This window comes from Dipodomys spectabilis, unplaced genomic scaffold, assembly GCF_019054845.1.
Source record: "Dipodomys spectabilis isolate Male_0828 unplaced genomic scaffold, ASM1905484v1 ptg000323l, whole genome shotgun sequence".
In the NCBI taxonomy this organism is placed as follows: Eukaryota; Metazoa; Chordata; class Mammalia; order Rodentia; family Heteromyidae; genus Dipodomys; species Dipodomys spectabilis.
This window is the reverse complement of record NW_024871000.1, coordinates 1,386,537-1,458,625: the sequence shown is the minus strand read 5'-3', so window position 1 is coordinate 1,458,625 and position 72,089 is coordinate 1,386,537.

Below are 72,089 nucleotides of genomic sequence, written 5' to 3'. Positions count from 1 at the left end.
TGTTTTAAAGTTTGAGAATAATTTTTAACCTGTCAATAAATGTGTAGAATACAATTATACCAACTGATAAAATAATGATGGCATTTCATTTATGTGCTCTTGGACTTGGCCAGTGATTTTAAATGTGTCTACAAAAGTAGAATCAGCATAAATCAAGCCAGCATTTCTTCATTTAAGATATAAGGAAAGGATACTGGTTGACCCATTGTAACAATGAAATATACAAGACACTCTACCAGAGGATGGGTGAAGGGGGGAGGTGGGGTGGTGTGAAGGGAAGGGATGGTAGGGTTAAAAACAAAGGAGGAGGTAACAATGCTCAATAAGAAATGTACTCATTACCTTACTTATGTAACTGTAACCCCTCTGTACAGTATTTATAATAAAAATATATATTAAAAACATACAAGGAAAACTTATCCCCATTGTATACACACTTAATCCAGAAATTCATTACTGAATTCAAAACCTCTTAGAATTAAATTCCTAAATAGCAGTACTGCATCTATATACCAGTATAAAATTTAAGCATTTTTATTTTTTAATTTTTCACATCTCCTTTCTATCCCTCCCTTTCTCTTATCCTATTCCCGTCCTTCTCTGAATATTATGTTTTTAATTTGCATAATTTTAAGTGTTTCACTTTTAAGCTTTTAATTTTTGTTTTACTATTTTTCCTTGTCGTTTTTTTCTCTTTCTTTTTTCCCCGGCCTCTACTATCATTCTATCCAACCTATTCCCTGCTTTTAGATTAAGACTAAGTTAGCTCTCCCTCTACCTTTCCACATCCCTCTATTCGTATTTATACCCACATCTCTCGCTAAAACTAATAACTTCTGGTTTGCCAAATTCTTCTTTGCTGTTCGTAGCCTATTAATGCATAGTTGTTTGATGTTGAAAAGTATATCTGTTGAACTAGATTATATCTGCATGCTTTTGACTGTGCAACTACAGACTTTGCTGATGCTTGCCCTAAGATAGTTTTCTAGCACAAACTGCTGTTACTCTCATCCCAAATGGGCAAAATAACCCGGAAAAACACAAGAAAAATGTCACGTCCGGGTATCTCAACTCCCACTCATGATAATCAGTGGACAGAACAGATAATGAATAATCCAGAGCAGAACTCCCAAAAAGCTCTACAAACAATAATGGTAAACATGATAAATAAAAAGATTGAAAAACTGCAAAGGACTCTGTTTGAGCATGATAGGGAGAGAGAGGAAGCAAACCGAAGATCAAAACAGGAAGCTCATGGGTGTGAGGAAGCTACTCAAAGATAGATAAAGGAATTGCATGAGCAGCTTGAGAACACTCAAAGAGAAATAAAAGAATTGTGTGAGCAGGCTGAGATCAGTCAAAGAGAACTACAGTAATTGCATGAACGTGAGGAAGCTAATCAAAGAGTAATACAGGAATTGCAAGAGCAAGATGAGCATAGACAAAGATCAATAGAGGCATTCATGGAATCCATAAACAGAGAGCTGAAAGAAGTCAGGGAGTCCACAAAGGGAATGCTGAATGGATCCCAACAGAAGGAATGGAATTCCAAGGAAATCATAACCAATCAACTAAGTGAATTGAGAATAAACATTGAACACCAAATTAAGGAAGTAAAGAATTTCATACAAGATCTAAAACAAAGATCCAACAAAGAATTTGAAGTCATAAAAGCCGACCAACTAAAAGGAAAAGAAAAAAAAAAAGTAGAAAATCTGGATAGTTGAATAGACCATGAAGAAGATTGAATTCTGAAGATAGAAGACATCCTAGATATTATAGAGAAAGGACATAAAACCATCCTAGACAAATCTAAGAAATATGATAGATCTATTCAACATTCAACCCTTGGAAGACACCATTAGAAGGTCTAATCTGAGGATAATTGTTGTAGAGGAGCACGTAGAACCAGAAGTCCATGGTCTAGGAAATTTGTTTAACAGGATCCTAGCAGAGAACTTCCCAAACATGCAAAAAGATAGGCCTATTCAGATACAAGAAGCTGTTAGAACTCCCAATAGACCAGACCAGAACAGGATTTCCCATTGTCACATTATATGCACAGGATCAATTCAGACCAAGGAAAAGATCCTTAAATTTGTCATGAAGAAAAGATCAATCACCTATAAAGGGAAACCAATTAGAATCACCTCAGATTTCTCAGCAGAGACAATCAAAGCAAGAAGAGACTAGAATGATGTAAGCAATGCCCTAAAGACAAACAACAACCAGGAATACTTTACCCAGCTATACTCTCCTTAATAATCGGAGGTCAAATAAAACACTTCCATGGCAAAGAAAAATTGAAACTATATATCTCCACCACACCAACCCTACAAAAGAATCTTAAAGATATCCTCCACAGAGAAAACCAACAAGACCACAATAAAGGCCAAGAAACAGCACCCAAACTGAGAATCCAAGAACCATAGGAAGAACACAGTTGCCGCAGCCCGAAGAAGTTGGATAAAATGGCAGGAACTCTCAAATACCTCTCAGTTCTATCTCTCAACATTAACGGATTTAACTCTCCAATTAAGCGACAAAGTCTGTCTACTTGGATTAAAAAGCAAGATCCTTCTATCTGCTGCCTTCAGGAGTCACATCTTGCCCACAAAAACAAACACATTTTCAATTTTAAAGACTGGAACAAAATCTACCAAGCAAACGGCCCCCATAAACAGGAAGGAGTTGCAATCCTAATATCAGATAAAATAGACTTTTAATTAAAATTAGTGAAAAGGATGGTGCATACTAATTAAGGGATCACTCTTTCAGGAAGATATTACCATTCTGAATATCTATTTGCCGAACAACGGAGCACCCAAATTTATCCAAGAAACACTACTTTCCCTCAAATCCCACATAGATCCAAAGACATTAATCGTTGGGGGCTTTAACACACAACTTTCCCCACTACATAGATGAACTTCTCAAGAACTCAACAGAGAAACCGCAGATATAAGCAACTGCATAGATCAACTAGATTTAACAGACATCTATCAAATATTTCACCCAGCAGAATCAGAATACACGTTTTTCTCAGAAGACACATGGAACATTTTCCAAAATAGACCACATTTTAAGCCACAAAGCAAACTTGTCCAAATTCAGAAACATTGAAGTTATACCTTGCATTCTATCAGACCACAAGGGAATAAAATTATAATTCAACACCAAAAGCCACCAAAGAAAGTCATGTAACACATGGATCCTGAACAACACACTGCTGAATCATGAGTGGGTCATGGAAGAGATTAGAAAGGAAATTCAAATGTTCATGATATTCAACAAAAATGAACACATCAATTACTAGCTCCTCTGGGACACAGCAAACGCAGTATTCAGAGGCAAGTTTCTAGCTCTGAGTTCCTACATCAACAAATTGGAGAGATCTGAAACCAATTTAATGAGCCTCCTTGAAAAAGAGCAGCAAGATAAACACGATCCAGAAAATGGAAATAAATAATTAAAATTTAATCAGAATTAAATGAATTGAAATGTAAAAAAATAATAGAAAGATTCAAGAATCCAAAGAGTTGATTCTTCGAAAAAATTAACAAAATTGAGAGACCCTTAGCAAATCTTATCAGAAAAAGAAGAGAACGTACCCAAATAAACTCACAGATGAGAATGGAAACATCATCACAGAATCAATTAAGATTCAGAACATTATATGGGAATGCTTCTAAAACTTTCATACTAATAAGTTTGAGAACTTGAAAGAAAAGGACCTTATCCTAGCAAATACTGACATGACGAAACAAAGCCAAGATGAGTCAAACTATCTTAAAAGGCCTATATCAAGCATTCAAATAGAAACAACAGTAAGAGACCTCCCATCTAAGAAAAGCCCAGGACCAAATGGTTTTACAGAGGAATTCTACAAGGCCTTCAAAGCAGACATCACACCAATACTCCTCCAAATCTTCAATGAAACTGAAAAAGAAAGTTCACTACTGAACTCATTCTATGAGGCCATCATAACACACATCCCAAAACCAGGACGGGACTCATCAAGGAAAGAGAACTATAAACCCATTTCTTTGATTAAGATTGATGCAAAGTTTTTCAACAAAATTTTGGTCAATCGACTTCAACAATTTATCCAAAAAATCATACACCATGATCAAACAGGATACATTTCAGGGATGCAAATCTGGTTTAATATATGCAAATCAATTAATATACTTCAGCACATCAACAGCAGCAAGGATAAGAACCACGTGGTTTTCTCAATAGGTGCAGATAAAGCATTCAACAAGATCCAACATCCCTTTATTATGATGGTTCTGGAAAAATGAGGAATCCATGGAACATTTCTCAATACAATAAAGGCTGTATATGACAAAGCAATAGCCAGCATTATAGTTAACGGTGAAAAAATAAAGCTATTTCCTCTTAACTCAGGAATGAGACAAGGATGCCCACTCTCTCCACTTCTCTTCAATCTAGTATTGGAATCCCTAACTACAGCAATAAGATGCAAATGTAAGAGGGATCCAAATAGGGAAAGAAGAAGTAAAACGCTCCCTCTTTGCAGATAACAAGATCTTGTATTTAAAGAATCGCACAGAGTCCACTCCAAAATTACTAAAGCTGATTCAAAACTCTGGCAAAGTAGCAGGGTTTAAATTAACCCTCAAAAATCAATGGCTTTTCTGTATGCCAACAATAAGAAAAGTGTGGCTGAAATTAGGAAAGCAACTCCATTCGTAATAGCCCCACAAAAAATAAAATACCTAGGAATTAACTTAACCAAAGTAGTGAAGGACCTCTATAATGAAAACTTTAAAAAACTGAAAAAGGAAATCAAAACTGAACTTATAAAGTGGCAAAACTCCCAGGCTCCTGGACTGGGAAAGATCAACATCGTGAAAATGGCAATACTTCCCAAGGCTACCTACAAATTAAATGTGATACCTATCAGTATTCCAACCTCATTCTTCAAGGAAATAGAAGAGGCAATCAAAAAATTCATATGGAACAATAAAAGACCCTGAATAGCAAAAATGATCCTTAACAGAATGAACAGTGCTGGAAGAATATCAATACCAAATTCAAATTCAACTACAAAGCCATAGTAATCAAAAGAGCTTGGTACTGGCACAAGAACAGACCTCAGGACCAATGGAATAGAATTGAAAACCCAGAAATGAACCAACAGACCTATAGCCATCTAATCTTCGGTAAGGGAGCTAAAAAATAGAATGAAAGAAAGACAGCCTCTTCAGTAAATGGTGCTGACAAAATTGGTTAACAACTTGTAGAACACTAAAGCTAGATCCTTATATATCACCCTGTACCAGAATCAACTACAAATGGATCAAAGACCTCGCAGTCAAAGCAGACACTCTGAAAACATTACGGGATGGAATTGGAGAAACCCTAGGCCTTGTTGGCACAGGCCAAAATTTTCTTAATAGAGACCCGGAAACAACAAATCAAAGAAAGGTTGGACAATTGGGATTGCATAAAATTGCAGAGCTTCTGCATGGCAAAGGACATAGCTAGCAAGATTAATAGAAAGTCTACGGATTGGGAGAAGATCTTCATTAGCCATAAAATGGACAAGGGTCTCAGATCGAAAATATACCTTTAACTCAAAAATTTAAATCCCCCAACAAATCTTCAAAGAAACAACTGCCCAATAAATATGTGGGCTAAAGACTTAAAGAGAAAATTCTCTGAAGAGGAAAGAAGGATGGCCAATACACACATGAAGAAATGCTCAACCTCCCTAGTCATAAAAGAAATGTAAATCAAAATAATATTGAGATACTACCTCACCCCAGTTAGAATGGCTATAATCAAGAACTCTAATAACAACAGATGATGGAGGGGATGTGGACAGAAGGGAACACTACTTTATTGTTGATGGGAGTGTAAACTTGTTCAACCAGTTTGGAAATCAGTATTGAGGTTCATCAAAAGACTCCACATAGAGCTCCCCTATGACCCAGAAATCCCACTTTGGGTATTTAACCAAATGTTCACATACAAGACCACAGTAGAGCTTCCAGCACAACTACGTTTATTGCATCATTATTTACCATAGCTAATATATGGAACCAACCCAGATGCACCTTAGTAGATGAGTAGATCAAGAAAATATGGTATATATACACACTGGAATTTTATGCCTCCATCAGAAAGAATGACATTGACCCATTTGTTAGGAAATGGAAAGACTTGGAAAAAAATGTATTAAGTGATGTAAGCCAGGCCCAAAGAAACGTAAGTGCCATGGTTTCCCTTATTTTCAATAACTAGTATATGTCTGAGACAAACAGAAACTCTCAGACAAGTTGATGTAAGGGAAATGAACCCTAAGATATATATTCAAATGTTTTTTTTTTCCTTTCATGCTATTGTTTCTAACACATTTATAAGATTATTTCTTTTTTGCTTTGTATGTCCCTCCCCTACTGTACCTTCCCTGCTATCATTGTACTTGATGTTGGTATAATTTGTGGAGGGGAAGGGAAAAAACAAATGGTTTAAATAATAGGGATACAGTTGGACCCATTACAACAATGAGATATCTAAGTCATTATGCCAAAAACAAACTTTAAAATTTTGGTGGTGGGGGAGTGAGGATTGGGTGGGGTGCGGGGAGAGGACGGGAAGTTATGGGAAGGTGAAACAAAGGAGGAGGCTACAATGCTTGATAAGAACTGTACTTATTATCTTGCCCATGTAATTGAAACCCCTTTGTACAGTATTTCCACAACAACAAAGAAAAATAAATTTAAATATGGAATGAAATTAGTTCCAATAATGCATTGCATTAAGGTATTTAGAAATAACTGAGAAACTTAAAGGTGCATAAGATTTTTTTTGTTGGAAATGAAGGGATATTGGAATTTGATTCTCTATATTTTAAGCGATTTGCTTAAAAGAATAGGCAAAATTAAAGTTACATTTGCAGCAGACTTGACATATTAAATTTTGTATATCGAAAGGGAAACAAGCCTCAACAATATGTTAATTCTCTCTTCTTATTTATCTCTAAAGGTTTATGCTTCTTGTCTCTGAATATTAAAACTTCAAAAAATTTATGCTTAGCTAGTTGTGCAAAGGGGTTTTGTTTCATCAAGTCAGTGTTGAATAGAATGTATGTGCATTTCAATATACAGTGCATCTGGATCATTGTCAAACTTCACATTTTTCTTCCTTCCCTTACCCCAACCCCACCTATCCCTTCATGTTTCCTACTTACATTCTCACATATGTACATTGAATGTTATGACTGTATTAGTCCACCATTTCCCTCTCCATTCTTCTACCCTACTCTTTTTTTGCCCAGATCCTCTTTTAATAGTTGTTTCAACTTCATGTTATTTTGTTAAATATCTCTACTTTGGCATTTGGTGATGGGTTTGCCACATCTTCTCTTCCATGTTTGACCTACATAAATGAGTATATTTCTCCACATTTCTAATCTCTGAATGGCTAAGATAGATCTCCTTTACTATTCACCTTCTGTCCTAAATTTAGAATTGGACTTTCAGGGACATCCAATAAAGCATTTTTACTCTCTACATATTGAAGATGGAAGGGAAGTAATTTCCATGCTCTCAGCATTATGTTATCCATCATGAATTCCCATCACTTATCACTACAGCAGTCTAAATTTAAAGTCATATCTTCTGCATTATATTCACACAGTATAAATGAATATCAAGGGCAATTTACCTAATATTGGAAGTTTAGGGATGATCTTTAATTTCTTATGATAGAAGCAGGAGTCAGTTTTAATTTTCAGATTCCACTATGTAGTGAGCCCTGTAGTCATCTAAATTTTCGATAAATTTCGAGTTACCTTTTGTTAATAATTTAAAAAGTTTTATTTCAGTATTTGAAATGCTGCTCCAATTATTTTAAAAGTTTCACAATAAGTTAGACTGAACTTTTTCCTCCCATGTTCCCCACTAGTTCAGATTAAGTCTCCTTTCGCTTTATTTTTTGAGAGACCAAGGAATGAGGGTAAACAGAGTGATGATCATTACTCAGATATCTCCTTCCTCTTCTGTTTCTGCTGTTCTTGTTAAGAAGAAGACTGGAGCAGGGAACAAGAGTGATGCTTGACTTCACCATACAAGGGGGCATTCCTGGCATGTCAATTATTGTTTCTCAGAATCACTGAAATTGCTTACTCTTGCCATCTCTCTGACAGTAACCTAACTGTGGCTTCCTTGGTGCAGAAGGAAGCACACTAACAGGTTATTACCCATAAATTGGTATTTTATATCTCAGCTTACTACTACCAAAAATAAAAAGCTTTGGCTACATAAAAGCAAAGGTACTGATTGTCCAACAAAACCTTAGTGAAGAGTAGACAATTCTACTCAGCTACGCCCTCCTCTCATATCCTGCCTTCCACTCCCCTCCCCTCATTTAACCTCCCTTCATTTCTTCTTTCTTTGTGTCTCTCTCCTGCATATTCATCTCTATCTTCTCTCTTTTTCTCTTCCAGTAGCAAGTGCTTTGGTTTATCAGACAACACATAAATAATTGAACAATTTTTTTTCCTCATTTTGTGATTTTTTATTCTTAAGAAGTGTGTTCTAGCACAGCACCAGTGGCTTGCACCTATATAGTCGGTAGGTTCAAATTTGACAATTGCAATTCGAAGCTATTACAAGTGGATAAACCTAAGAGATTCTTTTCTGCACTTGTGGTAAAAGGAAGACGTGAAGGTGTGGCTCAGCTGGTATAGAGCAAGCATTGAGAATTAAAGCCCAGCTAGAGCTCAAGGCCAGGAGTTCAAACCCCAGTACCAGCACAAGATTAAAAAAATGAGTCCTTAGAGTTCCGGGAAGATGGCGGAGGAGAAGCTGGAATCTGAACAAGCTCTCGCATTGAAAGCAGTTTTAGAGTTCCAGTGAACAGTCCTAAGCCAGAGAATCACACCAAGTGTGCCATCACAGGACAGAGAGTTAGACAAGAGAGGGGAAGCCAAGACAAGGAGACACATCTGAGCGCCTGCCAGCAGCCGCCGCGGCAGCGGCAGGGTCGCAGCGGCGACCGCAGCCGTGGCCATACCTGAGCGCTCACACAGAGAGTCCGGGACAAAGGAGCCAGACGCAGCGGGCGAGAGGATTCTACTCAACACCAGCAAGAACCGACAAGGAGCGGACATAGTCATCCTGCAGTTTGCAGACCAGAGACAACACAGGATCCAAGGCTCGGCATGAATAGAAGCCCGACATCCTCACTCCTTCTCAGGGAGCAGAGGAGGGAAGGCCACCCCTCCCCCCCCAGCACCGGTGATCTCCATCTTGGATAAAGACGAAGCTCAGAGGAGCTGCTAGCTCCAACTCAGGCCTTGGAATAAAACGAGTCATTTAACAGGTCACAAGAACTTAACGGCGAAGTGACCTGCCAGACTCAGCTCCATCCAGGGAAAAGTCACCCAGCTCAGGCACCAGCCATTGGAGTGGCTTTCCTCACTGGGTAACCAGAGCCAGAGGCTGCCCCTCCCTCTAGCAGCCTCCACAATCAATTGAAAAACAGAAACCCTGAGAATGGCTCCAGGGTGGGCTCTGTGAATTTTTCACAAAATAGCCCCAGGGAAAAGCTACTGTTTGTTGAAAGGCCTCAACCCTACCAGAACCTAGCCTCATCACCCCTCTTTTGTGATTCTCAAAGCAGATCACCCTCCCTTTAACTAACCTGGGAGGGGGATCTCAAAATCTTGGGTAAAGCAGAGCATTTTTCTGCCTGTTCGAACAAACTGACTTAAGAAACCAATCAAGCCACAGGACCTCAAGCTGACCAGAGACTCCAACAAGAGGCTGGTTACAGACAAAAGGGAGATACAGGATTCTTCCCACCCCTCCCAAAAAAATCAAAAAAAAAAAATCAAAGAACTTTTTTTTTTCTTCTTTTCTTTTATTTTTTGCTACCTTATATATATATAAATTTTTTTTCCTTTTCTAAAACTTTTATTAATCTTTAATTTTTGCCTTTTTTGAAAAAATAATTGTTTTCCAGTAACTTTTTTTCCCTCTTATAATTTTTATTTTAGGAATGCGTGAATGTACGTTTTCCTTTCTTTTCTTGTCTTCTCTCTCTTTTTCTTTCTTTCTTAATTATCTTTTTGTTTTTTGTCTAGCTATACTGAACTTCTGATCTTTTTTTTTCTCCCTTTCTTATTCTTTTCACCTTTTCCTTTCTTTTGTTCTTCTGTATGTGACTTAACTCTTGTCCTGCACATCCTCAGATAAACCCATAGTTAACTAGTAGACCCTATCCCCCATTGTGTACACACTTAATCCACAAATTTATTACTCAATCCAAAACCTCTGAGACTTAAATTCCTTAATAGCAGTACTACCTCTTTATACCTATATAATATTTTAAGCATTTTTTAAGTTTTTCACATCTCCTCTTTCTCCCTCCTGTTTTCTCATTATATTCACATTCCTCTCTAAATAGATGGTCTTTCAATCTCCATAACTATATTAATTTTTACGTTTCTAATTTTTTTCTGGTCTCTTTTCATTTCCCTTTCCCTTTCTTCTTTTTCTCTCCCTCTCTACTTGCATCCTACCCAACCTATTTCCTGCATTGGGATTAGGACTTAGTCAACTCTCCCTGTGCCTCCCCGCACCAATCTATTCCTAATTTTTACCCACATCTCTCCCTAACCCTAAAAATTTCTGGTTTTCCAAATTCTTCTCTGCGGTTCGAAGCCCATTAACATATAGTTGTTTGATGTTGAATAGATGTATCTGTTGAACTAGATTGTATCTGTAGACTATTGACTGTATAAATGCAAACGTTGGTTGATGGTTGCCTTAAGATAGTGTACTAGCACAAAACTGGTGCTATTTTCATCTCAAATGGGCAGAGTAAGCCGGAAAAACACAAGAAAAATGGCAAGTCCGGGTATCTCAATTCCCAATCTTGATAATCAGGGGTCAGATCAGATAATGAACAATCCAGAGGAGAGTTCCCAAATAGCTCTACAAACACTGGTGACAAACATGATAAATGAGAAGTTTGACAACTTACAAATGACTCTGTATGAGCGTGATAGGGAGAGAGAGGAGGCATCCCAAAAGTTTATACAGGAATATCATAAGCGTGAGGAAGCTACTCAAAAACTGATACAGGATTTGTGTGAACAACTTGAGAATACTCAAAGAGAAAGGGAGGAATGGCGTGAGCAGGTTGAGAACACTCAAAGAGAACTGCAGGAATCCCACGAACGGGAGGAAAGAGAACTGTAGGAATCCCACAAACGGGAGGAAGCTAATCAAAGAGTAATTCAGGAATTGAGAGACCAGGTAGAGAACACACAAAGATCACTAAAGGCATTCATGGAATCCATTAACAAAGAGCTGAAGGAAGTCAGGGAGACCACAAAGGGAATGCTGAATGGAACCCAACAGAAGGAATGGGAGTCCAAAGAAACCATAACCAATCAACTAAGTGATTTGAGAACAAACACTGAACACCAAATTAAGGAAGTAAAGAAATTCATACAAGACCTAAAACAGAGCTTCAACAAAGAACTTGAAGCCATCAAAGCTGACCAATTAGAAGGAAAAGAGATAAAAAACAAAGTAGAGAGTCTTGACAGCAGGTTAGACCATGCAGAAGATCGAATCTCAGGGATTGAAGACAGCCTAGATATTATAGAGAAAGAACATACAACCATCCAAGACAAGTCCAAGAAGTATGATAGATCTATCCAACACCTGGAAGACACCATCAGAAGGCCTAATCTAAGGATAATGGGTGTAGAGGAGCATCTAGAAACAGAAGTTAATGGTCTAGGAAATTTGTTTAACAGGATCCTAGCAGAGAACTTCCCAAACATGCAAAAAGATAGGCCTATTCAGATACAAGAAGCTTTTAGAACCCCAAATAGACCAGACCAGAATAGGACATCCCACCGCCACATTATAATCCACACAGGATCAACTCAGACCAAGGAAAAGATCCTTAAAGCTGTCAAGGAGAAAAGGTTAATCACCTATAAAGGGAAACCAATTAGAATCACCTCAGATTTCTCAGCAGAGACAATCAAAGCAAGAAGAGCCTGGAATGATGTATGCCATGCCCTAAAAACAAACAACTATCAACCAAGAATACTGTACCCAGCTAAACTCTCCTTCATAACTGAAGGCCAAATAAAAACCTTCCATAGCAAACAAAAATTGAAACAATACATCTCCACCAAACCAGCCCTACAAAAGATTCTTAAAGATGTCCTACACATAGAAAACCAACAAGACCGCAACAAAGGCCAAGAAACTGCACCCAAACTGAGAATCCAAGAACCATAGGAAGAACCCAGTTTTCGCAGCCCCCAAGAAGGTGGATAACATGGCAGGAACTCCCAAATACCTCTCAGTCCTATCTCTTAACGTTAACGGACTGAACTCTCCAATTAAGCGACATAGACTGTCTAGTTGGATTAAAAAACAAGACCCTTCTATCTGCTGCCTGCAGGAGTCACATCTTGCCCGTAAAAACAAACACATTTTCAATGTTAAAGGCTGGAACAAAATCTACCAAGCAAACGGCCCCCATAAACAGGCGGGAGTTGCAATCTTAATATCAGATAAAATAGACTTCAAATTAAAATTCGTGAGAAGAGATAAAGAAGGTCGCTACATACTAATTAAAGGATCTCTCCTTCAGGAGGATATTACAATTCTAAATATCTATTCGCCAAACAATGGAGCACCCAAATTTATCAAAGAAACTCTACTTTCCCTCAAATCCCATATAGATCCAAAGACATTAATTGTTGGGGATTTTAACACACCACTCTCCCCACTAGATAGATCAACTCGGCAAAAACTCAACAGAGAAACTGCAGATCTAAACAGCTGCATAGATCAACTAGACCTAACAGACATCTACAGAACATTTCACCCAGCAGCATCAGAATACAAGTTTTTCTCAGCAGCACATGGAACGTTTTCTAAAATAGACCACATTTTAGGCCACAAAGCAAACTTGTCTAAATTCAGAAACATTGAAGTTATACCTTGCATTCTCTCTGACCACAAGGGAATAAAATTAGAACTCAACACCAAAAGCCACCAGAGAATGTCCGGTATCACATGGAGGCTGAACAACACATTGCTGAATCAAGAGTGGGTCATGGAAGAGATTAGAAAGGAAATTCAAATGTTCATGCTATTCAACAAAAATGAACACACAAATTACCAGCTCCTCTGGGACACAACAAAGGCAGTACTCAGAGGCAAGTTTATAGCTCTGAGCTCCTACATCAACAATTTGGAGAGATCTGAAACTAGCAATTTAATGACATATCTAAACCTCCTTGGAAAAGAGCAGCAAGATAAACCCCAATCCAGTAGACGGAAAGAAATAATCAAAATTAAATCAGAATTAAATGAATTAGAATCCAAAAAAACTATAGAAAGAATCAACAAAACAAAGAGTTGGTTCTTCGAAAAACTTAACAAAATTGACAGACCCTTAGCAAATCTTATCAGAAAAAGAAGAGAACACACCCAAATTAATAAACTCAGAGATGAGAATAGAAACATCACCACGGAAACAACCAAGATTCAGAACATTATAAGGGAATACTTCTCAAAACTTTATGCTAATAAGTTTGAGAACTTGGCAGAAATGGACCTTTTCCTAGCAAATATTGACATGCCAAAACTAAACCAAGATGAGTTAAACCAGCTTAACAGGCCCATATCAAGCATTGAAATAGAAACAGCAATAAGAGAGCTCCCAGCTAAGAAAACTCCAGGACCAGATGGTATTACAGCGGAATTTTACAAGGCCTTCAAAGCAGAGCTCACACCAATACTTCTCCAACTCTTCAATGAAATTGAAAGAGAAAGCTCACTACCGAACACATTCTATGAAGCCATCATAACCCTCATCCCAAAACCAGGCAGGGACTCAACAAAGAAAGAGAACTATAGACACATTTCGTTGATGAACATTGATGCAAAACTTGTGAACAAAATTTTGGCCTATCGACTTCAACAATTCATCCAAAAAAATCATACACCACGATCAAACAGGATTCATTTCAGGGATGCAAAGCTGGTTCAATATACGCAAATCAATTAATATTATTCATCACATCAACAGGAGCAAGCAAAAGAACCACATGGTTATCTCAATAGATGCAGAAAAAGCATTCGACAAGATCCAACACCCCTTTATGATGAAGGTTTTGGAAAAATTAGGAATCCATGGAACATTCCTCAATACAACAAAGGCTGTATATGACAAACCTACATCCAGCATGATACTCAATGGTGAAAAACGAAAGCCATTTCCTTTTAACTCAGGAACAAGACAAGGATGCCCACTCTCTCCACTTTTCTTCAATCTAGTATTAGAATGCCTAGCTACAGCAATAAGACAAGATGCAGACATAAAGGGGATCCAAATAGGGAAAGAAGAAATAAAACTCTCCCCCTTTGCAGATGACATGATCTTGTATTTAAAGAATCCCATAGACTCCACTCGCAAATTACTCAAGCTGATTCAAAACTTTGGCAAAAGTAGCAGGTTATAAAATTAACCCCCCAAAATCAATGGCTTTTCTGTATGCCAACAATGAGAAAAGTGTGGCTGAAATTAGGAAAGCAACTCCATTTGTAATAGCCCCACAAAAAATAAAATACCTAGGAATTAACTTAACTAAAGAAGTGAAGGACTTCTATGATGAAAACTTTAAAATCTTGAAAAAGGAAATCAACACAGAACTTAAAAAATGGCAAAACCTCCCATAATCCTGGATTGGAAAGATTAACATCGTGAAAATGGCAATACTTCCCAAGGCTATCTACAAATTCAACGCAATACCTATCCAAATTCCAACCTCATTCTTCAAGGAAATAGAAGAGGCAATCCAAAAATTCATATGGAACAATAAAAGACCCCGAATAGCAAAAACGCCCCTGAATGGAAAGAACACTGCTGGGGGAATATCAATACCAAACTTCAAACTCTACTATAAAGCCATAGTAATCAAAACAGCTTGGTATTGGCATAAGAACAGACCTCAGGACCAATGGAATAGAATTGAAAACCCAGAAATGAACCTACAGACCTATAGCCATCTAATCTTCGATAAGGGTGCTAAAACAATAGAATGGAAGAAAGACAACCTCTTCAGTAAATGGGGCTGGCAAAATTGGTTAACTACATGTAGAAAACTTAAGCTAGATCCTTATATATTACCCTGCACCAGAATCAACTCCAAATGGATCAAAGACCTCAGAGTCAAAGCAGACACTCTGAAAACATTAGAGGATGGAATAGGAGAAACCCTAGGTCTCCTTGGCTCAGGCCGAAATTTTCTGAATAGATACCCGGAAACACAACAAATCAAAGAAAGGTTGGAGAAATGGGATTGCATAAAGTTGCAGAGCTTCTGCTGGGCAAATGACATAGCTAGCAAGATCAATAGAAAGCCCACGGACTGGGAGAAGATCTTTACTAGCCATACAACGGACAAGGGTCTCATATCTAAAATATACTTGGAACTCAAAAAATTAAACCCCCCAACAACAAATCCTCAAAGAAACAACTGCCCAATAAATAAGTGGGCGAAAGACTTAAAGAGAAACTTCTCTGAAGAAGAAAGAAGGATGGCCGATAGACACATGAAGAAATGTTCAACATCCCTAGCCATAAAAGAAATGCAAATCAAACAACATTGAGATATCACCTCACTCCAGTTAGAATGGCAAAAATCAAGAACTCTAACAACAACAGATGCTGGAGGGGATGTGGACAGAAAGGAACCTTACTTCATTGTTTGTGGGAATGTAGACTTGTTCAACCACTTTGGAAAGCAGTATGGAGGTTCCTCAAAAGACTTCACATAGAGCTCCCCTATGACCCAGCAATCCCACTTTTGGGCATTTACCCTAATGTTTACAAACAAGACCACACTAAAGCTACCAGCACAACTATGTTTATTGCAGCATTATTTACCATAGCTAAGATATGGAACCAACCCAGATGCCCCTCAGTAGATGAATGGATCAAGAAAATGTGGTATATATACACAATGGAATTCTATGCCTCCATCAGAAAGAATGACATTGCCCCATTTGTTAGGAAATGGAAAAACTTGGAAAAAATTATATTAAGTGAAGTAAGCCAGTCCCAAAGAAACGTAGGTCCCATTGTTTCCCTTATTTGTAATATCTAGTATATGTATGAGTCAAGCGGAAAAGGTCAGATAATGTGATGTCAGGAAAATGAATCCTTAGATGTGTATTTTAATGTTTTTTTTCTTTCATGCATGTGTTTCTAACACATTTATAAGATTATCTCTTTGTTGCTTTGTATGTCCCTCCCCCACAGTATAACCCCTGCTTTCACTATATTTGATGTCAGTATAAGTTGTGGAGGAGATGGGGAAAAAACAATTGTTTAAGGATACGGGTGGACCTGTTGCAACAATAAGAAGTACAAGTTGTCATGTCCAAAATGAACTTTACAACGTTGGTGCGGGGGGTGGGGGTAGAAGGGGGGGGACGAGGGGGGAAGGAGAAGGATTGTGATTAGGGTGGGGAGGGGGGAGGCTGGGAAGGGATGTGAAGGGTAAACAAAGGAGGAGGCTGCAATGCTTGGTAAGAAATGTACACATTATCCTGCCCATGTAACTGTAACGCCTCTGTACAGTATGTTCACAAATAAAATTAAATTAAATAAAAAAATGAGTCCTTTGTCTTTGAAATGGGATATTTCTCCAAAAATTCATACCTAGGACAATTTTCAAGGTGTAAGACTCTTTTTAAGGCTCTTTCACATGTTAAACTGATTCCTCTGCTCGATTCATATTATGGAAAATAGGAGTCACACTTCATATTAAAAAGTATGCACATTACTGAACAGTTCTTACAATTTTTAATGTAAAGGATGCATGGGAGAAGAATTCACCTCATATGGGTGAGTTAGGTTTGGCTCACTGACAGACTTTTGCAAGTAAATGAGGGTCTGTTTTCATGTGAAGAAGTCCATATAGATGGTTTTCTAGGAGAGAGAACAAGCTACCTGTTTCCAAGTTTGAATCAGATTAAGTTTATTCCTATGATATGGTAAAGAGAAAGAAGCTCAACTCATGCAACACTCTGCAGACAGTAATTTCAAAAATATTAAAAACCCATGTCTATGTTTTGAACAGCTAATTTGTCACAAACAAAAAATAGTTTACTGAGCCAAGAAAACATAAGTTAGAGCAATAGGAACTATGTTAAATATAGTTAATGGCTGAGTGTTATGTGTAAAAGAGTTCTGTAATCACAACTAAAATATAAATTTTTTCATCATATCCCTAACAAGAATCTCTAAGACAGGCCTTGCTAAATCTGTCATAGAGGGTGGTGTTTATGCAATTGTCAGGTTTGTTTAGGGTCCAATATCTTCCTCAGTCGCTTGGGTTGCAAACTGCTCACACCACATGCAGTGTCTGGAAACACATGCTGTCTTGCTAGGCACCTAAGGGATTTTTGTGCCACTGTAAATAGTTATTGTTTTTCTTCTTGTAATTATACCTGTCAGTGTGAAGTCCTTTCATGATAAGAATAATAGTTTCTGTACCCTTTGTTCCACTAACAAATCTCAGATATAAGTATAGTCAGTGCCCGTGGCTCATGCCTATAATCCTAGCTACTCAGGAGGCTGAGATCTGAGGATCACAGTTCAATGCCAGCTCAGGCAGGAAATTCCATGAGATTCTTATCTCCAATAAACTACCAGAAAACTGGAAGTGGTGCTATGTCTCAAGCGGTAGAGCTCTTGCCTTGAGCTGAAGAGCACTTGGACAGCACCTAAGCCCAGAATTCAAGCCCCAGGACTGACCAAAAAAAAGCATCTATCTATCTATCTATCTATCTATCTATCTATCTATCTATCTATCTATCTATCTATCTATCTATCTATCTATCTATCTATCTATCTATCTATCTATCTATCTATCTATCTATCTATCTATGTATCTATCTATCTATCTATCTATCTATCTATCTATCTATCTATCCATCCATCCATCCATCCATCCATCCATCCATCCATCCATCCATCCATCCATCCATCCATCCATCTATCTATCTATCTATCTATCTATCTATCTATCCATCCATCCATCCATCCATCCATCCATCCATCCATCCATCCATCCATCCATCTATCCATCTATTTATCTATCTATCTATCTATCTATCTATCTATCTATCTATCTATCTATCTATCTATCTATCTATCTATCTATCTATCTATCTATCTATCTATCTATCTATCTATCTATCTATCTATCCATCCATCCATCCATCCATCCATCCATCCATCCATCCATCCATCCATCCATCCACCCACCCACCCATCCATCCATCCATCCATCCATCCATCCATCCATCTATCTATCTATCTATCTATCTATCTATCTATCTATCTATCTATCTATCTATCTATCTATCTATCTATCTATCTATCGGTCTGTCTATGTATCTATGATGAGAAGAATTACATTTAAATATAAATCAATATTTGATACACATTTATAATACAAGTAAACATATTATTTATTTATAATATATACATATATTTACATATATAAGATCATATTATATCTGTATGTTTATAAATATACTTGTAATTTATATCCAAAGAGTACATCTGAAGATTTTGGGGAAAATGTAGAGTGTCTAAAGGCTTACTACTAATGCACCATACTTTCAATCATTTTTTCCACTTATTACTATGTACGGAGTACTAAGACTGAATGATTATGAAACAGAGTTGCTGTTTTCTTCGTTACCATTTTGGATTAGAAACATCTACTTACTTGGTATAAAACCTACCCAAATGTGATCTTGAAATCACACTCCACAAACTGGACATATATATCAATTTAGCAACTTACAGGTCTCAAACTTTTATTTTAATCCTGTATCTCACATACATTCAGTTTCCTTTGAGTCAGCTACATTTACAAACATGCCTAGATTTTCATGCTCACATACATCCCCCTACTCATATGACATACTAAATGTGACATTAAAATAAAAAATAATATATATGCTGAAAAAGAACACCTTTGCAAATGTAATCAAATTTTATTTTTAAATACAATGCATTATTGAAATACTGATGAAAGAGCAGCTGAGAGATGTTTCAAACAGAAGAGTGCCTGTCTAAAGAGCATGTTTCTTATTCCAAACATCATTATTTCCATCCTTCCTTCTCCCACATAAAAAAGCATAAATAAGTACAGAATTAACTACATGTTCCTTAATCACTCATTGAAGAGAGAAACTGTAATATATATATATAGATATATCTATATAGATATATCTATATATATATATATATACACACACACAATGATATACTATTTAGCCACACATAATTATGAAAACATATCAACTTCAAGAAAATAGAATTGGAAACCTTCATATAAAAGCAGTTAGCGATACTGTGTAAAACAAATATTAGATTTCTCATATGCAGACTCTAGACCCAGAAAATAAAATGAATGACCCAGGTGTAAAAGATGGAATTGATTAAGCTTGGAAAAAAGTAAGAGAGGAGATGAAGAGAAATATTGTGGAGTAAATATGTTCAAATATTTCATAAGTTAGTATGATGACGTAATAAAATATAAGTATAAAAATAGGATAAGGAAATTAATAAAATGAATAAAATGTAACAAGCTACATTACGTGGACATATGTGTATAATATAATAAAATACTTTTGTGAAATTAATATTTGCTAATAAAAAGTAAAATTCATTCCAGTTGTTATAGATTCATATGTTAATTTCCATTTTTAGCTTAAATATTTCCCTGATAAAGTAAAAGGAGAAATAGGTTTTGCTCATTTAGAAGGACAATCTTGTCCAATTAGCATTAAAGTATTCTAGATAATTACTGTCAATGTGAAATTGTTCAAATTATTATATTAGAATATTTCCAATTGACTCTTCAAAATATTATCCTATAGGTATATACTTTTTGTTATTTATAGAATATTTTTCTACTCAATTACTATATACCATTTTCTGAATGCGGTTTGGTATATGTAACTAGGATATATTATACCTGACCAGGAAATCAATTATTCAAACACTTTTTATCAAAAATTCCTATAACGAAATAAAGAGCTAAATCCAAATTATGTATATTTGAAGACAATACTTGCTTAATCCTCTTCTCACATTCTTCATTCCCTTCTTGAGAATAATACATATTGTAAGGGAATACATAACATGTTTTAGAGAAATATGTTGACTTTAGTCCAATGAGTTACTGTATGCTGCATTTTGGTTTACTTTATATCCAGAAGAGCTTAATTCTTGCCTTATGATTTTCCTTAGACTTTATACTCAGGTTTAACCTCTGATGGGTGACAGATAAAGGTATAAACATTTTTTAACAGTAGCTAAATTTAGGCTGAGGAATCTAGGTACAACTACTCATGCAGATAGGCCTCATCAGTCATGAGACCACGATATCAAAATGTTAACCTATGCTTCCTGAAATCATTCTTATGAGATTTTGTGTATTATAAACAGTGGTTATTAGCATTTGTTTTGTAAACAACATCATTTCATGGGTTAGGAACTGAAGTGAGATATTATACCCAGAACAAAATTTAAGGAGGCATCCAAAATTAGTTACCAAGATATAAATCATTTAACACAATGTTTTAAAAATGCAAGACAAAGGAAATAATTTATGAAAAAAGCTAACATTTAAAATAAATACAGAATCAGTATGACAGATTTTTCTTTTTATCCAAGTTGCAATATGGATTGCATGATGAATTTTCTAGTTATACGTTTAGTTAGGTCTTGATATTTCGTTGGAGAAGTTATGTTCTTTCATATATTCATTTGTCAGATCAAAGAGGAAATGAATTCCATGCCAGAGTCAACATCCATAATAATGTTACAGTTGTATTCTACTAATTTGCCAAAGTTTCAAATCAGCTCGAGTAACTTCGGTCTTCTTTAGATCTAACTAATGAGGTACACAATTTAGTCAGGAATAGATTTTGACCACCATTTATTAAAATATTATTATCCAGAAACTACTACTCTTCTCTCTTTTCATGAGATTTTTAATTTCATTTATATAATGTACTGATGTTTTCCTTTAGATAATCCAAATTCAGTGTTCTAAAAACAGTATAATTTGGAGTATTATTAAATTATGTACACTCATGTACAATGCTCAGATTCTATTATTTGCACTTTTTGTTCTTGTTAAGTCAGTAGTATTTAGTTCTCATTACGGATATTTTGGAATTACTAATTGCATTTCGGAATTTTTAAGAATGTTATGATTTTTGTGATTTAATACTGTAGCATTTTTTCTTTTAAATATGTGCAGATCTGACTTTACATACAGTTACATTAGTTTTAAACAATTTGATCCATTCAAGGGATTTTCTATATTAGGTTGATCCAGATGAATTTAATTACAAATTAACACAACCTTATTTCTGAGAGACAGTTATAGCTCTACTTAAATTAACGTATGTTTGAAGGTTTTGTAATTTAAAAAATAAACTGGGCACAACATGTTTTTGTTCTGGGGAAGTTCCAATTTGTTGGTTGTTTTTCCAGCTGTGATGACTTCAACATATGTGTGCATTTTATTTCAATTGTTTTGTGCCTATATTTTGTTTTATATAACAGAAAATACAAAAAAAAGAATCAGTGATTTAGAACTTTTCCAAATAGAATTCTAAGAGAGACACTGCAAGTTTTGTGACAACTGGGAAAAGGGACATCTTCTTAGTGCAGGGGTTAGCAGAATAAGAGAGACATTGTTTGATGAGATTTGAATTCTGCCACTTCCTGCCTCAATATTTCCAATGGTATTACTTCAACGTATTTAGTGGAAAGAAAATAATTTTGTCTGTATGAATTCACAATTTTTGGTCCAATTGAGCCACACTACATATTCATGTGTGATTTTACCTCTAACATCTTTTCTCCTTAGTTTAAAACCACAGATGTGAATTTATAATGTAAAATAGCACCTAGAATTCATATGAAATGGTCCAAACTATTTGGAATGTAATGATTATAGTGTGTCAGGTAGTATGTAATAATTGATTTTGGGGAAAGTCAATTACAGTGGATTTTTGTGAAATACTGAGTAATAGAATTATATTTGATTCTATAAAAAATTGACGGTTACATCTAAAAATTACTCAGTTATAAGTTAATTCTGAAAAAATAAGATTGTTTACTGGAAAAAGCTAGAAGTTTCAATAAGCTTGCTTTTTAAAAATTGACTTGGATCTGGACTTTGGTGACTCATGCCTGGAAACCTCGCTACTCAGGAGTCTGAGATCTGAGGATAGTGGTTGAAATCCAGCCTAGGCAGAAAGTCTGTGAGACTCTTATCTCCAATAAACCAGAAATGGCACTGTGCCTCAAGTGGTACAGTGGTAGCCTTGAGCTGAAGAGCTATGGGACATTGCCCAGGCCCAGAAATCAAGGCCCACAACCAAAAAAAAAAATGACATGGAGTTTTACTATATTATTTCATGATTTTTATGAGTGGTTGTTCAGTGAAGATGTCATTGGTTTTTATATTTTCAGTTGGCATAAAATGAGCCTACTATTGTATTAAATTTATCAAAAAAATTTTCTTATTCTATGACTGCATAAATTTTGTGGGTAATGGTTAAAACCAAGATGCTTTTTTGAAATAAAATATTTATATTACCCCCCAAAAAAGAGGAACAAGATAAAATATATGCCAGAGACTTACTCTGTAAATCTTCATGGACTAATAACCTGTCAGTTTGTTTTAACTTTTAATCAAAAATTAAAACAATCTTGGATAACATGAACCCATTTAAATTTCTTCATCCTTGTCATTTAAGATTCACTTTAAAAAGAAGTTCAATGGGTGAGTGTTTTTTCCTTACTTTTCCAAAGAAATGATCATTTTATCATTATAGTTTATAGCACAATATACCCAGAAAGCATTTCTTAAGGAAAAAGAATTTTTCCCATTCTTTGGTTTGCTTCAGTCTCTATTTAAACTGCATACCACAACTCACCCACCCTATTGTCTGTCTTTTCATTTGAAACATTTCAAAAGTTTTCCTTCCCTGGTGTGTCAGCCAGCAAAGTTTTACAAAACAGCATGCTTTCATTCATTGTGCTTTCCAAAATATATCTCACAAATGCCAACAATGAAACACAATCTGAAACATCTGTGGACTTTTCCACTTATAGTGGAAAAATCGCTTTCCTTACTCCTTAGAACTAGCTGTTTACAGGCATTAATTGCTCTGTCAGTTCCATGCTTTAGAACAGCTGCATTTGACAATGGCGTACATGTTAATTTGTTTACCACATCTGGTTTGTTTTCAGGAAGGACTGTGTTCTTGGAAGATGGTAATAGATGAATTTTTCAATTATGTAGTTTAATAGGGCTCTGAGTTGTGGATATAAAACATCAATTTCAGTGACTAAATTTTAAATTAAATCCCATAAAATATATTCCTTCAATTTTCTGGGTAAAGTGTTCTACAATCTAGGTATTTTTAAAGAAATATTATATGTTGTTTCCTTGGTGACAACGTAATTGGAGGATTTAAAATTTTATATACCATGCCCATCTTAAATGAGGTAGATGTACTTGGGTTGGCATGCAAAACTTTTGGTAAGTAAGGTAAGTGCTATACCAATGAGCCACCTTCCCAGCCTTTCATGCATGCAAAACTTTTGGGACAGCATTAATGTTTGAATCTTGGATAGGATTTGATTGGGAATTGTGACAGACTTTCATAGTATAAGAAGAAAAACGAAAGGCCATACTAATATTTTTTTGGGGGGGGCAATTGGGGGACCTGAATTCTGGCCTGGGCGTTGTCACTCAGCTATTCAGCTCAAGGTCAGCGCTCTACCACTTGAGTCACAGCGCCACTTCTGGCTTTTTTCTTTTTGCTTATGTGGTGCTGAGGAATTGAACCAAGGGCCTCATGCATGCAACTCAAGGGCTCCACAACTAAGCCACTTCCCAGCCCCACTAATACTTCTCTCTGCTACATGTTATATTAGTTTATTCAAACACACACATACACATATACAAACACACAGATACACACATTTGTAGTGTAAAGGCCCACTCCGTCTGCAAGAAAATATTTTAATAAAAATTCCATAAAATATTTAGTCTACTGAGTTCTGATTAGAATTTACAGAAATATCTACTTGATTCTTCCCCTGAACAAGTTATTGTCATTTGTGAAGGTGTTGCCAATTGAATTTAGAATAACCCAGAAAGATCTATGTGTTAAAGAAAAATAACTTTCTATTTCCTCCCAGACTGTGGAGAATATCTGAATAGTTCTGGAGATTAAGTTCTTCAGCATGAAAGCTATGAGAACATAGACTCTCAACTACTTTCTTATTTTATCTTTTAATCAGTCTAGGTCAAAAACTTTTCTCTTTGACATACTCCCCACTTTGCCATTGTCTTGTCACAGGCTGCCAAAGCAATAAAACCAACTGAACATACACTGAAACCTTCAAACTTGTAAAACTGAATAAGCATTTCTGTTTGATAAATTGACAACATCACTTATTATGGTAGGTTATAAAGCTAACACGGAAGTCTAGTCTTTATAACAATGTAGAGTATATTAAATTATGCTTCATTATAAAATATCTAACTCCATGTTTTATTTTATATTTTTGTTTCTGTTGATCCCAGGGCTTAAACTCAGGGCCTGGTTGGTGTTTTTGTGTTCTATGCCAGTGCTCGACATAAAATCTGAACTGGAATGCTCGACATACAATCTGAATTAGAACTCCATTTGCCCTGGTGGTTAATTGGAAATAAGAATCTAATGAACTTCCTATGCAGGCTGGATTTGAACTGAGATCTTCAGATCTTAGCCTCTTAACTAGCTAAAATTACATCCTTGAGCCACCAGTGCCTACTCATGTTGCATATTTGGTGTAATTCAAATTTTCAGCATTGTATAGATGCTCCTACTACAATATAAAAATACTTAACATACTTTCACTGTATTTGGTGTTGGTATAATTTGTGGAGGGGGAAGGGAAAAACCAAGTTGTTTAAGTAGGGATACAGGTGGACTCATTGCAACAATGAGATGCTATGTAGGAAAATGAAATTTACAACTTTGGCTCAAGATGGGTGAGAGGGTCGGGAAGGGGAGATGGAAAGGGATGATAAAGGGATAGAAAGGAGGAGGTAACAATGCTTGATAAGAAATGTACTCATTACATTGTCTCTGTACTTGTAACCCCTCTGTATGGTATTTTCACAAAAAATCTTAAAACATAATAAGGATATTTGTAAAGTATATAATGAAGGAAGAATTTTCATTCTTTACAAAATATTTGCCAAATCTATGCTAAACTATCTATATTGTACTCTACCTTTCCTGCAACCAGTTTGATATAGTTTAATACCTGTTATGCCAAGTTTCTCTATATTCTACTGGAGATTTAATTTTTCATGTATGTATGTATATGTATATGTATATTTATATGTATGTATCTATCTATCTGTATATGTTCCAATGTGGATCATCAAACTTTAAACTTTGCTTTTTTTTTTTTTTTTTTTTTGCTGTTTAGCAGTTAACCTGGTCGGCTCAATCTGTGACAATATCTCTGCTCATTCCTTTATTTACAACACCATCATCCTTTTAAAATTAACTTTATTTCCAGAGATGATTACCAATCAGTCCAATCAATATACACCCAGAGGGTTTTTAATAAAACAAGCTTTAAGGAAGGAAGATAACATGAAGTGACAACTACAAAATTTCTACAGAGACCTGATATCTTTCACATTTTTGCCTTCCTCCTGATACTTAAGCAATCATTGACTAACACTATTAATAATACTGCAATCATAACTTAAAGATCAGTGTTTTTTCCAACCTTAAGCCTTCTTTTCCATGATTTTTGACATAAACTTTTGTGAGACTTTTTTGATTGTGATGGTATTCCATCCCAAACAAAGCCATGTATATCAAGAAAGCCTATATTTTCAATTCAGAGTACTAAACAAAAGAGGGAGAAAATTAAGGTTAGCTATATATGTTAAGCACAAATATAGGTAATATCAAGATATTTTGAGATGGTATAATTTTACAGGATAAAGTGGGTCAAATCTATAATATTATCTACTTGGAAAACAGAGCTTAGAGTATTCCAGTTCCAGGCAAAATGTTTTATGCTTGTGTTAGGAGGACTTCAGTCCAAGCAGACCCAGGCATGGTGGTACTACCTCAAAATAAGCAATCAAATTATAATCTGCAGGTATGGTGGTAGTAGAGATGCCTTTTCACAAGTATAAGTTTTGAGTTCAATCCTCCAGTAGTGCTGGGAATTTAAATGTGGAATGTCTAAGGTCAAGATTTCATACTTGTCTTACAAGCTCTAATAAAACCTTTACCTCTTTTGCTATTTTTTAAAATTATAGCCATAACTTCCCTGCCCCAAACAAATAATTTCATATTAGAGATTTTCTTCTATCTATTAAGTAATATGTTATGTCCCACTGAAATCAGACTAAAGATAAAAAACCCATTGTCTTACAAAGTGACTGTATATGGAAACAGAATCTCAAAGGTAGCATTTAAGTTGAAGTCTACTCCAAGAGAAGCAGAATGCCTTGAATATGCTAAGGAAAGAGGAATCAGAAGCCAACTCTAATCTTGGAGTTCTAATGCCACCAACTCAGAGACAATGTATTTGCAATGTTAATGCTACCCAATTTGTGGTAGTTTATTATTGCAATTACTAGCAAACATGTGGAAGCTATAAGACACGAAAAGTCATTGACTCTTCTGATCCAAGACTCATCTCTATAATCCTAGTGATTAAGAAGTATGAGACTTGGGGGATAATGGTTTTCAGGCTGGTAGGAAAGTTCATGAGGTTCTATCTCCAATTAACTACAAAAATTTCTGGCAGGGGCATGGTTCAAATAGTAGACTTACTACTGTTAGCAAAACAAAAAAAAACAAAAAAAAAAACTGTGAGCATAAAGTATGTTCAAGCCCCAAACTGGCAGAAAGAAAAAGTCCTTAGAAGAATACTATAAGAAGCAGAATTATGAATAGGAAAGCAGAAACAAAAGAAATAAACTTATTGATATAGACAAAGCTTCTCAATGTGAAATATGGCACAAACTATAATATTTAGGGTTTTCCTTCCTATACAGTAGAAATAAATGGCATTTTTACTTGACAAACTAAAATATAAAACTGTATGCAATAAATAATCACATTACTTTTATGTTTCCATAATTTAACTTGTTTTCCTAAATATTTCTCGAATAGTGTAGCTTTTGAAAGTCAATAAATGTTGCATTTTCATATATGATTACATATCCTTCCAAGTGTTGTCTAAAATTGATCTACACTGAAATGATTGCCATTGACATCTTTCTCAAGATATTTATACTTTCAGCTGACCTTCGACAAAACTCATACCCAAAATATAACTTTTTAGTTTGTTCATGCAAACATAGGAACATAAACATACTTCTCCAAATGTTAATTACTTTTATCTGTAGTCATTAATGAAGTATAACTAATAGAATTAAGTATATACTCTGAGGGAAATAAGATACTTCCTTCTAAATACAGATTTGCAGGCACACACACAATCACAAATGCATTCATATATATTTTACCACTTTGACTCAGGTTAGATTCCTGACATTGGGTGTCAGCAGTTATCTAATAATCAAATTTTCCTGCCCAGACATAAAATACATTCATAATTTCACACAGACAAAAACACCAGATCATTCAAAATAATGAGAATATTTAACAGAACCAACCAGCACTTGTGCCATCTACTCCCTGATTTCTTTTATTCATGATGATGCATTTTCATATCATAAAAATATTTCTGTCTCTGATTAGCAGAAAAAAATATGCTATCATATAATGGAAATTGTAGATAAAATTACTTGTAATGTATAATATATTTTATCAAAGACTTCTGTTTCCTTCTTGCAGAGTGTTTCTGGCATTTTGCCCTAATGTCTATAATTAAATTACAAAAGACATACCATATATCTTAATTCATTTTTCCTAAAGGTTATGCTAGGCAGTTAAATCTGATTTGTTTGCTTATTCTAAATTAAATATTCTCAACAACTGGAATTATTGTTTATGTTACTCCTAATCCAAATGAAATATCAAATAGAACTGGAAATTCCCCTCGGCAATGATTTGTGAATGTCATTAATAGTTGTGGAGGGATGAAGGATTTGAATTATCTAGAGTGTATTAAAAATGGCACTGTTATTCAAAGGGCTGATCATTTAGTTACCTTTTAAAGTGTGGACTTCTTATTTCATCTAAGAAGATAACAGTATGCTTTTCTTAACATTCTTGCCTGCAAAGCAGTAGAATTATTTCCTTTGTACAGTTGATGTCCAGCTGCTACTTTAGTGAAACCTACAAACAACTGCACATGTGTATTAGCTGCTCTAGATTTTGAAATTTTCTTCCTGTAGCCCTTGTGATTTGAGCCCAGATTCATGGGATAGTCACATAATCCACAATAACAAAGCACCACAATATACAAAGACCACGTGCAAAATGAGGTTCAATTTTTTCTATGTTGATTTCTTTTTTTATTGATTGTCTTTTAAGGAGCTAATGGTGTTTATTTCTCATTATTTTTGATGTGACTTGAATTTTCCAGATTTTTCAAATAAAATAAAGAGATATAAAAGAGACCTATTTAGTCACAAAATACAGCTAACCATTTGCGTGATTTTTTTTATTCTAATCCTGTTTTCAGTTATCTTCAAATAACGTTGAGATGAGCCTAGCATATGTGTAAATTGACATGGATAAAGCACACAGAATTCTGGAATCTTTCAACTGTGATTTCTATATAACTTCACTTAGAAAATTATCACTTGCTTCATGTCTTAAGTAATCTATTTAAAACAATTTTTATTAATTTTGTTAATAGATGTCATAATCTATGGTACTGATGCATTGCATAAGTATTTGATTCCTTATCTCAACTGAATTAACATTACATTTATTTTAATTTTTTACACATGAAATAATGACATTCTTGAGGATAAAACGTGCCTGCTTTTCATTTTGGTTGCCAAAATGGAATTATTAGACATTTGGAACATTTAAATCTGAACTTTCAAATTTCACTAGGACTTGAATTGTGTTACTTACAAATTTAATATTAAAATAAAAAGCACCATTAAATAGAAAGCAAAATTATGTTATCACACCTTAATGTCTGAATTGACTTCATGATTAAAAACAATTACATTTATATAACAAGATATATATACTCAAACGAACTATGAGATACGGAACAGAAAGCTTCTTTTTTGTTTTGTTTTTGTTGTTGTTTATAGTTTGTGAAAATTCTGTCTTATTTACCTTATGCCTGGTATATTCATTGTATGTCTTCAGGAAGGTGAGGGGTGGGCAAAGAGCTTTAGGGAAAAGAGTGAAAAATTGCAGCATTGGAGTTCATTGAACATTGATGAAAGTGAACAATTTAACACATAGGTGGGGACAGGAGGGTGGGACTGGGAACAAGTGAGGGAACTGAAGATATTTCACAAAAGGAAATGTTCTCATTACCTGACCCTTGTAACTGTAATCCATCTGTAAATCACCTTAATAAGAAAAACAGGGTAAATTTCTGTTAAAAAAGGCAAACAAAATGTTGTTTCTTAGAATCCTAGAAATTTGTTTTGTTCACTGGTTTGAGCTGGTTGAGTCTATCTCTGAAAATAGCTACATTGACATTCATTGGGCGAATTTTTGAGCTACTAGTAGATAAAAGTCAATTATGATTGTATGCTTTTTGAGACTGATTCATTTATTTCTTTAATCTAATTTGTATTCTTTCTGTCTACTGGTTTTTGGTTTTGTTTTTCCTGATTTGTCAAAGACTTAGTGGTGCATCATTAGTGCTGATTTAAGATTGTTCTAATTTGTTGATGTACATACTCAAAGCTATAAATATTCCTCTGAGTATTGTCTGTGCTGCTGCTGTGTCCCAGAGGAGGTACTATTTTGTGTGTTCACTTCCACTGAATTCCATAAACGTTGGAACTTCCCTGCATATCTCTTCAGTGACTCACTGATGATTTAGCAATGTGTTATTCAGTCTCTGTGAGTTTCAGAATGTTATGTGATGCCTTTTGATGTCTAGATCTTATTTGGTTTCATCATGGTCTGACAGGATACAAAGAGGAATTTAATTTTTATTTTTGAATTTTGAAAGATTTTCCTTGCGACCTAAGATATGTTCTACTTTGGAGAACATTCCATGTGCTGCTGAGTGGAATATATATTGTGACATTGGTAGGTAAAATACTCTGTAGATATGTGTTAGGTATAGCTTGTCAATACAGTTATTTAGCTCTAAAGATTTTTGCTAAGTTTTTACCTGGGTGGCCTGTCCAGACGTAAGAATGATTTGTTCAAGCAACCAAAAATTTATTTGGATGTATGCATGTTTTTAGGGTAAGTAGCATTTCTTTGATGAATTTGTGAGCTCTAGGATTCAGGACATTGATATTTAGAATTGTTATATCCCACTGATGGAGAGTTTTCTTTGTCAATATTAAATGTCCTTCTTTGTCTCTTTTTACTTTCATACCACCTATATTTTAAAGCCAATTTTATCTAATATTAGTATAGCTACTCTAGCCTATTTATGAGGTCGATTTTTAATTTGTAAAGATGATGTACAGAAGGGTTACAATTACATAAGTCAGATAATGAGCACATTCCTATTTGAACAGTGTCACCTCTTCACTCATGTTCTCCCAGTTTTTCCCTTTCAACCTCCCTCTAGCATAAGTTGTATATTTCATTTACAATGTAGTGTCTATTGAGTAGCACTGCTGTATTTAAGCCTTTGTCCCACCATTTGTGTATTCCCCCTTGCCCTATCCAAACGTACATATAAGATCAAATGTGCAGAAATTTAAATAAATGGCATCAGAACACTGAAGGAAAAAGCAAAACAATAAACAAACTCTCATAATCATTTCTTGGAGATTATTTTAATGAACATTATTTTATATGATAATATTCGTACAGCTATTACTCCTTTGTGATCCTCTCCAATGGGCATCCTCCTTTGATCTCACTGTATAAATGTTTACAATCCCACAAAATTTATTATGTCCAAGTGTAATGTTTTCTCTTTTACCATCCAACTGTGTTTATTTGTAGAATTAGAGGCACATTCTAATACAACAAATGAGGGAAATTAGGCAACCTATATTTATTTGAGTCTGTCTTTCTTCACTTAATATAAGTTTGTTCCAAGTCATATAAATAAATTCATAATGGAATTCTGTTCATCCATCGGAAAGAATAATATTGCACCATTCTAAAGGAAAAATGAAACACTTAGAAATAATATTAAGTGAAATAACGCAGACCCAGAGAAACTTAGTTTGCATGAATTTCCTCACTTGTGGTAGATAAGAGTGTCGATAAATGTAAAAGTAAACACACTGGATGGTATGCAAGGAGGTACAAATTCATTATCTGAAGTGTCAGAGTCCATGGAGAGTGGAAATACTATAATTCTCTTAAAAGGCTAAGTCGAAGCACAACAAAATAAATACCAGTAAATGTGTAGTGCAAGAGAGGATAGTGGGGGGCAATGTGAGAGTGGTAGGAAATTGAACGGGAAAAGGATAGAATATAGGCAAGAATCCATTGTATACTTCCCAGAGAATTCTTGAGTTAAAAATCTGGGCTACAGCTTAGACATTAACCTTACAAAAATGTTTGTAGTTTAAAAGTTGATACTCCTGGAGAAATAAAACCTAAGAATGTAAAGGAGTCTGGGAAATTCAGTTTGCATCCAGCCTTGGCAGAACAGTCTTTGCAGCAGTACATATAATAAAGCAGTCAAAAGCTGGATTGGAAGAATGGCTCAGGTGATGGAATACCAGTTATGAGCAAGATTGCTGAATAAGAGTTTGAGGCTTTTGCATACATACATACAAACATACACATACACACAGAGGCACTTATATGTGCACACACAAATACACAAATGAAACAACTCTCAGAATGTGCAGAAAAGTTAAAAAACAATAAATATATGTTCTGAATAAGACTACAATCACGTGATAATTTTTAATATTAGAAAGTCCTCAAGTGAACTTCTTTCAAAAACGTTTGAGAATATTGAATAGGTAGGGACCAGAGATAGTCAGAGAGTCAATTAATCATTATTAAATGGATCACATCCATGGAGGAATGAATCAGAGATCCCGCAGGTGCATCTGAAAATATTTATATCCTGTGTCAAATGTTAGAACATCTTTGAAAATAGTAGATAAGCAGTCTGAACAGTCACTATGGTGTATAATATCCCTGGAGAAGTTCAGAATTGGTAGTCTGTATCTAGATTAAATAAACCAAGAAATTATGGCAGGGCAATGTGAAACAAGCCTAGAATTCTAGCACTGAGATTAAGACAGGAGATAAGAGAGTGGAATTACATAGTGATACCTTCCCTGGACCAGGGAATTTTGTCATAATAAAACAAAACAAACAAGAAAGGAATACATAGTTGGAAGTTTGAACTAATCGTCATTAAGTTTTGAGAAGTCAATCCTGTTGAAATGCAACTCATATTTTATCCTCACTTGTGTTTTAATTTCTCTCTTCATTACAGAACATTCCTAGATGCAAAATGACTCATGATTCCCATCTAAAATTTTAAAAAGTAAGTAATCATCACTCTGTAGTATCCCAAAGAAATGATGAAGGATTACACAAACTTAAGCCTGAAAAAATAGCAAAGTTCATCTAATGTAGGATTTTGAAGATCTTTCTAAATTAGAATTTACATTTAAAATAAATATTTTCATTTTGTTTTTAATTTCATATTCTATAGGATACTACAAAACTCTTTTTAAGTAGAGGGTTTAATTGACAAATTCACAAATGATTTTGCATTCTTTTTGCCTAAAATATTCTTTCAAGAGAGTTATAATTTTTTTAGAAATTAGTTAATAGATAATTCCAAGAGTTCATGTATAAAATGATGATGTGAGTTTTGTAGACAGAGTTGCAGAAAATTGATATCAACTTATAAATTTAGAATAAGAGCAATTTTTTGAGGCTTTGGTATAACATGGTATGAAGAAAATAAAAGTGGGATATCTTTCTTCTACCTGTATGTAACACAGGAAGCAATTTTCTTAATTATTTGCCACTGTATACGATGAGAAAAATATTAGGTGTGGGGTTTGTTTTTATTTTTGTTTTTGTTTTATTGGTTTGTCCTAGGGCTTGAACTCTGGGCCTGCACACTGTCTCTGAGCCTGTTTATGCTCAAGGCTCGTGCTCTACCACTTCAACCTCAATGCCACCTGTGTCTGGCTTTTGCTGATAAGTTTATGTTTATTGGAGATAAGAATCTAGGGAAACTTACTGCCTGGGTGGGCTTTGAACTGTAATCTTCTGATCTTAGCATCCAGAATTTATATGATCGTTAAAAAAGTATAAATATAAATAATATTTGCAAGTGTTCCGATCTCAAGAATACCAGTGGGGTAAAAATGATGCAACCCAGTTTATTGTGGTGTTCTTTCCAGAACATGTATGGCATCACACTAGCATAGTTGTATTTTTTTCACAATAGAGATAAGCTTTCCAAGATGTGAATTAAGGGAAGTTTGAGGTGTACCCTAAAAGTTCTAAACTGTTGGGCTAGGATGACTCTATATATTAAATATTAGGATTGGTGGTTATAAAAATAATAGCTTACTGTGATAAACAATTGCTTACTCTTGAAGAATTATTACCGATGCTACATAGTTATATCCTCTACCAGAATGTGGTTATTTTTCTGTTGACTCTCAATCTGTAACACCATGTTGGAAAATGCATCTATTGCAGAATTACAGAACATGCAAGCCGGTACTGTTTTGAATCTCTCAGGTATGGAATCTTCCAAATTTGAAAATGAGTAGTTACTAGTCATTGGAATGTTGAAGAACACATATATTCTGTTTTCTTAACAACTTATTTAATTTTAAAAGTTATAGGTTTCCATAGAATTAAACTGTTTTCGCTTTTAGTACTATATTTATTCTTTTTTTTCAAAATATTGGTAAGTATATTGTGAAAATATTGTCCAGTCAGACAGCATTCAAGTTAATGGTCCTCTGATTAAAATGGGGTAATTAATTCAAATTACACGCCAAACAGTATTGATTTTTAAAAAGTTACTACATAAAGAATAATATTTACTCTACCAATACAGTGAAATTTTATTTCATGCAGCTTATTTTTTAAATTTAATTTTATTGTCAAAGTGATGTACCGTGGTGTTACAGCAATTTTAAGGTAGTGAATACATAACTTTTCAAACTTGTTACCGCCTCCCTCATTTTCTTCAGTTTTCCTTCACCCCAATACCCCTCACAAGTTGTAATGTACATTTCCAACATATTGTCTTGTGAGTATTACTATTGCATTGGTTTGCCTTTGTCCTTTGTCTCACCATTTTGTTGTTCCTCTTCCCTTCTCTAATTAAGTTAAATATATGCACAATACACAGGCTACCAAAATCAAATACAGCAGGGAATAAAGCATAGAGGAATAACCCAAAAGAAAATAGAAATCACATAGTACATTAAAAACAACAACCGCAAATAATACTCTCGGTTTCATATCTTGGAGTTCATTTTGCTCAGAATCAGCTTATATGGTTATATATACGCATAACAAAGCCACTTGAAAATAATAGTTTCATGGGCACTATATCATGAAAACAACATGTTAACTGTTTTTGATGGTAAAGGTGGAGTTAGGATTGATGAATTCGCGGTTCTAATAAAGGAAATTCAAAAGTGTTTTAAAATTATAACAGGTAAATTTTAATTTGTTCAAAATTTTTCACAACTTAGCCTATTAAGAAATTTTTAAATTGTCTGGGAAAATAGGCGTTCATGCAAAGTAATCCATGGAGACTTAGCTGAGAGGGAGCAATGTGGGTGAAGATGGCTCATTTTCACACTAAACAAACAAACCTCAGAAACCTTGCTATATATCCTGTAGGTTCCCTTGAGAATTGTCTTTACCCAGGAAATCTACTCTTACTGTGTGAAACAAGGTTGTAGTGGAATTTAAATTCAAAGTACTTAGAAAAAAGACATCAAAATTTGTGAATTGACTTTAATTACCAAACAGTAATTCTCTGAAAAATATAATTTGGGTCCAAATATTTAGGGAGAAAGTGCCCTCAACAATGAAAGAAGGTACTGGGTTTACATTTTTCTGTTTGTAATACTTTCCACAATGTCTTTGTACATGACACACTGAACCACAGAAAAAAATCTGATTGGATACTTGAAACAAATGATTTCACATTTCTTAGTAGCTCACAAAATATAATATCCTCATTATCATGAGATAGTGAAGAATTCTCTTATTACATAAGCCAAAAAGTTTTGGGATCAGAAAAGAATTGAGCAAAATGAAAAGACAACAAACACGTTTTTAGAAGCCCTAGCTAAGCATATTGGCTTCAGCATTGGAGGGAGGCCAAAATTTTTGACATATTGTCTTAATATTTTTGCTACCTAAAGTGATTTTACAGAGCCTATTTAGCTCACTGCAATGCAGAACAGATTGAATGATGGCATGAAAATAAATTCCACATCCAAATAAAAGAGTTTTAAAAGGAAAACCATGAAGATGTAGTGTGGTTAGAGCTGGTCAGATCTGGTTGAGTCAGCTAGAGTAGCAGTTGAAGCACATTTCCTGCTCATAGAGATTTGACCCACAGGCATCACTGCCTAATTTGCCAGCCATGAGCTGTCCATGCTCCCTACATGCCCCCGGGGGACCAATCAGTGCCTGTCACCAAGCAGTGCCCATCACAAGTGCCCATCATCAACTCCCCACTAAGTAATTGGCTGGGAAGGACTCAGGAGGTTGGGAAAGCTGGGGCTATAAAATCCCCACCTTGTGCAGAAATAAACAAGACCAGATTAAGCCTGTTCTCCCAATGTGTGTTCCTTGTGTGTGTCATTCATGCTTACCTCCTGCTGGAGATCTAACCCTACAAGTGGCACCCAAGGAGGGGCTCGATCGCTTTTGGCAAATGGGCGTTTTAGGATCTAGTGCAAGGTTAGTGTCTCCAAGGGCAATCTTCCCCCCACACCACGAGAGCCTCAATCACGAGCACTTGTTGCCCTGCTCCGGAGTAGGCAGATAAAAGTATCACAAAAGGAAACTAGTTTAATATGGGAAATAGTGAGTGAATTGTGTCTCTGGATTGATTCTGGAATTGGAATCCAGACAGGTGGACCCACGGCCTTCAGGCAGCTCATAAAAAGGAAGTCTGTGAAGGCACTGAGCTGCCCCTAAACTTTTACCCCATCATAGTAGCTATTCAAGCCTGTCTTTCAGGGAAAGAAGAAGGGGAAACTCTGCAGGCACTTAACACCTCGCTGCAAGAAGAAACAGAACAAAAGGAAAATTGCAAAGCTGCTCAAGCACTCCCATCTTCTTATGACACAGCAAACAATTCCAGCAAGAACACAGATGACCAACAACTTCCACTATCAGGTGACGCAGGGGGGCAGCCAGCTACACTTGTACAACCGCCTCCCCCACACTATCAGTCCCAGGAAGCCTTCCCAATCATGTCTTTTGGCTGTTTAGGCCAGCCTGGGAACTCCCCTCAGAAAACTTTGTATCCTTGGGCAGAGATATCCAACTTTGCCCAAGAACAAAAACCCCTTGTTCCCCATGTAATACAAAAGTTGTTCATGGGCCCCACAACTACTGTGGCAACGACAGCCAAGCCTATAAATGAACCCCAGTTCATGTTCCCGGTAATCGTCCACTGAATCTCTGCACGACCTAACCAATGGTACCCCCATGACCCAAAAGTACTTGACAAATACCGGGCCGCTGTCAGGGAAGATGGGTTACACTCCCCGAATGCTCAACAGATGCTTGAAACCCTTAGCATTGATCTTAACTGCCCCCATGATTGGAAGAGCTTAAGGAGCACAGCATTATCTTCAGGGTCTTCCTTTGATGGAAGGCTGCTTTTTATGAAGAATGTGAACAACAAAGTGCATGAAATATCGCTGCCTGAGAGCAGGATGCCACCATGGGGGACCCTGATTGCTTAAAAGGGGAGGGAGCTTATGTGTCTCCTGCCGCACAAGCAGTGGCACCTCCGCAGTACTGTGCATTTCGAGCTGTCTCCTCAGTCCCTTGTAAAGAAGGGGACAAACAACTAAAATCACTCATACAATGTCCCAATGATCCTTTCACTGACTTCGTTGCCAATGTTCAAGAAGCAGTGACCGGGAAAGTATCCCACGCTGGAGCCCGAGATGCGCTAACCAAGACCCTAATATGGGAAGGGGCAACACAGGAATGCAGAAAAGTCATTGCCCGTGAATGAAATGGGGTGATCACTGATTGCATCCTAGCCACCAAAGATTTGGAGACATAAACTCATGCTATGAGTACCCTTGCGCTGCCTTTCGCCTCTATGACTGCCAATGCTCGCGCGCCCCCTAATGGCACAATGGGAAATCGCCCTTGTTGGGGATGTGGCAGGAACTGGTCATTTTAAAAAGGATTGCCCATCACTCTGGGGCTCATCCAAAAGAAAACAACCTCCTTTTGTATGTCCTAAATGCAAAAACAGTTTTCATTGGGCCTCTGAATGCTGCTCTACGACTCAGCCTTTCAACTAAATAAGGGGCAGTCCTCAGCCCCGACCACAATAGGACAAAGGCAACAGCCATCACCTCAAGTGTTATGGACTATTCCTATCCAAAATGGAAAAGCTAGAATGAAACTTAAAATCAATGGAACAGAATTTAAGGTCATCATTGATACGGGAGCTGACTGTACAGTCCTTAGAAAAGATGAAGTAGAAGGGTTGGGATTGAACCTAATTCCTGGTCCCTGCATACAAGGTGTCGGTGGAAAAACAGATTCCCTCCATGTCCAATGGCCTGTAAGATGTGAAGACTGCGATGGAGCCACCGGGGTTTTTAAACATCTTGTTGACCCTGGCCTTCCATGCAATCTTTGGGGAAGAGATGTCCTCACTAATATGGGTACTCTGATAACAACAGAGGATAAGGCTTTTTATGAAGACATCATAACCGATCAAGCCATTAATCACCCACAGTAGCCCCAATTCTAATTGTCACTGTTGCGTGACCAGAGCCAGTTCCACTCCAATGGGACACCACCAAACCCATTTGGGTCGAGTAGTGGCCTATTTCCTCTGAAAAGCTCCCTCATCTCCAGGCTCTAGTGGAGGAGCAACTAAAAAAGGGACACATAGAACCTAGCATCAGTCCCCACAATTCCCCATTTTTATTATCCAAAAAAGTGCTCAAGGAAAGTGGAGATTTCTCCATGATCTATGTTCCATAGTCATATGAAAAAGATAGGAATGCTTCAACCCGGACTTCCACAATTCTGCAATACCCAATTATTGGCACATTGCCATTATTGACATCAAGGACTGCTTTTTTCCACCCCCCTACATCCCAAAGATAAAGAATATTTTCCCTTCTCAGTATGGGAACTTAATTGTCAATTACGCACTCATAAATATCTATGGAAAGTTCTCCCTAAAGGTATGAAAAATAGCCCTACTATATGTCAGATGTATGTTGCCCATGCTATTAGGCCTTTGCTTTCCAAATGCTTTTGTGTCCAATACATGGATGACATTTTAATTGCACATAAAGATGCTACAACCATGAAAACCTGTTTAACACAACTCAAGGAGAGCCATACAGTGCTGGGCCTTCATATTGACCCCGAAAAATTCAACTTATAGCTCCTTATGCCTATCTTGGATATCATCTAAATCAAACAATTACCCCAAATGGGCCTCATATTGTCATTAAATCCGAATATACTTTAACTGAATTACAACAATTATGTGGACATATCAACTGGGCATGTGATTTTATGCGTCACCTCACCCAACAAATCCAACTGTTATTTCAATTGCTTCAGGGACCCTCTGACCCAACTTCCCTTCGTATACTTTCACCTGATGCTCAACAAGTTTCACAAGTCACTGATCAATTATGGTCAATACCCTTGGTGTTTTTAGGTACCACCCAAAGAATCATCCTAATTATATTAAATAATAATGGCCTAATGGCAGCACTGACGCAAACCCATGGTGTGTTACAATGGGTACACCTTGCCACTTCCCAATTTCCAAAAATTAGCACACCCATTACTATGCTATGCAACCTGGCCATCAAAGGCACGGAAGGAGGCCCTCAAACTTATGGCGGATTCCCCGACCTTCTTATATGGCCCATTACAAAAACAATCTTTGATTTCCTCACAACGGAAGAGGCATTAGCCTTACAAGTCACCCACTACTATTTTAATATTGATAATCATATGCCCCAACCCCCCCCTTTTAAAAGTTACCCAAGAACTCCCACTTTCATGGAAATGTTGTACTTGTTCCAATAGGCAACCTATCCATCAAGCCATTGTACTTTTTAACCGATGCTAACAAACTGTTTATGGATTTTAAAATGCCAATACTAAAAAATATATGCTTCAACAACCTTCCCTGTCTGGTCAAGCTGCTGAAATACTGGCAATTTTGCTCGCCCTTACATCTTTTCCCAAAGAACCTCTTAATATTTTTTCTGATAGTTTATATACTGTACAAACTGTTGCCATTCTTCCTGAAGCTTTATTAAAAGATGATGCTCATGATGTAACACAAATAATGTGTAAACTACAAAATGTATTAGACAATCGTGTCCAACCCTGGTACATTCAACACATTAGATCTCAGACTAACCTCACTGAACCCCTAGCTGCTGGTAATGAAGCCATTGATTGCGCTGTCACACCAAATATACTACTCACCAATATGTGCATGGACCAGGCCCTAACATTACATGGTCATTGTCATTTATCGGCAGCTACTATCAAGCAGTTATTTCCTGATTTAACACACCAGCAATACAAGCACATGATTCAATCCTGCTCCTCCTGTGCAACTCTTTTACCCTTAGGACCACTTCAACCCATGGGAACAATTCCACGAGTCCTTAGACCCAATAGCTCATGGCAAATGGACATAACCCATATCCTCCAATTCGGTAAACAAAAATACATCCATGTATGCATAGATACATTCTCAGGCTTTATAAAAGTCTTAGCCTTAACAGGTGAAACAACAAGGCACACTATTAAGTCACTTCTAGATGCCACTACAATTATGGGCATTCCTTGGACCTTTAAAACAGACAATGGCCCTGCTTACACCTCCAAACATTTTCGTGAATTTGTACATTTTGGAACATTACCCACCAGACAGATATTCCATGTAACCCACAAGGCCAAGACATTGTTGAACGCAGTCAAGACACTTCTTTTAAAAGAAAAGGGGGAACTGGAGGGACTACAGCTTAAAGATCCCCAAACACAATTAAATTATTGCCTTATAGTAAAAAACTTTTTTAACGTTCACACCCACCATATGTGGGACGCCAGTGTCCCTGCATTGGGGACTCATGAAAACACCTACTCTGTTCCCTTTGGTTAGATGGAGGGACCCCAACACAAGAAAATGGGAGGGCCCTGCTCCCTTAATGGCACAAGGGAGAGGATTTGCTTGTATCTTTCCAGACACGAGTGATATACCTGTTTGGATCCCACCTGGAGTTGTGTGACCAACCGTCTCCACATACAAACAAGATGTGTCAGCTATGCTTGAACAGCGCGAGGAGGAGGAGACATAAACCTCGAGCCCATGCCATCACTTGGGGAGACCTAAAGGGATTGGTAGAACAAACCCAGACTATGGCCCCAGACACTGACCCGGGGCATGGTACTCTATTCTCCATATTGTGTGCCATTTTTACAGCCAATTCTCAATCAGCTGCAGGGCAGTGTAAGATAACCTTAGTGCCCAGCCCCCAAATCTTAATGATGGTAGGTGAAGTTACCACCATCTTCCCTCCAATGCTGTTTTCCAATGGCACGGTTGGCCTTCCTTTATCAGCAGATGCCTTATGGCATCAAAAAACAAACCTTACTTTTAGATAGAAGGGAGCCATCTCTTTTTGTTTTTCAAACGAGATGATAAAGCAATTTAATGGCTGTATCATCCCTCTTGCAACAGTAACGCATGGGATGGGATGGTTTAACTACACATGACCCTACCCCATTTGTCCCACTGGAAAAAATTGAAATCAGGCTACTGACATACCTTTTCATATGCAGTTGTGCCCACGCAGGGAGTTTAATAGCTTTGGCACTATTTCCACTCCTCTTGAGGAATTAGTGATTAGCCTTTGTGCCAATTCCTGGCAAGGCAAAGTATTTGGGGACCCCACATTGTCTCTCTACCCAGATATATACAACCAATCTGAAAAAGAAGCCAAACCTCAAAATCTAAATGAGTTTTATGACTCTTCAAGAGGACGATTGGGAGACCTAGGACGCCCCCCCCCCACCATGCCAATTGTTTGCTTATCACATTCCTGTCTAGATTTGATCCCTTTCCTATTGGCCAATACTTGTTGCTGTAACCAATCTGGATATGACCAGGTGTCAGGAATGGTAGTGGTTAGAGCACCGTTCTTTTTTTGTCTAGGAGACAACTCCTCCACTACTTGCACTCTCAGCAATCACTGGCAACCCAATGACTCATATCCTATTGCAGGTTTGGTACGTGTTCCCCCATTTATTGCTCTGGCTACTAATGACTCTCAGTTTTCCCAGGTTCAATTGATTCGTCTGCGCACTAAAAGAGCAGTAGGATTGATCATTGCAATCAGGTCTCCAATCATCGCTACAGTTACTTCAACTACCACCGTAGCTATATTGCTGTTCCAAAGCGTGCCCATCATGCAACAGATAAACCAGCTCATCCCTCAACTGTCATCCATTGAATTACAACATTTGCAATTTGCCAATCATCTTAGGGGAGGCCTCCTTGTGCTCCAACAACAAATAGACTTGCTCCAAGAACAGATTACGTTTCTTTGATTACAACAAGGAAGACTATATAATGCTATGACTACTTCTGTCAGCTTTCCACTCCCGCACCCAATGTCACTGAACTTTGTAACTACATCAAAGGCCCTTGGTCCCTTAAGTACTTAAACTTCACCCAAAACCTGCTGCATGATGTTACCTGCCTAAACCAGACCACCATACAGCTTATTCCCGGTCCCTCCTTTTTAGAAGATGTGCTTAAAAAGTTACAACAATGGTTTTTGCCATCCTCTCTGGTCATCTGGGGAGGCCTTGCACTTGTAGGGCTTACTCTCCTAGGAATTATTAAATGCTTGCACTCCTGGCAAAAATGCCTCCAACGACGGATCACCATAATGATGGTCCTTTTAAAATAAAAGGGGAAATTTGTGGGTAGAACCGGTCACATCTGGTTGAGTCAGCTAGAGTAGCAGTTGAAGCACACTTCCTGCTCATAAAGACGTGACCCACAGGCATGTCTGCCTAGCTTGCCATCCATGAGCTGTCTACGCTCCCTATATGCCCCCCGAGGACCAAACAGTGCCTGTCCCCAAGCAGTGCCCATCATCAACTCCCCACTAAGTAATTGGCTGGGAAGGACTCAGGAGGTTGGGAAAGCTGGGGCTATAAAATCCCAACCCTTGTGCAGAAATAAACAGACATGCTTAAGCTTGTTCTCCCAACATGTGTTCCTTGTGTGCATCGTTCATGCTTACCTCCTGCCGGAGATCTAGCCCTACAATGTAGCAATGGGGGAGGCCTTATAGTCCTTCACCTTCACTAGACTTGAAGCCAAGAATCTGTGATAAGTTGGAAATCAGGCAAGACTTAAGAGGAGGACAGAGAAATAGGACATAGGAGCATTGTACTTTTGTAACAGACACTGTCATCCAAGTTATGGGCAATTTATCTCTATTCTTCTCCATACATCTTGTTGAGCAATTGCAAGACAAGAGAAAAATAATCTATTGAAATAATTTTGGAAAAATAACTTCACTATTCCTGATATTGTATCTAAGGAGAGTCTTAAGAGAGAAGATAAAAGTGCAGTATTCTTCGGTTTCCTCTAAGCATCTTGTTAGCAAAATGTATCTTTGAGGTTATAAGTGTTTGAACCAAAAATTGGTGGAATACTTATTTTTGAGGGCACTTTAGACAAAAGAAGACTTTCAAGGTAAAAGAAAAATGAAAAAAAATATAGCTAAATATTTGTGATCACAGCTTGTTTGTGATCACAGCTGGTATTTTGGAGACAAAGTTTTAGATTAGAGATTGTCCTCATTAATATTGATGCTGGGATTCCGTGGCAACCAAATACAAGGGGGAAGTTTAATCGACTAGCTTGGATAAGTAAACAGCATAAGAAAAAAAATGTCAAATTATATTTAGTGAATTATTTTGAACAATTACTTTGCCAGAACAAAGGAGGAAAAATATAATTCAAATTACTTGACTTAAACTTATGAATAAAAGTAGTCAATAGAAATGAGAGAAAACATAGAGAACTGTTTCGTCTCCAGTGGAGTAATGGGTTCTTGATCTTGTTTCTTCCATTCTATCTTCACACGCTATCAAGTGTGGCTCAGGACTGAAGAATCCAGTTCAGACCAAGAGAACTCGCAGAGGAAAATATTTGCAGCAAATGTAGGTGATTTAGACAATCTATTTAAATCTGTTAAAATTTCTCCTCTACCCCAAACTGCCCACTTTAAACAACTTTGTATGCTTTTCTCAAGATTGTCCTTCATTAACTATTTAAAATTTTGAGAGGTCATAATAATACTCTATAGAGATTGCTGTTTCGTTGTGCTTTTATTGAGTTTTTGTTTTTTGTTGTGTTTTTTTCACTGAATTTCAAAAAGTTGTTCTAGTGTGTTACAATTAAATATGTCCATCTAATTGTTCAATGTTCCTGGATCAGAGTCACTCCTTATATCATTTTCAACCAACCTGTTCTACAAGATTTATTTCCGATTTACCACTTCCTTTCTCACATGTGTACAATGTGTATTCTAACTGTACTTGCCCCTTGTTCCATTTTTCATTCATTCTATGACTTGACTATTATTCCTCTCTGGTTTCAACTTCCTGATAGTCATTCTTTTAAAGTGTCTGTTAGTCCTTTGAAAGGTTTATATACATTCCATGGAGTTTCAATTCTGCATATACTTAAACTGATGTCAGCTTATATTTCCATAATTCATTCATCTGAAGTAACAATTTGCAAGACTGGAGACATGAAGCACCTAGACATGATTTTATTCTCCTCTATTTGGAAAATTAATCTGTAGTCAACAAGAAAGTTTAAAAATGGCTTAGAATGTATTCCTATCAGTTTTATAAAGGGCTTTGTACAGTGGTTTGTGATTATTTTATTTTACATGGGATAAAATTTTCTACTACCTTTAAGTTTTGGAAAAAGAAGAAAACTGAAATTTACTACTGAAGAGGAATAAGATAGAAATAGAAGACAGATTTTATGTTTGTCAAATCTGTGATGAGTACCCATATTCAAGACTTAAAGTCATATTTCTTACTATGTTAGACAGATAGGGAAAACATAAAAAACCATATGATAAGGCAACTATTCATGACTTTTATAAATGTACTTATTATGTGATGAAATTTACTTTATTAGCTAATGTTTTGGTTTGAAATATGGGAGGCTGATCTATTTAATGAATTTTCGAAGGCACCTACTGAAAAACACAAATGGTGGGGGGGGGGGGTCCTATTTCTACACTTTAATGAATGGTTGAGCCTGTTTGGCATTATTGCTGGGTAAATAAATCAACTCTATTGTAACTTGTCCCTACACTTGAAAAACTAGTAAAGTCACTAAATATCATCTACATGTAAAGTGTTATTTTGGTAAATGTGATTTTAAAAAGTTTATTTGAAAAGGAATATACTTTCAGGAGATTAAATGTATTTTATCATTTGTTTGAGAATGACAACATTTTTACACTACAGAACCAAGGTTTCCTGAAGTACCAGTGTTTTGAAGCACTAAGGATCTTCTCAATTAATGTATTTTTCTGAATTATATTTGACCTCTATGTCAAGTATTCCTAGCATTGGTAGACCAATTATGAATCTATCATTCCAGGAACTATTTTTTGGCCTGTTGATGCTGGACTGAAATCATTCATTTATCATTAGGAGAGGGATATTACAAATAATCTTGTGACATTTTTGGTCTTGTTCACTCATATGGAGTGGTCATCTGAAAATTGAAAGTTTGAATTACTGTACTTTCACATTTTGTGATTTCATCTTGCATTTTAAGTTGCCTTGTATTTCCCAATTACTTACTGTTAATTCCTGCATTTCAAGGAATTGGGGCCCTGAAATAAAGGAAATGAGAAATTGAAATGGGTTTTCAATTACTTTCTGTTGGCATGTTGCATGGGCCTAGGTGAGATCTCTTGCCCTAGTTATCTGATCATGCAGATAACTGGGATCCTAGGACGCGTGGAACCTGTAGAAGAATAATGCCTTTTAGACATCATATCAGCAAAATTTGAGTATAATTAGTAGGAATGCTTCAGAAATATGGAGAAAAACAGTTTGGGACCAGCGAGTTAAAACTATAAACAGAGCAGCAGAGTAAAATCCCTTATAAATTAGAGGAAAACAACATTGTTTTTTTTACCATGTGAATTCAGAAGACCAAGAACACTTAGAAGGTATCACAAGTTTATACCAAAAACATTGCTTTGATACTTTTTATATTCTAATATATATTCTAATCCTGATTATTTATATTCCAATCTATTTATTGTAATAAATATCAATTAATGTGTCAAATTACCAATTAATTCCAGTAAGATTCACTGTGTGAAATATAAAATCAGTTTTTTTAATATAATGGATTTTATATAACTTTTCCACACCCTTCCAAACCTCACCCCACTTTAATTTTTTCTAGTTTCATACATCTGCATTGAATATTATGCCTTCACTCTCTTCCTCCATAACTCTCTTTATTCCTTCCTTTTGACTTCCATTCACATCTTCCAAGTGATAGTTTCCTGGTATTCATTTTCTTGGAGTAAAATTCAATTTTATAAGAAATTACACCTTTGAAATACTCCTCTGCAAATAGCATGCTTTGGTTAATATTTTTGTGTAAACTTGTATAAATTTCTAGCTTCCAAATATGAGATAGAACATGGGTACTTTGTGTGTCTGGTTCTGACTTAGTTCACTTAATATATTTTTAGATCTATCCATTTCATTGCAAATAATATAAGTCTTCAAAATGGATGGGTGTAATCCAATTCTGTGTATGTGCCACACTTTCTCCAACCATCACTCCGCCAAAGGGCATCTGGGCTGTTTCCGTAACTTGGCTATGGTGAATAGTGCATTTTAATGTAAACATTTGGAAGAATTCATCACTACCTTTATGGGAGCAATCCTCTAGCTAGTTTTCCAGAATAAGCACATGCCTCCCTTCATTTTCATCACAATGTATTGCATGTCCTCAAAAACACACTTCCCCCTACAGGTCTTAATAAGCTAAAACCACACTATGCCCATATTCTTTCAATACAAGTTTTTCATAATTGTACATATAATTCAGTGAGAATCTTCTATATACTTTCCTAATGTGAGAATGAGGGACATGACAGAGTAAAAGTAAGAAATATGCAATTTAATTAGCTATTATCATATTTAAAATCATTTTCAGCACTAATTCATAGTCTCAAATAATATTATTAAAACTATTGGAGGCTATTGCCTGGCATCCTGGTTATTTGGGAGGCTGAGATCTGACAATCATGGTTTGAAGCCATCCTGGGCAAGAATGACGAGGAGCCTCTTATCACCAAACAACCAACAAAAAATCAGGATTGGAACTGTGGCTCAAATTAGTAGAGTGGTAGCCTTGAGAGAAAAATCTCAGGGACATCATCTAGGCTCTTAGTTCAAGAAGTACAATCTACCCAAATAAAATCTATTTAATTTACATCTGTGTAAGTAAAGTATTTCCATCACCCAAATGCACAACCATGCTCATTTGCAAGGTAACTCTGTTTTGTCTGAAGTACCATAAAACAATTTCACTTAACTTGAAAGCATTGCACCATGGGTTCATTCTATCTCTCTCATGCATTTTTCCACTCAAATACTCAAATCTTACAATTATTCCAATTACTTAAAATCATAGCTTTTTACTTCAATGCCCAAATATTAAAGTTTAAATTGAGTGTCTTGTGCCTCCTAAATGGGTATTCTTACCATTTTGTCATGTCTGTAGCCCTAAATTCTCCTGATTATTTTTCATATAATTGTGTATGATCTAGGGCTCAGATCACGTTATGCTATTTTTCCTGTAATTTAGAATAATAGGTGCAAGGCATTGTTTACAGATATTTCTGTCCAGTCTGGGCTTTAACCTCTATTCTCACAACAGTAGACTCCCATGTAGTCAGGATTTTCATAAGCTTGTCATAGCTGATGTTTTTTTTTTAAGTCTTTGCAGTTCTTGAATACTGAATTAATTTGTTTTCTTGGGTTGTTTTGTTCCATTTGAATGTATGTGTTGAGTTGTTCCTCACTTTTCCTTTTGTTTCTTTCAATCAAGTTCTTACCTAAAGTGCTGAGAAATCAATTCTTTTTCATGATAGTCAAGGTGAACATGATTTGTTCCAAAGCAATTTCAGTAATATTTAAACACCTTCATATCTATGGATGGTATATAAATTATAAGTGCTGCGAAGGGTCTTTTTATTTTCACAGCAGTCTTTGTCATACACAGACAGATCATGAAATATATGAAGAAAATGAAACTACAGATGCAAGCAAAGAGAAGAAAAACCTATTATTAATTGTTTGACAGAGGCTTCCCTTCTAGTGAAAGAAATACATTGCTTGATGCAGGATTTCACAAAATTATATAGCTTGGAGGAAACTAAACAATCACCTAATTCTACAGAATTGAGGGAGAATAATCAAACTCCTGAATAGATATTTGGGTCAAATAAAAGCATGCTTCCAAAAAGAGAGTTGACTTAGAGAAACATGATGAGTTGTATGTAAATAGATGCTTAGTTGATTTTGTTAGTTTGTAAACTAATACAGGGAAATAGAGTACAGCAAGGTAAAAAAAGAACTTCGCATTGAAACATTCACGTGTGTGTGTGTGTGTGTGTGTGTGTGTGTGTGTACATGCATGTGTATATACACACACACATGTGCAAGAGCTCATTCATTCATTCATCATCCTTAAGTTTCTGTGACCAAGGATAGGGGTTTACCACTTGAGCCATTGTTCTCTTTCAGGTTTTTTGGAGATAATCGCATGTATTTTCATGATTGGACTGGCTTTGAATAGTGGTCTTCATATCTAAGCCTCCAGAGTAGCTAGCTAAACTTATTCAGCCTCCAAGTAGCTAGTTAAAATTGGGGCTATCCTTTACGCTTCACTGCTCTTTTATTCTTGTCCTGAGGTGTTCACATGCCTAAGTCATATATATGTCTAGTTGCTTTAAGAAATACTCTTACTGCTTGGCACCAAGGGCTCCCATCTGAACTCTTACCTACTGAGGAGGCTTGAGAACAGAACCCAGGCCAAAAGTTTAGTGGACTTCCTTCTCAATCTATAGCTGGGTGCATTGGATCATTTCCACCACCCTACACTATCTACAGGTTAAGATTGGAAGGACTGCAGAATCCAGGCCAGCCAAGGTAGGAATCTAGACAAGTTGGTGTGCAACTCCTATGCCTTTGATAATGGGCAGGCTAAAAAGACAGATCAGGTGCATGTTCTTGTGGAAAGGGAACCTTTATCCTAAAATTAACCACTGATATGACACCAGTCTACCAAAAACAATACCCCAATTTTAACACAATTTCCCACAACCAAAATAAGTATATACTTTAACATGCAAAAACTTAGTACAATCTGCTCTTTGCTCTAATATCAGCTTCATCTAATTATCATATGGTGAATAGTTTCTTCATTAAACTTATTATATATTTAAAAAGACCTAGAGCCGGGCGCTGGTGGCTTACGCCTGTAATCCTAGCTACTCAGGAGGCTGAGATCTGAGGATTGAGGTTCAAAGCCAGCCCGGGCAGGAGAGACCGTGAGACTCCTATCTCCAATAAACCACCAGAAAACCGGAAGTGGCGCTGTAGCTCAAGTGGTAGAGCGCTGCCTTGACCTGAAGAGCTGAGGGACAGCGCCCAGGCCCAGAGTTCAAGCCCCACGACCGACAAAAAAAAAGAAAAAAAGACCTAGAAAATTCTTTCTCACTTATTAAGTGCAAACGAATGGCAAATTGCCTCATTTCTTACATATTGACTACCACTATAAATTCATCTTATGATTATTATTAGTAGTAATATATTCTGATTTATTACTTTACTTTGTAACAGTTTTTAAACTTTTGGCTTCTCTGCTGAAGTTGAAGTATTTAAATAGTATCATCAAATTATATTACTTGGGTACTTAGGGCAGTTTTTTAAAAAGTTTTTAACAAATGGTTTCTAGTAATTCTGTTTTTGTTTTAGGTGGGGGGTCCAGTCGTGGGACCTGAACTCTGGGCCTGGGCGCTCTTCCTCAAGGCTAGTTCAAAGCTAGCACTAGACCACAGCGCCACTTCTGGCTTTTTTTTTTTCTGTTTATGTGATGCTGAGGAAACGAACACAGGGACTCAAGCATGCAAAGCAAGAGCTCTACCACTGAGACAACTTCCTAGCTCTCTACAAATTCTTAATAGGTATATTATTTAGTTAATTTTTAATTTCAATTTAATTTTATTGTAAAGGTAATGTACAGAGGGGATACAGTGATATAAATAAGGTAATGAGTACATTTATTATGGAAGGAATATTGTTATCTCTTCCATTGATTTTTTTACACACTCAAAAAAAAACTACTGACGCTTTTCCTGTCGCTATTGCCCATTGGGTACTTTTCTTTCTTTGTTCATGCATTTTTTTATTATAAAGTTGATATACAGAGGGCTTACAGTTACTTAAGTCAACTAAAGAGTATACTTCATTTTATTTTCTAAATTTCAAATTTTGAACTTAATTATTTTCTTTTGTTTCTTTAGGGTAATTTTTTTTTCAGAGTTGTAGGATTAGTTAATTTAGTTTTGCATAATTTTAACACATGTAAATTATTCAGACATATATTTTGCTTTCAAAATAGTTAACATGTGAATATTTAAAGATTATTTTCTTAAATTTTATATGGTTGGTGAATTTAAATAAATTTATTTTCTTATAGTTCTAAACATATTTTTCCAGGTAATAAATACTGTATTTTCAAGAATCACATACTTTATTAAAAAAGGCTTCATTAAATGGTGAGTTTTTGGAAATATTTGTACTTGAATTTAAAAAAATGTTTGAGCTGTGCATAGTGATTTGTGGTTTCCATTTTTTAACTATGGTGGGATGTATAAATAGGGTTTGTAATTCGGGAGAGACTGGGAAACTATGAGACCTTATCATAACATTTCCAGAGTGAAATGATTAGAGATATAGCCATCCCTAGCAAGATATAGAGCACCTGGATATCATATTCTAAATCTTGAGTTAAAAAACCAGTAACATCAATCTTTGGTTAAAATAAAAGGATACATGTTTCAAAATGGTTATTATTTAAAACTTGTTTGCAAATTTCACGTCTTTTATTTCTTAATTTTCAATTTACTTAATCTATAAGGATCCAAGTATCTTGTGACTATTTTATTTCTACTAAACTTTTAAATTGTATGAACAATGTTATGATTTCATATATTAAAATAACTTTATTATTTGTGATAATTTCCTCTGTTTAATATGATAATAACAATATTCCAAATGTGTGTATTTGGTGTGTGTGTGTGTGTTTATGTGGATTTTTTTTGTGTGTGCTTTGTGTGTACTTTGTAAAGCTTGGGCGATCACACAATTGCTTCACATATGTTAGGCCAATGTTTTACCACTGAACTATACTGTCTAGTAATAATACAAATTGTGTTTTACGTTATGATTTTTAAATTGTCATTCCTAGTATGCTTTTTCAAAATTATATATGATAAAATGTGATCCATCTTCTATACACGTTAGCAATTGTTATTGTTATTCTTTCTCTTATTTCTTTGGAAATTAATTATATTCTTATTACAACTTTTTTACATTGTAACAGCTCTATTCAATGCATTATTTTCTATTTTATTTTTTCCATGTTATCTGACTTTCAGTCCAAACTATCAGGTGGATTAAAAAGAAACTAGAATCAGGACACTTTATTTTTCTCCTTCTCTTCTCTAAAGTTTTTCTGTTTTTTGAAACAATACCAATGAAATACAGCTCCTATGTGGTCCACCATTCTTCCCCCTCTCTCTCACTTCTGCAGTACAGTTCAAGTCGTTATCATTCAACTTTGTTATGCTATAATGTTATCTAAATCTTAACTCATTCCTAAATTAATTTTAGTTGCTTTGAGCAATCTCTAAAGACATTTTTCTATATATAATATCAGGGTTTGTGTTTTCACCAGGTGCGAAATATGAGTGCCTTTCAAACGTCTAGATATCTCTGGAGAATATTGATCCACCTGCTCGATAATCTCATATGTAAATTCAAGGAATACAGGTCAATCAGAACAATCTCGTAAAATGGTTTAGCTTGAGCCTTCATGTAGCTTTGAATCATATTACCATGTTTAGTGAAGATAACATAGTTGTACTATAAGAACAAACACATAGAAGAAGGTAACAGATTTTTCAAAAATAATTTCTTAATTTTATGGTCCACAGATTTTGAAAAGGATGCTATGACTTTATGAAATAAAAACAGAATCTTAAATGGTTGTATTGGCACTATTGCCTCTCTAGATTTAAAGAATGATCTTAGACTACTACCTCAATCCTTTGTTTCTTTGTATGTTGGTCATGGGGTTTGAACTCTGGGCATGGGCACTGTCCATGTGCTATTCAGCTCAAGATGAGCACTCTACTGCTTGAGCAACAGCAAAACTTCCGATTTTCTAGTGCTTTATCCGATATAAGAATCTCATGGACTTTCCTACCTGGGCTGGCTTTAAACCATGATCCTCAGATCTCAGCCTCCTGAGTAGCTTGGATTACAGGCGTGAGACACCGGCACCTGGCCTACCTCAAACCTTATAAAGAATGATTATCAAACTAAATGTGAGATGTAAAAACATATAAAACCTAAATGTAAAAATTCATGACATTGGATCAGTAAAGGTTTCTAAAAATTTGACATGGAAAACATTAGTGGCTAAAGAAAAGAAAGAACGAGATTATATCAAGTCATAACTTTTCATAATTCAAAGGCCACTATAACAGAAGTGAAACCATATCCAAAAGATAGAGCACACATATTTGTTAATGCTACAATGTTAATGCTACAATGATTCTGAAACTTTAGTATTTTTTTTTTTGGTCTGCTGTGGGGCTTGAACTCTGGGCCTGGGTGCTGTCCCTCAGCTCTTCAGCTCAAGGCGAGTGCTCTACCACTTGAGCTACAGTGCCACTTCCGGCATTCTGGTGGTTTTATTGGAGATAGGAGTCTCACCGTCTCTCATGCCCAGGCTGGCTTTGAACCACGTTCCTCAGATCTCAGCCTCCTGAGTAGCTAGGATTACAGGCATGAGCCACCAGCGCCTGGCTGAAGCTTAAGTATTTTTATATCTTCTAATTCTATATAAAATTTTTTCCTGAATAGGACATTTCTTTAAATAACATATGTAAATTAATAGTCAATAGGAGGAGCATATGAAATAATCTCCTCTTTAGTGTCTAAGAAATAATAAATAGAAAACTCACTAGTATGACCATAATATAAAAAGAGGATGCAAAATATAGTAATGCATTTGTGGAGAAATTGATATACTTCTCATAGTGATCGATTTGTATAATACTGCAATCATTTTAGCAAACAAGGTTTCAAGTCTTCAAAAGGTGAAAGGATCCAGGCATTACACTTCTATGAATGAATTAAACAGAAGTAAAAAACTTTTTGGACAGAGAATGTAGTTAATTGACAGTGAACTTGAATAGTATGTGTGAGACCCTGGAAATGATACCCAAAAACATATTTTGAAAAGACTCACTATAGAGGATGTATGCTGGACAAATTCCTGTATCTGAATTTTATATCTATCTTAATGTCGGTTCTAAAATTTACAGCATTTCTATTTGAAGAAATGCAAGTTTGTGAAAATTAGGCTTTGAAAACCTATGAAGGTACAATTCACTTCCAAAGCACTAAAATGTATACAATAAAAGGAGATAATATATTGTAAATGAATTGCATGTCAGGAAAAAAAAACTATTGTTAAAACTTCTTTCACACAAAATGCAGAATAGCTAAAAAGATGTTTTTGGTGTTGGTGAAAAACCCTTTGTAAACTACTGCATTTAAAACAAAGATGTTTTCTGTTTATTTTGAGGGTATTTTGTCAGTTTGAGTTTATACAGTGATATCTCAATCCAAAAGTATATGTGATAACTGGAATACCTAGGAATTATGAATCACTTCTAAATTATTTTTTTATTATTTTTATTTTTTTATTGTGAAAATACTGTACAGAGGTGTTACAATTATATGGACAAGATAATGAGTATATTTCTTATCAAGCTTTGTAGCCTCCTCCTTTGTTTCCCCTTCCTATCCCTTCCCAACCTCCCCTGCCTTCCCACCCAATCCTCCCCTCTACCTCCCCCACCAAAGTTGTAAAGTTCTTTTTGACATAACGACTTGTACATCTCATTGTTGCAATGGGTCCACCCGTATCCCTATTTTTTCCTCCATACTTTCCCTTATTTACAATATCTACTATATGTCTGAGTCAAGCAGAAAAGATCAGATAAGGTGATGTTAGGGAAATGAACCCTAAGATATGAATTCAAAGGTTTTCTTTCTTTCATGAGATTGTTTCTAACACATTTATAAGGTTATTTATTTGTTGCTTTGTATGTCCCTCCCCCACAGTATAACCCCTGCTTTCACTGTATTTGATGACAGTATAATTTGTGGAGGGGAAGGGGAAAAACTTTTAAGTAATTGAGAAACTTTTCTAGAAGAAACTTTTAGGAAATGACAGAAGACACAAATCTATCCATCTGCACTTTTTGAAAGTCATATGCTAATTACTCAATCCAATTGCTTATCTCTACTTTGCTATGAAAAACGTATTCTCAAGATAAGAGCCAAAAGCAGTGAAAAGAACAAAATACACAATCATCTTGATTTATTTGTGAAAGTAACAAATGAAATAAAACAATTCCACTTAATGGACTCCAATATTAGTGTATGTGAAGAAGTTCCTGAATGCCAATAACCATTAAATTTTGGAATTTTAATTTCTATTAACATGAAAACTAGAACAAGAAAACAAATATAGACTTAGAGTGAACCAGCCTTGAAATCATTTTCTTACTTGTTTTGAAATTACAAAAAAATTGATACTCCTTTGATACTCATTTAAAAATATTTATCACTTATGATAATTCAAATACCAAGCCAGAGTAATTTTATATAATCATTATAAATATCATTTTATTAGTATTGTAAAATAGAATAACAAAAACCAGTCCCAATATATGACCTACCTATCATTATTCTTAACTTCTAATCATTACCTAAATCTTAAACAATCTAAATAGTCAAGTCTTTAACATAGACGTAAATATTCTGTACTTTTTACTTAACATTTTCCAGGGGTATGTATTCATGTTTCTAAGAAATGTTCACAGCAGTTAAAAGATGCTTTTGTAAAATTAATGTGATATATTTTGTTGTTGTGGGTGTTGTTTTTAGTGGTTAATTGGAGATAAGAATCTAACAAGTACTTTTCTGTCTGGGCTAGTTTCACAAACTACCATTTTTATCCTACATGTATTGGATATCTTCCTGCCTAATTCAGTGCAATATAGACCTTAAATTCATCCTATATCTCAACACTTGTACCATCATAAAATACTATCTTACTTAGAAATCATGATATTAGTATATCTGGTGAGGTGCCATCTGTCATTTTTGAATGGTCTTAAGTGATACTTACATGCAATCATGTTTTAAACCAATATGCCACTCAGTCGATGAATGAATTTTGTAGTATCCTATAGAATATTAAATTACAAACAAAAAAACATCTATTTTAAATCTAAATTCTAATTTAGCCAGGTCCACAAAGTCCTACATTAAATGAACTTTCCTATTTCTCCAGGCTTAAACTTTTGTAATCATTCATCATTTCTTTGGAATCTAACAGAATGATGCTTAATTTTTCAAATTTTTGGTTGGGAATCATAAGCTCTTTTGCATGCAGAAATGTTCTGTAATTAAGACAACAATTTAAACACAACTGAGCATTATATATGAGTTGCATTTTTATAGTGAACTTGACTTCTCAAAACATAATGACAAAATTAACCCAAATTTCCAACTGTGTATTCCTTTGTTGTTTATTTTTTATTCCTTTCTTGGTTGGTTTTATTGAAACAAAATTATATTCTGCTAATTGGCCAAAGTTTTTGATCAGCTCAAGTAAATTGGGTGTGGAGTCCATGGAGTCCACTAAATACAAGATCATGTCATCTTCAGGTTTTGTTTTCTTCTTTTTTAAAAAAAATTATTATTATTTTGTGAAAATACTGGACAGAGGGGTTAAAATTACCTGGGCAAGATAATGAGTACATTTCTTCTGAAGCGTTGTAGCCTCCTACTTTGATTCAAGGATCCATCTCTTCCCATCCTCCCCTTGCGCCGCCACCCAATCCTCCTCCCCACCACCAAAGTTGTAAAGTTCAATTTTGACATAATGACTTGTACATCTCATTGTTGCAATAGGTCCACCTGTATCCCTAGTTAAATGATTTGTATTTGCCATTCCCCTCCAGAAATTATACCGACATCAAATACAGTTAAAGCAGGGGTTATACCATGGGGGAGGCACATACAAAGTGACAAAGAAATGATCTTATAAATGTGTTAGAAACAATCTCATGAAAGAAAAAAAAAAACATTTGAATACATATCTTAGGGTTCATTTCCCTAACATCAAATTATCTGTCCTATTCTGCTTGACAGAGACATATTCTATTTACTGCAAATAAGAGAGACCATGGGAACTTTGTTTATTTGGGTCTGGCTTACTTTACTTAATATAATTTTTTCAAAGTCTTTCCATTTCCTAACAAATGGGGCAATGTCATTCTTTCTGATGGAAGCATAGAATTCCATAGTGTATATATACCACAATTTCTTGATCCATTCATCTACTGAGGGGTCTCTGGTTTGGTTCCATATCATAGCTATTGTAAATAATTCTGCAATAAACATAGGTGTGCTGGTAGTTTTAGTATGGTCTTCTTTTTGATCATGTGGGTAAATGCCCAAAAGTGGGATTGCTGGGTCATAGGGGAGCTCTATGAGGAGTCTTTTGAGGAACCTCCATATTGCTTTCCACAGTGGTTGAACAAGTTTTCACTCCCACCAATGATGTAGTATGGTTCCCGTCTGTCCACATCCCCTCCAGCATCTGTTGTTATTAGAGTTCTTGATTATAGCCATTCTAACTGGGGTGAGGTGGTACCTCAATGTTGTTTTTATTGGCAATTCTTTTATGGCTAGAGAGGTTAAGCATTTCTTCATGTATTTATTGGCCATCCTTCTTTCCTCTTCAGAGAAGTTTCCCTTTAAGTCTTTAGCCCACTTATTAATTGGGCATTTGTTTCTTTGAGGATTTGTTGTTGGTGGATTTAATTTTTTGAGTCCAAATATATTTTAGATATGAGACCCTTGTCCGTTGTATAGCCAGTGAAGATCTTCTCCCAATCCATGGTCTTTCTATTGATCTTGCTAGCTTTGTCCTTTGCCATGCAGAAGCTCTGAAATTCATGCAATCTCATCTTTCCCATTTGTCTTTGATCTTTTGTGTTTCTGGATCTCTATTAAGAAAATTTCGGCCTGTGCCAAGGAGACCTAGGGTTTCTGCTATTTCATCCTGTAGTATTTTCAGAGTGTCTGCTTTGACTCTGACGTCTTTGATCCATTTGGAGTTGATTGTGGTGCAGGGTGATAAATAAGGGTCTAGCTTTGCTTTATTTTTCTACAAGCAGTTAACCAATTTTGCCAGCACCATTTACTGAACAGGCTCTCTTTCTTCCATTCTATTTTTTTTTAGTTCCTTTATCGAAATTAGATGCCTATGGGTCTGTAGATTGATTTCTGGGTTTTCAATTCTATTCCATTGGTCATCTTGTATGTTTTACTTCATCTTCCCCTATTTGGATTCCCTTTAATTTTGCATCTTGTCTTATTGTCCCAGCTAGCATTCTTATACTAAGTTGAAGAGGAGTGGAGAGAGCAGACATACTTATCTCTTTCCTGAATTTATAAGAAATGACTTTAACTTTTTACCATTAAGCATACTGCTGGCTGTAGGTTCGTCAGTCCTTAGCCAAAAGAACAGCACTGGAACAATATCAGCTCCAATTTCAAACTATAGTGAAAAGCCATAGTAATAAGAACATCTTGGTACTGGCACAAGAACAGATCTGAGGACCAATGGAATAGGACTGAAGACTCAGAAATGAACCAAGTGCCCTATAGCCACTTGATCTTTGACAATGGAGCTAAAAAAAATAGAATGGAAGAAAGACAGCCTTTTCAGTAAATGGTATTGGCAAAATTTTTTAAACACCTGTAGAAAAGTAAAGCAAGATCCATATATATACATATATATCTATATCTATATCTATATCTATCTATATCTATCTATCTATCTATCTATCTATCTATCTATCTATCTATCTATCTATCTATCTATCTATCTATCTATCTATCTATATATATATCAGCCTGCATGAGAATCAAGGCCAAATGGATCAAAGACCTCAAAATAAAAGCTGACACCGTGAAAACATTACATGAAGGATATGAGAAACTCCAAGGCTCTTTAGCACAGGCCAAAATGTTCTTAATAGAGAACCAGAAACAAAACAAATCAAAGAAGTTTGGAGAAATGGGATTGCATGAAACAGTAGAGCTTCTGCAAGGTACAGCTCATAGATAGCAAATAATCGAAAGCCCATTTACTGGGAGAAGTACTTCATGAGTCATAAAACAGACAAAGTTTTATATCTAAAATATACTTAGGACTCAAAATCATAAATTCCCCCAACAAAAAGTCCTCAAAGGAACAACTGCCCAAAAACTAAGTGGGCTGAAATCATAAGGAGAGATTTCTTTGAAGATGAAATAAAAAATGTCTATTAGACACATGAAGAAATGCTTAACTTTTCTAGTCATAAAAGAAATGCAAATCAGATTGAGATTGCACTTTACTCCAGTTAGAATGGCTATAATCAAGAAATGTAATAATGACAGATGCTGTTGGGGATGTGGCTAAAAGGAAACCATACTACATTATTGGTAGGAGTGTAAACTTGTTTAACCACTTTGGAAAGCAGTATGGAATTTCTTCAAAAGACTCCATTAGAGCTCCCCAATGACCCAGCAACCCCACTTTTGGGCACTTACCCAAATGATCACAAAGCTACCAACAAAACCATGTTTATTGCAATATTATTCACCATAGCTATGATATGGAACCAAACCCGATGCACCTCAGCAGATGAATGGAACAAGAAAATGTGGTACACACACACACACACACACACACACACACACACACACACACACACACATTGGAATTCTATGCTTCCATCAGAAAGAATGACATTGCTCCATATGTTAGGAAATGGAAAGACTTGGTAAAAATTATATTAAGTGAAGTAAGCAGACCCAAAGAAACATAGGACCCATGGTTTACCTTGTTTTACCTTTGTTTGCAAGGATTAGAACATGCCTAGGACAAGCGAAGAAGATCAAAGACTAAGAACATATAACCATACAAGATGATGTTAAGCGAAATGTACCCCAAGTCAGAGACACAAGTGGTTTTTCCTTTCTTTCTTTTGTTTTTAATATGCTCATAATGCACTCTGTGATTCTCTTGTAGGTAGATCCACCCACGGTATAGCCCTGTTTCCACTGTATTTGATTCAAGTGTTCTGCATCATATATATATACATATATATATGTATATATATGTATATATATTATATGTATATATATCATATATCATATATATCATATATATTTGTAATTTGGACAGTGGAAGGGATATGGCAGAACGTTAAATGGGGATGCAGGTTGACCCATTGTGACAATGAGATGTAGAGGACACTGTGTCGAAAATGAATTTGCAATGTCAGGCAGGGGTCGAGGAGGGAGGAGTTGGAGATGTGGGGAGGGAAAAGATGGCAGGGGAAAAACAAAGGAGGAGGTAACAATGCTGTATAAGAAATGTACTCATTACCTATTCTTGTAACTCTGAGCCCTCTGTACAGTATTTTTACAATAAAAATATATAAAAAAAATCTCTGCCTGCTGTAGATTTCCAGTGTTGCCCTCTGAATTGCATTTTCTGCCTATTCTGGCTGCGGTTAGGTCCATCTGCTCAATGGATCAGTAGTCTTCAAGGCATCTTGGTCCTGAAGTGGGACTTGGATTATCCAATGGTGGTTAGAACCAGGCCAAGGAGAGGACAAAACCACTTCCAGGACATGGCTTCTTCATTCCCCTTGCAACTAGGATTGCAAGCAGAATTTCTCTGAATTTAACTCCAGAAAACAATCAGTGAATCAAAGGGCAAGTCCACCAAACACCTCACCCCCCCCCCCTCATTTCCTCCTTTCTCCCTCCCTGGGAAAGTACAAAATAATTTCGTAGGCTTTGGCACACACACAAAATGCCCTCCATCTCCCCTGGTAAACTAGGTTTCAATTCACTAAGTCATGTAAACGGATAATGCTGCATTCATTATTCTGGAAAATATCTTCAGGCTGTTTGAGGCTTTAATTTTTGTTGTTGTTGTTGGTAGGGGGGCCTAACCTCTGTGTCTGGGTGCTGTCCCTGAGCTGTTCAGCTCAAGGCTAGCGCACTATCACTTTAGACACAGTGCCACTTCCAGTTTTTTTCTGCTTATGTGGTGCTGAGGAATTTAACCCAGGACCTCATGCATGCAAGACAAACATTCTTCCACTGAGTCTCCTTCTGTCCCTAATGGTTTAATTCTTTAAAATTTCTTCTTGTCAGTCATGGGGATTGAACTCAGGGCCTGGGTATTAACATATCCCTGAATTCTTGAGCACAAGGGGAGCTTTCTCCCAATTGAGCCACAATGCCACTCCCTATTTGGAGATAAGTGACTCAGAGACTTTCCTGCCAGGGTTTGCTTTGAACAGGTGAATTTTTAAATTATATTTCTTCTAGGTGTTTATTGGTACATTACAGTTCACTGGAATTTAAAGTTTTCTGTAAACCTTTATCTTCAAGTAATCCAACAACATTAAATATTACATTTCGAAGCTATCCTTTACCACATCTATTTTGAAATTATCTTAAGATGAAATTCTAATTCTTTGTAGTAACAACCCATTAATGTCCAAATGGGAAATATGCTAATTTCAGCAGCCTTTAGAGTCTCCTTCATCTTTTTTTCTCTCCAGTATCTTTTCTTGGTTTGGAACAAGTGTCATGGACTGTCCAACCATTCAAAAGGAAGCTTATTCCATTAATTTAATAGGAAAGGAATCCAGCCTGCCTGCATCTCAAGGCAACTTTGAGTATGTTAATCTAATAATTCATGTCAGTGGATTTTCAGTCATTTCGATCATTTTTTGTTTAACTACTCATTAAAGAGGTTCCAAAAAGCAAGAATCAAAAATCATGTTCTGCTTTCTAAGAATGTTTAAAAAGCTAGTAATTCAACAAGACACATTCTATTCTTCCAAGATTCCATGGTGAAGAATTTCTCTTTTATCATAGCTCTTACCACTGACCCCTTCCCTTCAAACTTGTAGCTTTGTTCGTTTTTTTTTTTTTTTTTTTTTTACCAGCTTTTGTTTTGGTATTAGCCTCAGTAATCTCCTTGTAGTATTTGACAATGCAATTCCATTTATTTTTAGAGAGCTAAATTCATATTGCAGAGTAATAAGCATATCATAAAGCATAAACTATTGAATATCATTAACATGATCATATGCAACTATTACATAAATTAATATAAGTACCACATAAATGTGAATCTTCATATACTTTTTAAAATGCAAAATAGTTACATATCTATGTCATAAAATAATTTATATCACTGACACAAGAGACTAAGCTAAACCTTTTATATCATCCCCAATATTTTTGTCAAATTTTCTTTTCTCATTAACTTTCACCTTAGGGACTGCTTTTCCTAGCAACAAGTTATAAATTGATATCCTTGGATTTTAGTCCCCTCTGAGTAACCTCTTCTCTTTCCACCACTAGTTAGTCCCTCAGGATAAATACCTGAAGAATAAAGTCCCATTGTGCCTGCAAGAGGAGTACGAAGTCAACTGTCTGTGCCTACTCTTGCCTTGCTTTGTTTGGGAATGTGGTAGCAGAGAAAAGGGTGTCAGGAATCAGGTGGCTGGAACCATGATGATAAGAATTATGGGTAGCCAAATGAGTAGCAGAGAAAGGAAATACCAGGGAAAGGGTAATTGTGACTGTAATTGCTGAGTTGCAGTGGCAGGAAATTGGGTAGCAGCAACAGCTTTGCAGGGGTTGGGGTCCTGATTTGAAGCTCCAGGACCAGTATATGAACACACATACATGCACACACACATATACACACAGATACCAGAAGTAAAGCTGTGACACCAAATGATAAAGAACTGAGCTTCTGCTCTGAGCTCATGGTCAGTACCCAGGTTCTGTGTTGAACCCTGAAACACAGCCACCCAGGGCCCAACTAGGAGAGGTCAAAGTTTCAAAATCTGATGAGTTTCACCAGCTCTAGATGACAGGAAGCCTAGTATTATTACACATGTGCTTTAATTTAGCAAGCTTCTGGAAACCCAGGGAGGTATCATTGCCAATAATGAATAATTTCATTAGGTTCAGCTCCCTAGTTGTCTGCCAGAAGGACCCTTGAATTAATTGTAGCAGGTTATTTCAGCACTGGAACATATTTTAACAAAGACAGGATAAGTGCAGGGAACTTGGAGACAGGAGGTGCACAAATGAAGTCTTCATGTCATAACAGAGCTCTCGGCAGAGATAGCTTGAGGTACATAGAGGCCTTTTTCTCCTGGCCTTCAGAGCCCACCCACACTCCTCACTAATGGGCCTAGAAGGAGTATTTTATCACCCAGCTGTACAGGAGTGAGGCCTCTTCCAACAATAAGGAAGACTTTTTGCAGCAGTCCCCGATGTGGAGAAAACCTCAGGCTACAATGGGAACAGTGAGAGGAGCCCCGGAAGATGCACTGTCTTGAAAACTCTCTCTGTTCTATGAAATCATTCTATTCAAAGCAAATTTCCGAGCTGGATACCTTTCATCATAGGAACTCTAGACCTTCACCAATAGAAATACATATCTACATACATGGGGTGACATGTTGTTACTGGCTTTTTTTATAATTGGCAGATACGGGGGTTTTACTATGAGCCTAGGCAATGTTCCTGAGCTCCTTTTGCTCAAGGGTAGCGCTATGCCCTTGAGTCATAGCGCCCTTCATGGGAATTTTTATTCCTGTAATCCCCCAGAAATAAAGAGTGTGGTGGAATTTCCTGTCCTGGCTGAATTCAAACTGGCATTCTCTACCTCTCAGCCTCCTGAAGAGCTAAGATTACAGGTAGGATTCACTGACACTTGGCTTTCTTTTCTTCTCATTCTTTTCTTTCATCCTGACAATCTGAAATCTTCACAGTGTCATTCAAATGGTTTGTATTTTGAAGTAAAATACCCAGGCCTGGAGTTGAAGTGCCTGGACTGCCAGCTACAAATGGAAGGAGATCTTAAGAAAATCATTCCTATCCATGGGAATGCCTAATGGAATGGTATAAAAGTAACAATTAAATTTGCAGTTAATTCATTATTATCTTATAGAATGCCACACAAAAAGTATTGGATAATGTCTTCCATTCTAGCACCATGGTATGATTCTCCCAATTAAGGAATACTGACTACTTTTACATGAATGCTTTAATAAGTATTCAACCATGATACTTCATTTCATTAAAAGGAGGCATAATTTAATAACTAATAATTCATAATATATATAATTTAATATCCTCACATTCTTTCTCATATACATAGCAAACTACACTATCTATCTATCTATCTATCTATCTATCTATCTATCTATCTATCTATCTATCTATCTATCTATCTATCTATCTATTTATCTATCCGCTACTACTATTGCTTGATCACAGATCCTCAGAAGTGGCTGGCAGTTCAGTTTTCCAAAGGCTTTTGTTTTACAATTGACCAATTCATGATTTGTGCATTGTGGGCTGTGAGTTCAAATCCCAGCATGGCCAAAAGTTTATATGTGGAGTCAAAAGCCAATTTTGACCCATTTTTTCCTTCTCTGTGATAGTCCTGGGTTTCTGTATGATGTATACTCTATATGCAAATAAATCCATGTCATAAGATGTAATAAATGAAATAAATGTTATATATGTAATAATACTAATTAAAATAAATATAAAATAAATAAGGGTAATAAATGTCATAGGGAGTAAACACATGCATGTAAATAGATCTCATTTATGAATATTATTTTTTCCAGTGCTGGTGTTTTAATTCAGGCCCTGGAAACTGGTCTGAAATTCTTGTCTTCAACGATGGTGAGTTTCCCCTCCCCAACAGTGCCAGAGAGTTAATCAGACCCTGAGTTGACATCTCAGGCCTGTCAGAAAAATGGTGCAAATTCCAAGCCACGGTCTTAAATTTCTTTGACTAGGAACTTGCACTGTCTTGAAAGCACTCTCTGTGCTATGACATCATTCTATTCAAAGCAAATTTGTTAGCTGGGTGCGATTCTTCATAACGGCTATGGATGTTCACTGATAGAAATACATGCATATATTCACAGGGTTAGGTTCAACTGTTTTATCTTTGCTCAACTGGTGCTATGAACCTAACTGTAGTTCTGAGTAAGGGAGTTGATAATGTTCCTGGAACAAGTCTACTGTCTGAGTGATTATTCAAATGAGCTTTGTCTTTGCCTCCTGGAGAGCATCATCTGAGGACCACTACTTTCACACAATAATAATATTTCAAATACTTACCTTAATTTCTGTTGTTATTGTTGTTGTTGTTTGGGGAAGTATAGATTGGTCCTGAGGCTCAAACTCTGGGCCTGGGTGCTGTTTTGGACTCTAATTTTTCAAGGCTAGCATTTGAGCCATTTTGCCATTTCTGGCTTTTCTGTGATTTAATTGCATAAGAGTCTCACAGACTTTTCTGCCAAGGATGGCTTTGAACCATGATGCTCAAATCTCAGCTTCCTGAGTAGCTAAGATTACAGGTTTGAACCACCAGTGCCTGGCTACTTAATGTCTTAGTTGGCTCTTGAAACTTCTATTATAAATTAAAATCAAATTAAATTAAATTAAAAGCATACATAGCAGTGGTGCTCATTAGACTCTATGTGGAAATTGAACTATATAACCTGTGGGTAGGAACAGGAGGGAAAACCAGGGAGTGAGAGAAGTGGTGACATTATTCAAAAAGAAATGTACTCTGACATATAATTGTGACCCCTCTGTAATCACCTTCATAATAAAAAAGTGCATAAAATACATACTGGTATGGTCTTTATTGATCTACTACTCCATATGATAAAATTATGTTTACAAAGGATAGCAAATAGTAGAGTTGTTTCAGGTTGTCTGTAAATAGACCATTTTCATTATGATGTCTCCAACAGCAAAGCTTTCAATCACTGCAAGTCATTAGGTCATTAGTCCTACAATTACTATTTAGTATCTCTCTTAGAATTATTCTGCATTTTCTTACTCCCATAATTCAACTGATATATGTATCATAGATCAAAACAATTGTGTGTGTGTGTGTGTGTGTGTGTGTGTGTGTGTGTGTGTGTGTGTGTGTGTGTATGCTTGCTAATCCTGAGCTAGTCAGGGCTGAGTGCTGAGCCTGAGATTCTTTTTTACTCAAGGTGAGAACTGTACAGCTTGAGGTGCAGCTCTATTCCCAGGTTTTTTGGTGATGAATGGGAGATCAGAGGCTCACAGCCTTTCCTGCCCAGGCTAATTTTGAACAATGATCCTCAAATATCAGCCATCTGGGTAGCTAGGATCACAATTGCCAGCCATTGGTGTCTAATTAAATATTATTTTTATCAAATGATTTTCATTAGGTGTTACATTTGAAGATCTTTTAAACATTGAGATGGACACAAGACTGTGGAAGTCTTTTGGAACTCAAAGCACATACTCAAGCACCCCAACAATAGCTCTGGAAGCAGGATTTCTAAATGAATGTGAACTTAGAGATTTATTGACATTTATCTGATCTCTTCCATTATACTTAACACAAAGGTAAAATCACCTTAACACTTTCAAAAACATTAAGGATGAGTTTATGTTCCGTGTTTGTGGTTTATTTGAATTTATTTTCCATTTTCTACAGTTTACTAAAGAATAGAAGAATTCGATCTACAATCACTAGAACTACATGCCATAGAAAAGAGAATTGTGGCAAGAGACACCCTGGGGTTTATAGAATGACCCTTTTCTCTCCCTTTTCCTTCGCATAAGAATAATATGGAATTTAGAATTTACAGCAGTGCTAACAGTTTGACTGAATAATTATTTATGGAAGCTCTTCTACCCATGGGACCATGTCCCACAATGCCGCTGGTCTCTATATGATTCAAAACTTTATCAAAATTTATCAAAGATATTTTTACGTGTTTCCAAATGTTCCTTAGGGTTAATATTAATTACTTAAAAGCCCAAGGCATGTGGCAACCTCATGTTCTATTGCCTCCATATTTGTGATATTCACAATAGTATCTCCATTATCTTTAATGCTTTCTGTGTAACTTAGCTTAAGACCGTTTCCAAAGAATCATACTATTCAGTTTAAAAATAACAAGCCCAAATTTCATTTCACCAAACCTGTTTTGAAAGAGTGAGTGTAATGAGTCTTCATTTTTTGTGTAACAACATTGTGATATTTCTGGTACAGACTACTTTGTGTACTTTATCTTTTCTTTTTTCTCCATAGTGCTTATGATTATGTCATTGGGATCTTTTATACCTGTAGGTGCCAATGTCCTTTGCCTCACTGGTGTGGACTGCTTTGTCTAATGGAGTATGTGAGTAGATTTAAAATGTATCTATTTCCATCAAGGTCTGAAAATGCATTACTAACTTTTACCAGTGTTTTGTATTTTCAGTTCTGACATGTTATCAACATATCTGAAGAAACCATTATTCTATGAATCTAGCTTCTGTACAACAGGCACAAAAACCCAATTGAAATGAAGAGTTCTGTCTAGCTCTGATAAGGCCAGAGAAGCTCAGCCAGGCAGATCAAAATGCACCCAACTTGCGGATGAATATAAAATCAATGATTGGTGTAGAAAGCCACTGAGGTCCTGTTATTTTGTACTTGACTATTGTCTAGAAGGATAATTGAAAACAGCATTGCTATTTAGTAGCTCTCTTCCTTTAAGAAAGACAAGGTTACATGTATTGTAACTGCCTTCATTTATGAGTCAGTTGGACAGATGATTTAACTTTCCTCTAGCATAAACATTCTAGTTTTCTAGGATTATACGCCATCTATAAACATATAGACTAACTTTTCACATCAATAAAATATGTCATCTGTGAGCTAGGGACAAGAGCCATCTGTGTTTCAGGGCATGCATCATTAGAAAAAGAATGATCTTGCAACAGATAGAAAAGCTCAGAGAAATGAGGGATTCGTGACTCTCCACTGACTTTCTAAAGTGGGCACGAAAAATGGGAAGTGTATTTCAGGCTTCAGATTTTCCTATGAAGAGTCACAGAAGGAAAGGGGGAAGACAAAGGAATCCTCTGAATCTAGATATGGAAAGAGGAAGAATTCAAAACTAACATTTTGGAGTTGGGAAGGTGGCTCAGTGGTAGAGTTCTTGCCTAGTATGCATGAAGCCCTTGGTTTGATTCCTCAGTACCACATAAACAGAAATAAAACAGAAGTGGCACTATGTGTCAAGTGGTAGAGTGCTAGCCTTGAGCAAATAGAAACTCAGAGACTTTACCCAGGCCTTGAGTCAAGACCTAGGGCTCGCAAAATATAAACAAGTTAATAAAATAAAAAAATGAATTAAATTAAACATTTACAGAACATAAACTGTGAAGAAGAGCATGTAAAAGGTCAAATGGATTAGCCTTAGATTGTGGAACTGTTATATGAGCCCTCAGGAACAGAGGTTGTTTGGTAATTTAACAACAGAAAGTAATGCACATGTTACGAAAAAGTGAGAAAGGATAATGAAGTCTAAGATTGTTTTCAAGGAATAAATTCTCTTCACACAGGTAACAAAGGCTGAAGAAGTAATATGACATAGTTAAATGTAATATGGTGAAATCTTTTGAGGAAAAATAAATCACAGATTTTATAGGGGTTCCTCAATGTTGTGACAATCCAGATTACAATATCATACTTTGATTTTACTCAAACACTTTATTCAAACTCTTCGTTCTCAGCTGGATATCCTTCAGGATGTTTGAGCTGATATTTACATCAGCTCAAAAAATGATTATAGTCACCAAATTCATTTATGAGTAATGTTCCTTCTAGGAAATGAGTAAAATGCTGGTGTTCAACTACATGAGTTACAGCTCCATTTCTGTATTTTTGCTAGTTAATTGGATATGAGTCTCAAGGAATTTCCTGTCAGTATTCCTTAATACTCAGGATGCAAAGATCTGAGGATCACATTTCTAACCCAGTCCACAAAGATCTTAATTTCTGAGTATCTAGGATTGCTTGCATTAACTTCATGTTTTATTTATCATTATTATTATTAGTAGTACTAGTAGTTGTAGTTATTTGACCATCATCCTGTCCTGGTTCCTCCGTATGATAAGCTGAGTTAGCTTTGTCTTATGGCTCTGATATGTTACAATATGCTAGAATCAATGCAGCTTTTCTCTTTAATATAGTCTGCCTGAGAATTATTGTGATCATTTTTTAAGAAACCATTACTGTTATAATTGACATAATAATAAAATTCTCCCAAGTTTAACAATTTGTTTAATGAAACGAAGTATTTCATATTTTCATTTTAATAAAATATATGTTAAAATTGAAATTTTTATGAAGTATGACTATACTTCATACACCTAGTGGCTGCTTTTTTTCCAATCAGAGATATCTAGTTAGACCTTTTCCAGGTTTAGTTCATTTTATTTCTGTGAATGCCTTCTATATTTTGACCATTATTTTTTTATGAGATATATGGTTGGCAACTATATCCCATACTCTATAAATTGCTTTTCTATTCTATTGATGAATTTCTTTGCTGCACATAAGATTTTTAGTTTGATGTAAGTATGTTTGATTGTTCTCTGTTGTTTATGTTTTTGAGATCATATCCCAACAATCTTTCCCCCAAACTATTGTTATGCATCATTTTAATTGTGTTTTCACTGTTTTTCTTCCTCTATTTTTATATTTTCAGGTACTCTGTGAAGAATTTCAACCCATGTTGAACTAATGTTTGTGTATGCTATATTATGTATTAAATTTTGTAGATCTGGACATATACTTTTCCCAACACCATTTATTAAAGAGACTCTTTTTCTGTATGTTCTCTTTGTACAAAAACAAGAAAAGCTGTTGATATTCACCAAACTTTTAACTTTTGGCTATTTGTCCTGTCACTTTGGTCTTTGTGTCAGTCTTTCTGCCCCAAAACAGTAAGTCTGGATGCTATAGATTTAAAAAAATATTTTGAAGCCAGATGATGTGATCTCTAGTTTATTTTATTTTTTTTTAATTTAATTTAATTTTATTTGTGAACATACTGTACAGAAGAGTTACAGTTACATGGGCAGGATAATGCGTACATTTCTTACCAAGCATTGCAGCCTCCTCCTTTGTTTACCCTTCACATCCCTTCCCAGCCTCCCCCCTCCCCCCCTAATCCCAATCCTTCTCCTTCCCCCCCCCGCCCCCCCCTGCACCAACGTTGTAAAGCTCGTTTTGGACATGACAACTTGTACTTCTCATTGTTGCAACAGGTCCACCTGTATCCTTAAACAACTGGTTTTCCCCCATCTCTTCCACAAGTTATACTGACATCAAATATAGTGAAAGCAGGGGTTATACTGTGGGGGAGGGACATACAAAGCAACAAAGAGATAATCTTATAAATGTGTTAGAAACACATGCATGAAAGAAAAAAAACATTAAAATACACATCTAAGGGTTCATTTTCCTGACATCACATTATCTGACCTTTTCCGCTTGACTCATACATAGTTTGTTTTATTTTGGAGTCCTTTATGACAGCCTACAAAAATTTCAATTTTATTTCTATTTCTGTAAAAAATAACAATGGATTTTTAGTAAGGATTTACTGAATTTGTTGATTACTTTGAGGAGGAAGGGCATTTTATGGAAAGACGGGCATTTTCATAATCTTTATTCTAAGACATTGATATATTTATTTATATTCATTTATTACTTCTTCAATTATTTCATTAATGTCTTCCAGTTTTCTGAATCTAGACTTTGTATCTTCAATGGATTTTTTTCTGTGTTGCAGTAAATCATATCTTAGGTTTATTTTACTTAATTTAATTTTCTGAGTTGACATTTACTATATGAGAAAATTCTTCTGATTTTTATAGGTTAGCTTGTTGCCTTGCAATGTTACTGAATTTATTCTATTATGTATTATAGAATGTTTACTTTTTTCTTATATAATACCATTTCATCTTCATGCATTTTTATATTTTCTTAAAAGGAAAGAGAAAAAGGGAAAAGTCCTGGAAGGAAGGAAGTGGTGTGATAGCAGAAGGGGAAAGACGTTGGAGGAGAGGAAGTTGAGGGGGGCAGGAGGTGAAGGATGGCAACTGACGACCCAGGCAAAGCAGGTCAGACCTGTGTAGAGTGGAGAGGCCTGAAGAGAAGAAGGAACTGGTAGAAGGGAAAAATGTAAAGACATGGAAGGATGTATAGTTCTGTAGCCAAGGAGAGACAGAGGGAAAGGGGAAAATGGCTTGCCCTTTGATGTTTGGAGCTTTGGATATCATAATTTGGGGGGTGGTGGTTTGGAGAACATTTATTATATTAAATGTATCTCGATGGATTCTCTTGAACTACAGAGTTCCTAATTTTCGGAAACCGCACAAGATAATCAATTTGGATAGCTGTTGGGTCTTCGTCCGACCCACAAAAGACAGTCGGGGTCCAAGGAAAGGTAAGTGCTGCGCTCTCCTCTTCCCCACCTCCCTCAGTTCGGGAGACAATCAGACACAGCGGGGAGCCAAATCCAGCAGGTAGAAAACTCATTTATTAACAGAGAGCAGCCCTTTTTAAAGCCAAAAAGGCAGGTGACATGGCAAGGGAGGAAGAGGAATCACTCACTGTCAAGGTCACACCCTATCATGCACCTGAGCCTTCAAGGGCTGGTTAGGCACTAATTGGAAGATCAATTGGGCTCTGCCCACTCTACTCTCTCCCAGCGCCATCTTTGCTGCCAATGTGCTCTACAGTAAATTAAGCTCTGCCCACTCAACCCCCTCTCAGCACCATCTTTGCTGCCTGTATGCGCCACAGATTCCCCCTTTTTTTTTTGTTTGTTTTAATGGCAGACCCACCTCCCATTTAGTTATCCTTTTCCCTCCTCTGTAAAAGTTTTTTTTAACAAGATTACATTGGTAAGGATAGCATTAGCTACACAGGGGGTTCCAGGCAAGTCTGGGGGTCGAGATTCGCCAGACAAGGATAGGGAGGGCCCTTGTGCATGATCCAACAGCCTGTCCCAGTTACCTCACATCCGCACCTAGCACAGTAATAAATATCAGTCCCACCACAGTTAGAAATGTCCGAAGCAGTTCAATTAAATCCTGGGCACCCGGTGTCTTTTAAGTAAGCCAGTTCCTTGTACATGCCTTTAAGCTAGCACAGAGGTCAAGATGACCTTTGAGCTTTACTGTCAGCTCTCAATGGCTCCCAAAATCATCTCCCTGTCTTAGTTTAAAGAAGCGAACCCGCCTGTCTTAGGTTGGGTGGATCGCCTTGTCTGCCTTACCCGTCATCTGGAACTTCTTCAGAGCAAAGCTGAAGGCCCTGTCTTAGGTTGGTCAGACTGACACCCCCTCTTACCCATCTCTGGCTGCGATTCCTCTGGGGGGGAGGGGAAATTCATTCATTTGGAGCTTGATAACTGCCTGGCTAAGCTCTTAGGAGTTTTGCAGTGCACGTAACATGCAAGGAAGACATAGAAAAAACCATCAGCAAAAGCATTACCAGGCCAGGAAATGTCACTAGTCCTTTAACCTTAGTGAAGGATGAGATATCACTCTTTGCCACTTCAGAGTCCAGAGGTGGAGATTGTTCTAACCCAGCTATTTGCCTGTGGGGTTGGACAAGATCTAAATTGGAAGCATAACAAAAGGTGCTTGTTTATCAATAAATATGTATTCAATGTTGCTATACAAGCAATTAGTAAAAGAACAATTAAAGCAGGTAACATTAAAAGAATTGACTCCTACAAAAATATTAAACAGTCCATAGGGTGGTGATCAAAATGAAGGTGAGGCCACCAGGTCAAAGGGACAGCTTCTCTTGTGGTGTTATTGACTATTTCTGCATTGCCAGCATTGATCACTGCCCAGGTCACCTGTTGAGGTTGATGCAGATTCCATAGGGCTGTTCACAGGATTGGGAGTCAGGACAGCCAACAGCTGGAGTATGGCCATCTGCAATTGTTAGAGAACACAAGAGCTTCTCAAGGGCTGGTTGCCCTTGGGGATGGTTAGTAGTTGTCTTTCTGGCTTTTGTCTTTAAAACACAAGCCTTGGCCATGGCTGTTTTTCTTTCCTTGTTGGTTAGCTTATTCTTGGGCATCTTCTTGTATAGAGGAGATGGGTAAAAACTTAAGGTTCCTGGCAGTGATCCAAATG